The following is a 72,089-nucleotide window of genomic DNA, read 5'->3' as shown; positions in this document are numbered from 1 at the left end:
TACTCAAAATTTAAGTAGTACATCTATATTTACTGGTTGCAATATAATATTATAACTTATTCTTAGAACGCTAAATCTTAATCAAAAAGCCATTTCTCGCTATGCCTTGCTGTTTTCCTTCTATTCCTATAAAGGTTGAAACTGGAAATCGTCAATTTGAACCACCTCGAGAACGAGAACGTATAGGGTGAAAGGAACAGATAAAATCTAGACTTGGGAAGCTGAATCGATTGAGAAAAACTTAATTTCGATATATCTTATTCTTTCTGCTCCACGAAAATCAGTATTAAAATTTGAAATAGTAATATATTTCACCCCCTTCCTGTTTAATAGAGTACACCAAGGTGTGATAATATGTACTCTTGAGATCATGAATTAGCTACAGAAAACCGCTTATCGCTCTCTAGTACCATCTTTGTTTTGTGGCCATAAAGGTTGACTCTAGAAATGGTTAATTTGAACCACTTTCGATTTGAGTAAAAGTTGACCAATAAAGGCAGAACGTATTCTCGCGAAACTGAATAATTCTTAGAAAACATCATTGTGGTACGTCTCACAGTTTCTGCTCTATTAAAATCATTGATTCCAATAGTAGTAGGAAATTTCAAAAGCTGTGGGTTTTGGTGAAGTGTCGGGGGTTGTGACCATATTCTCTCTTCAGATATTATAACGATGGCAAAAAAAAAAAAAAAAAAAAACGTCGAGTCGAGTGCAAAGAAAAGACGTGATATACATGCTACTACATTTTACATGGAACTTTGTGATGAGTGAAGTAGTTTCTGTAAACTCACTCATCATAAGCCGTCCTTAGTATGATGTTTATCAAACTAGCTGTTAGATCGTTTTACAGCTTCACAACGAGATACAGAGAATTCAAGGTTCTTTGCATCTTCACCATAGGCATAGAATAGGATGGGACACGGTGGTTGAATTATGATGTGCTAACTTGTGGTGTCATTGATCTGTGATTCCATTCTAGGTTGTGTGAGTTTGAGATAGAAAACATTGCGCGAATGTGTTTTCCGGTAATTCTCCTGGTTTCGTGTACAATACCATTCCACCACTTATTTTAGGATCATTTACTTTACTTAATTATCCTTTCGATTAGTCTAAACAGAAATAAACAAGTTTCGGAGCACAGTCTGGAATTACGGTAGACTTCCAAATTGCAAGAAGTCAATACGCAAACTTGAAGTTCTATATTTAAAATTATTAGTAACAATTGATTAGTAAGATCAAAGATAGAACGAGTTCGACAGACACTGAATCTATATAGAGAAACCAGCTCTAGGTATATCTTTCTGCCTTTGTTCTATGACTATAAAGAATATTTACCTATTTGGTTAGGAAGGAGGTAGAAGCTACTCTTTGGATGCAGAATCGATTACAAAAAAACGCAATTTGATATCCACCACCGCTTTAGCTTTACTAAAAAAGGTATTGAGACCGAAAGTAAATTTTAACAACTTCCAGTTTTTGTAGTGTGCGATGGTACGTTTTCGTGAGACCCTGGATCCTTTACAGAAACTTCATGTCGCTATCTAGTATTGATTTGTTGTATGGCGATAAATATTGAAGCCGAAGATGGTTCATGTGAACCACTTCCGACTTGATAATAGGATCAAGGGAGAAAGTGGAACCTATTCTTCCCAAGCTGACTCAATTTCAGACAATTGCCTGTCGATACCTATCACCATTTATGCTCTATGAAAATTAGTATTAAAACTGAAAGTAGTAGAAAATTTAAACTACAGCCTGCTTTGGTAAATTAATGCAACCTTTCACAATGTGCTATCTTAAGACACGGAATGGACTTCAATAAACAGCTTCTTGCTATCTCTTATCATTTTCGTTCATATGTTGATAAAAATTGAAACCGGAAATGGCTAATGTGAACCATTTTTGACGTATGGCAAGATAGCCCCCCACTTTAGAAAATTGAAACAATGACTAGGTCATTCGTTTGTACTACGTTTGTACCGTTTGTACCAAAAATATTTTCGTTTGTACCATTTTCCTTATAGGGGTACCTGAGACGCCAACTGGGGGGCTATCTTGGCGCCAAGATAGCCCCCCCGTATCACAGCACAAAAAATTGGAATACAAAATTCGAAAGCAAATCGTTTGTACCGTTTGTACCGAAAAGAGTTTTGTTTGTACCCTGATAGTTTTCGAGAAACAGGGGATGACATTTGGGGGGGCTATCTTGGCGCCAAGATAGCCCCCCCGTATCACAGCATAAAAATTTGAAATACACCATTCGAAAGCAAATCGTTTGTACCGTTTGTACCGAAAAGAGTTTTGTTTGTACCCTGATAGTTTTTGAGAAACAGGGGATGACATTTGGGGGGGCTATCTTGGCGCCAAGATAGCCCCCCCGTATCACAGCACAAAAAATTGGAATACAACATTCGAAAGCAAATCGTTTGTACCGTTTGTACCGAAAAGAGTTTTGTTTGTACCCTGATAGTTTTCGAGAAACAGGGGATGACATTTGGGGGGGCTATCTTGGCGCCAAGATAGCCCCCCCGTATCACAGCACAAAAAATTGGAATACACCATTCGAAAGCAAATCGTTTGTACCGTTTGTACCGAATAGAGTTTTGTTTGTACCCTGATAGTTTTAGAGAAACAGGGGATGACATTTGGGGGGGCTATCTTGGCGCCAAGATAGCCCCCCCGTATCACAGCACAAAAAATTGGAATACACCATTCGAAAGCAAATCGTTTGTACCGTTTGTACCGAAAAAAGTTTTGTTTGTACCCTGATAGTTTTCGAAAAAGAGGGGATGATATTTGGGGCGGGGGGTTATCTTGGCGCCAAGATAGCCCCCCCCGTATCACAGCACAAAAAATTGGAATACAACATTCGAAAGCAAATCGTTTGTACCGTTTGTACCGAAAAAGTTTTGTTTGTACCCTGATAGTTTTCGAGAAAGAGGGTATGATATTTGGGGCGGGGGGCTATCTTGGCGACAAGATAGCCCCCCGTATCACAGCACAAAAATTGGAATACACCATTCGAAAGCAAATCGTTTGTACCGTTTGTACCGAAAAACGTTTTGTTTGTACAATGATAGTTTTCGAGAAACAGGGGATGATATTTTGGGCGGTTGGCTATCTTGGCGCCAAGATAGCCCCCCCGTATCACAGCACAAAAATTTGAAATATACCATTCGAAAGCAAATCGTTTGTACCGAAAAAAGTTTTGTTTATACCCTGATAGTTTTCGAAAAAGAGGGGATGATATTTGGGGGGGCTATCTTGGCGCCAAGATAGCCCCCCCGTATCACAACACAAAAAATTGGAATACACCATTCGAAAGCAAATCGTTTGTACCCTTTGTACCGAAAAAAGTTTTGTTTGTACCCTGATAGTTTTCGAGTAAGAGGGGATGATATTTTGGGCGAGGGGCTTTCTTGGCGCCAAGATAGCCCCTCCGTATCACAGCACAAAAAATTGGAATACACCATTCGAAAGCAAATCGTTTGTACCGTTTGTACCGAAAAAAGTTTTGTTTGTACACTGATAGTTTTCGAAAAAGAGGGGATGATATTTGGGGCGAGGGGGGGGGCTATCTTGGCGCCAAGATAGCCCCCCGTATCACAACACAAAAAATTGGAATACACCATTCGAAAGCAAATCGTTTGTACCGTTTGTACCGAAAAAAGTTTTGTTTGTACCCTGATAGTTTTCGAGTAAGAGGGGATGATATTTTGGGCGAGGGGCTTTCTTGGCACCAAGATAGCCCCCCCGTATCACAGCACAAAAATTTGGAATACACCGTTCGAAAGCAAATCGTTTGTACCGTTTGTACCGAAAAAAGTTTTGTTTGTTCCCTGATAGTTTTCGAGAAAGAGGGGATGATATTTGGGGCGGGGGGCTATCTTGGCGCCAAGATAGCCCCCCGTATCACAGCACAAAAAATTGGAATACACCATTCGAAAGCAAATCGTTTGTACCGTTTGTACGGAAAAAAGTTTTGTTTACTTAAGGAAAAGGGCAGAAATAGAGAAAATTTAATTGAATCGGTGAGTGGAAAACTACTATAGTCCACAAAACGCATTTTGAGATATTTGAAAAAATAACTTTCGTTAGTTAACGCCACAAATGTACAGTCGATATTATACCATTCTGTTATAACGTGCAAGGTCTTGCAAATTGCACTGCTCTTCATTACAACTTGTAGTACTACATCTTTAGTGTTATTTATGCCTTTACTTCAAAATGGTTTATTTTGGACTCACACTGTTTTCCCACTCGCCGATTCAATTCTAACGTTGAGTTATTACTGAAAAATTGATTTTTTTATTTTGATATGCAGAACCAGAATTCTAAATACACATCAATTCACATGGACAAACATATGATACTTATTAATGGACATGGAAAAAGTACACATTAGGGGGCCTATCTTGCGTAAAAAATAGCCCCCAAATTTCATCCCCTGTTTCTCGAGAACTGTCAAGGTACAAACAAAACATTTTTCCGTACAAACGGTACAAACGATTTGCTTTCGAATGGTGTATTCCAATTTTTTGTGCTATCCACTCTTTCTCAAAAACTATCAGGGTACAAACAAAACTTTTTTCGGTACAAACGGAACAAACGATTTGCTTTCGAATGGTGTATTCCAATTTTTTGTGCTGTGATACGGGGGGCTATCTTGGCGCCAAGATAGCCCCCCGCCCAAAATATCATCCCCTGTTTTTCGAAAACTATCGGGGTACAAACAAAACTTTTTTCGGTACAAACGGTACAAACGATTTACTATCGAATGGTGTATTTCAAATTTTTGTGCTGTGATACGGGGGGGCTATCTTGACGCCAAGACAGCCCCCCCAAATGTCATCCCCTGTTTCTCGAAAACTATCAGGGTACAAACAAAACTTTTTTCGGTACAAACGGTACAAACGATTTGCTTTCGAATGGTGTATTCCAATTTTTTGTGCTGTGATACGGGGGGGCTATCTTGGCGCCAAGATAGCCCCCCCAAATGTCATTCCCTGTTTTTCGAAAACTATCGGGGTACAAACAAAACTTTTTTCGGTACAAACGGTACAAACGATTTGCTTTCGAATGGTGTATTCCAATTTTTTGTGCTGTGATACGGGGGGGCTATCTTGGCGCCAAGATAGCCCCCCCAAAAGTCATTCCCTGTTTTTCGAAAACTATCGGGGTACAAACAAAACTTTTTTCGGTACAAACGGTACAAACGATTTGCTTTCGAATGGTGTATTTCAAATTTTTGTGCTGTGATACGGGGGGGGCTATCTTGGCGCCAAGATAGCCCCCCCAAATGTCATCCCCTGTTTCTCGAAAACTATCAGAGTACAAACAAAACTTTTTTCGGTACAAACGGTACAAACGATTTGCTTTCGAATGGTGTATTCCAATTTTTTGTGCTGTGATACGGGGGGCTATCTTGGCGCCAAGATAGCCCCCCCAAATGTCATTCCCTGTTTTTCGAAAACTATCGGGGTACGAACAAAATTTTTTCGGTACAAACGGTACAAACGATTTGATTTCGAATGGTGTATTCCAATTTTTTGTGCTGTGATACGGGGGGGCTATCTTGGTGCCAAGATAGCCCCCCCCAAATGTCATTCCTTGTTTTCCAAAACTATCGGGGTACAAACAAAACTTTTTTCGGTGCAAACGGTACAAACGATTTGCTTTCGAATGGTGTATTCCAATTTTTTGTGCTGTGATACGGGGGGGGCTATCTTGGCGCCAAGATAGCCCCCCGCCCCAAATATCATCCCCTGTTTCTCGAAAACTATCAGGGTACAAACAAAACTTTTTTCGGTACAAACAGTACAAACGATTTGCTTTCGAATGGTGTATTTCAAATTTTTGTGCTGTGATACGGGGGGGCTATCTTGGCGCCAAGATAGCCCCCCCAAATGTCATCCCCTGTTTCTCGAAAACTATCAGGGTACAAACAAAACTTTTTTCGGTACAAACGGTACAAACGATTTGCTTTCGAATGGTGTATTCCAATTTTTTGTACTGTGATACGGGGGGGCTATCTTGGCGCCAAGATAGCCTCCCCAAATGTCATTCCCTGTTTTACGAAAACTATCTGGGTACAAACAAAACTTTTTTCGGTACAAACGGTACAAACGATTTGCTTTCGAATGGTGTATTCCAATTTTTTGTGCTGTGATACGGGGGGCCTATCTTGGCGCCAAGATAGCCCCCCCAAATGTCATTCCCTGTTTTTCGAAAACTATCGGGGTACAAACAAAACTTTTTTCGGTACAAACGGTACAAACGATTTGCTTTCGAATGGTGTATTCCAATTTTTTGTGCTGTGATACGGGGGGAGGGCTATCTTGGCGCCAAGATAGCCCCCCCAAATGTCATTCCCTGTTTTTCGAAAACTATCGGGGTACAAACAAAACTTTTTTCGGTACAAACGTTACAAACGATTTGCTTTAGAATGGTGTATTCCAATTTTTTGTGCTGTGATACGGGGGGGCTATCTTGGCGCCAAGATAGCCCCCCCAAATGTCATTCCCTGTTTTTCGAAAACTATCGGGGTACAAACAAAACTTTTTTCGGTACAAACGGTACAAACGATTTGCTTTCGAATGGTGTATTTCAAATTTTTGTGCTGTGATACGGGGGGGCTATCTTGGCGCCAAGATAGCCCCCCCATATGTCATCCCCTGTTTCTCGAAAACTATCAGGGTACAAACAAAACTTTTTTCGGTACAAACGGTACAAACGATTTGCTTTCGAATGGTGTATTCCAATTTTTTGTGCTGTGATACGGGGGGGCTATCTTGGCGCCAAGATAGCCCCCCCAGTCGACCTCTCAAGTAACCCTATAAGGAAAATAGTACAAACGAAAATATTTTCGGTACAAACGGTACAAACGTAGTACAAACGAATGACCTAGTCATTGTTTCAATTTTCTAAAGTGGGGGGGCTATCTTGGCATACGTCCATTTTTGATTTGAATAGAAACTTAATGGAGGAGATTGACCTTATCATTGGATGCAGAATCTTTTTTAAAACACCCTAGATATATCTTACCGTTTGTACTTTGCTACTTGTCGGATGAGCGGAAAAAGTCATTCTTCAAGACTTTGGACCCGTATGCGTAGAATAGTTTGAAAGTTTAATAATTTCGAGGAATGAAACTTAAATGCACATTTTCTTTAATTTGACAACAAAGGAGATAATATCATCTTCTCAAACAAAGAGACCATTAGACGCATCTTTACATCACTCTTTGCTAGTCTTATTTTAAGAGTACCCTCGATGTTTAGCGGTTTATATATTCACCCTCCTAACAGTATTTCCGGGTTCAATGCTTGCGAGAGTATATGTAATTTTACATTAGCTTTAAACTATTGACAGTTTATTCAAGTTGCCGCATTTGTGATACGTTACGAATAACAATAATTGCTGGAAACTGACAATGATATCCAAAGACTCATGTGCTCAGAAAGAGTTTAGTGTTTAGAACAAAGAGTTGATATCACAAAAGGGATTCCCAGAAGCAGATACGTGTTCGGAAGGAGTTTTTGCTCAGATGATAGAGGCAGTTGTGAGGTCGAATGGACCTTAGTAGTCAGAAGCATTAGGATATACCAGTAACATAATTACGCAGAGACGTAATCAGACCTGTAGTTTACGCGTGTCAGGAGTTCAGACCGTCGGCATATATATTTAGCGACACCTGACACTATACGTTGTTTGTCGTATATAAGGTAAACTGAAGCAAGTCCTTCGAAAAAAAATACTTCGGCCTCTTTGTCTGCTACGGGCATAAACCTCAGGAAGTTATAGCAGTTACTACAAAGTATCGGGTATTAATACTTTTCTTCACTAGTTTGTGTATTGGAAGGTTAAGTCACGAATATTTGTTGACATAAAATATGATATTAGTCGCCTTCAGATGACATGTTACCTATGACAAATTGCGGTGCACCTTTGCTATTGTGGCTTTGACCCCAGAAGTCAGTCTGGAATCTGTGGTTATACACTTGTACAAATTACACAAAAATATTTATTGTGATTGAAGTTCAGGAATACATAAGTAAACCATACATATGAGGTATGCTTTTAGAAATATGTAATGAAGATTGTGCTAACTATGGAATACTACCTAAGAAAACCATGACGAAGTATAGTGTATATAAAGGTAGCTATTTCTTGCAATAAGAGAACATGCATAATGTGATGTATAAAAAGTTTATAATGATATTTTCGCAGTGACTTCCTTCACGCACCTACCCGCCAACGCTAACTCGCCTATTCTCTACAGATGAAACCGTGCGCAGGCTCACCAACTTTGCCCTCTCTTAATGCGGGTTAAATAAGAGGCAGGAGCAGAAACTGAACTTACAAGGTCGATATTTCTGAGTATCGTCTGTTAGAGAGAAATTAGTGGTGTGCGTAATTTTAATACATAGAGTTTGCAACTGTGCTTAGTTTCAGCCACCGGTCACGTACCAGTAAATAACAAAATAATATCAGTTTTGGTAACATGTATCGCGAAAAAAGTTTGCTCAATTATTCAATTTCTGACGGCGAAACAAGTAATCGACACCTGATAGACGTTTACGGACACTGTAACGTTTCCCCAACATGTCGCAGAATGGTATTGAAAGTTTGCAGCTGATAGAGATAAAGGCCACCAACGAGGAGTGCAGTGGCTGACCCAGCACGACGTCAACAGATTTGAACAAAGCTGATAGCAGACGAGCTGAATTCGTACCAACGGCGGATCACAGTATGTCTTCTGATAGCATAATTGGGAATGCAGTTCGAAAGTGTTTGTTAGTTTGTACACGATATTCTTCAGTACTGGAAAGGTTTTTCCTAATGGATTTCAAGCACTCTGCCGAACCACCACAAAGAAATGCGCATGAAACAATTTTGCAACTTTTGGAACGGTCCTGCATGAAACTGAAATTTTCCTTTACCACATTATCACAAGGGGGACGGAACATGAATCCAGTACTACACTAGGGTGCAGCGTTTTACCACTTTTTTCTCGGAATGAAATGTAATACCTGGCAAAATCCTCATGGACATTTCAGGTATAGATTTTTTTTCAAATCAGACAATATCTTCTGTGAGAAGTATTGCCTCAAAGATTCAAAATTTCACTGAAAATTACAAAAAATACCAAAGTTATTCATTAATTTTAGTTATGTTAAAGTAAACATATTTTTGGTTAAATACATGTCAGTTGCTATGAAAACTGACATTCAAGTATAAAAATGCCAGTTATATGTCCTTGGGGAAATAGGGGTGCCTCCTCTGGAGCCAGAAAAGGGGGCAAATTCAGTACAGTTAAGCGGTTGTGCAACTCCTCGCTCACCTGGCAATATAGCCTGGCCAAGTGACCCAGAGCCCAACATGTAGAGATGGCTGCACCTAGGGCTCCTCCGCTAGGCCTATCCAATCTACCAACCATATGTTGGGCCGGATGAACTGATCCGATTAGTCACTGTGAGGAAAAATTGTCACAAATTAGGACTTTGATTGAAATTTACACGTAGCTTGCCTAGAAAGTATGGTTGACCTGATTATTCCGCCTCTAGCATCACTGGCACATACTCGGGAGGCTTCTTCAGTGACAAATTCACTATCCGTTCTACTGCCACCGTGTGACACGGATGGACGGTGAAGGACCATTCTGGCATAGTGTTGTCAGGGAGTGAAAGTTTGACCATGCGCTATTTGTTTGGTACCGTCCATAGAACTTACTGGTAGTACAGTTATTGAAACATCAGTGTTTTCCCAAAAGATCATTGCAGTTTAATCGTTTGCTTCAAAATTCAGTCTGGGAATGATGTTATATCTAATGGAGATGTGGAGATTCGATGCTTCGTATTCTCGAGCACCAAGAATCTTATGTAATGCATCTTGTCGGACAGCAAGTCGATCATCAGTCATCATGGCGAGAAGAAATTTTCTGGGAGTGCAAAGAATGCATTCGTCTGAATGAATGAACAGATTACAGCCTGGTATTCCCTTGGTAAGTATCTAGACCTTGAATGGCCTCAAACACGTGAGAGGTCCATTAGCAATGGAAGACTATGTTCTGATACGGCATTGCATAACCACACAGACTCTAAGTATGAATGTCGCAATTTCTATTAATTTCTTGGTAGGTTTTTTGTTGCAACATACAATGTTAAAATTCTTTTTGCACTAGTCAACCAGCTAGCTTTGTTTAGTTTGCCCGGGAACATAGAAACAAGCTCTTCCGGGCATACTCTGGAGTCAATGGCTTGAGATATCTGGAACAAGCTTCTCAGGTCCTTACTGAATTTTCTGTGCTCTTTTGGACTATGATGAGGTAAGTCACATTTTCTTGGTTTGAATAGCAACACTGAAAGCTTTTTCACTGTTTTATAGATAGATAGTTTTGAAACTATGGGACGTGTGTAAGAATAGGGGCTTGAATAAACGCCGTGAATATGCGTGAAGAGAGCTCGGAACAGCAGTTCGTTAAAATGCAAGAGACAAATAGCCCATTGCATTTGTTTTCCTGTTCGTTCCTCTAATTTTCGAAGAACAACTCCATTCCAAGCATGTTAGTGTATGTTCCATCACACCCAAGAACCTCAACTCTATCAAAGAAAACTCTGAGTTGGTTCATGATGTATTCGAAAATAGCTCTGGTCTCGTCATGTGCAGAGCCAAAGGATGGTGTCACGTGACCAACGTATTGAGAGTTACGTTCAGCCACAAGTGATGAGTGCTCTTCTCTAACGATGCCTGTGTATGTTTTAGTGTCATCCCTTCTATAATCAAAGTATAGAATTTTAATGGGATCATCATTTCTAGAAGTTTCTTTTAAATTCCGAGCAAGTTTAAGTTTCGCACGCCTTATTTTGTTCCTGACTACGGTTAAAGCAGATGTTATGTCGTTAGATTTTTGAGAAATTATAATTCCAGCCTTTGAAGCTGCCTGAAGCACACTTGTTATATGTGCCGCAGCTCTCTCGCTTACATTGTATCTCTGAACAATCATAACAGTTTCAGTCAAATCTACGAAAGTCGTTCCCAAAGTAATGCATCCTTTTTTATGTAAACTAATGGAGATACATAACTAACAACAGCACAGCTACACAGAGCAATATTTCAGCTACAGACTCATTTTTCCAAATAGTTCTCACCATTTGTTATGCACTTTTGCCAACGATGAACCAGAGCCTGCATGTTGCGCTTGTAAAAATCGGCATTCCATGGACTGTCTTCTGGATTCCGGCTCATAGTGATAACACCACGTATCATCTCCAGTGACGATGCTATCCAAAAAATTGTCACGTTCATCTTCATATTGGTCCGGCAGGTCCCGAAGGGAAAGGCAAGGACGAAACAATTTGTAGAAACGCTTAATTGCACTGAATTTACCCTGTTTTCCGGCCCCAGAGGAGGCACCCCTATACCCCCAAAGCGCATATAACTGGCATTTTGAGACTGGAATGTCAGTTTTCATAGCATCTGGCATGAATAAACCCAAAAATGTGTTTACTTTAACATAACAAAAAATGAACAATTTTTGTATTTTTTGCAATTTTCAGTGAAATTTTGAAACTTTGATGCAATAGTTCTCACAGAAGATATTATCTGATTTGAAAAAAAAATCTATACTTGATATGTCCATGTGGATTGGCCACTTTTGCCAGGTATTACATTTCGTTCCGAAGAAAAAGTGGCAAAACGACCCACCCTAGTACTACATCCCCAGAAATACGCGGTTATCAAAGAACTGGAAACCCTCCTCCTCTCCTCCTAAGGTGAGGACCAGAATGTTTTTCAACAGAGCCGCTATCACACTCGAGAAGTTTCTGGAAATCGGGGGCACAGTCACCTCTGGCCGAAACAATCAGGAGGAAACGGCCAGGCCTTTACACCAAAACCACTTCCTTCCAGGTAACACATGCGAGCATACAGCCTAGAAGACCACCACGCTGTTGAAGCAGTTTCACGGGAACATCATCGACCAATCTCTCTCAAGCCAGGACACCACTCCAAGCAACTTTTACATGTTTCTACAGTTGAACATGTACCTAAGAAGCCATCTCGTCGCTTCAGATGGGGGGAAATCACATTTCGTGACAAGAACGCGCAAGGATAATTTTTTATCGGGAAGAAATATTCTTACTTATCCCATGATTAGAAAAGCGCCTGAACAGATATAGAGGCTACGTCGAAAAATAACATAATGTGTGTACTATCTCTAGCCTACGTTGGTTCTTTGGAATATATATAAACGTTTCACTGCAGACTGTAACCTTACTGTTTTGTTCACTTCTCGTTTTTTTTCTGATAGTACTGTAGTATTTATATTCACAACGGTCAAGTTCAGATATAGTGAATTTATACGCAGAGTAGCAAGCTCTTCCATAAAAAGCAAAACGTTAACAACAGTCGGTTTCATGATAACCATGAATTTTAAAAAATGTAACATTTTTGACGTATCCTGTACTACATTTCGTTTCAGTATTTGATTCTCGTATTTTCCATAGAAATTCGTATGAATAAGTAAAATATTATTGTTTCTAGATGGCAAAATATTTTGTCATTGTAATATTTTCCAAAACTAAATAAATATTTGGGTCATCTTAAAAATCAGAATTCAAACTTCATTTGAAGCATTTTATTTCTACCAGAAAATATAGATTAACTTTATTTTAACGTGTTAAGTGTAAAACAAAGTTTATAAGAAATATAAGTTTCCGTCTATACATGCAGTGAACTTATCACCTATACTTAAAATAGCTGAATTTGTGTTAAGAGCAATACTTTATTTCATTTCTAATTTCGCAAAGCTTTCTAGAAAGATGTAAAATTCTTGGAGCCTGTGGCAAAAAAATGAAACTAAAGTTTTTTATGGTATATTCAGCCAAGCATCGTCATTGCAACAGGGGACTCAACATAATTAAACATTCCATGAGAAGTGTATGCCTAAACAATATTTTTGTATGTTCGTTTCCGTATTTCGGAGTTTACTCCGACCTTCAATATAATTCAAAAAGAGGTTTTTCTGATAATTTTACACTTGACGACCAAGACATTACCCTAACAACGAGACGAGGATTAAATTCTTATAAAGGGCAAATGAGTGCAGTTTATGTAGTAGAAGCTACAAAACGATCAGAGCGCTCTGTTGAATTTTGAAGGAATTATATCAGCAGATAACGTTATTATCGCTGCAATGCAAAAGAACGAAGAAAATTTGTATTCGAGCGAATAGTTTTGTTTGAAAAAAATATTCAGTGCAATTAATCTAAAAAATGTATTGTTTCAATCTTCTACATTTTATTTAGATATTATCACAGGATAACAAATAAGTGGCTTCTGGAAGTCACTTAGTGTCTTCTTGAAGAAATTTTAATATTTTTCCACACACACACACACACACACACACACACACACATATATATATATATATATATATATATATATATATATATATATATATATATATATATATATATATATGTGTGTGTGTGTGTGTGTTTAATTGTGTGCGAATTCTCTACTTTATAATACGTGTTTACACTGAAGTACACATTGATATATAATGCATTTCACGGTTCCCTTTCCATTTTTTGGAACTAGAAACCATAATATCAAAATATAAATGAAAATCCCCTTACGTAATGTACTGAGCAGAGTGAACGACTAAAAAACATTTATAGTTATTCTGTTTATATATAATCGATAATTATTTAATTAACAAGCTTATCACAGATCTTTTAATTATTTTTTTCTCGCAGAATTTGAGAAAAGAAAGCCTACTAGTTTGGGTGTGTTTTACTCCGATTAGTTTCTTGATAGTTTATGATTTAGTATTTTATTATTGAGTTTAGACAATGATGTAATCCACCATTCCTTAAGTAGTAAGTCAAAATAATTGATAAGTTATTTTGGTGAAATTTTGCGAATGAAATTTTGGGAAATCACCTACTAATAGCATTTTCAAAATTGGTTTTAAATTCTAAATAATGACTTCCTATTGAATCTAATCCCCATTGTCGTAATTGTAATCAGACATAGTATCCGCCATGTTTTTAAAATATTTTATTTATTTTTAGTCAATGTACTCACTAGTTTTCTCGAACACTATCCTAAATGTGATCATGATCTGTCTAAGCGCATAGAAATACACACTAGGATGGATAATAAATAACCATTTTTCTTTTCAAATCGATCTCCAATAGTGCTGTAAAATTGGACCGTCTATCCAAACATATAACTGTATTTTTGTTAATCGGGCAATACCCTAAGTTCGTGCATTGAAATAAAAGATTGGTCATGCTGTCAAACAAAACTACTTTTTAGAACATTCTGTATAAATTACAGTTTACGTTTTATAGTTCTAATAGAGAAGTGCACCTTTTACAGATATGCACTAATATAAAGAAGGAAATAAATTTGAAATCGGATAGTATCTTTAGTTCACGCATCGAGGTCAAAATTTGTCAAGTTGTCAAAAATCGGACTTTGTCGAACACAATATATAAAATACGGTTTACTTATTACTGAACAGAAATTTCTTCACGAAGAACGCTAAGAATTTATTTTATCAGTAACGTAGGCTGGAAACAACAATTAGGATATAGGAAGAGAGAAAGAAACACTAACATGTATTTTTTACTACTCACTGCCAAAGTGACTCTATATCTTTTGAGATGTGTTTGTACAAGAATACGGAGACTGTTGAACACTGCACTGAAGGAAACATACAAGGAGAATGTTAAGCAGCAGAACAGCAAATGGGATTAAAACTGATTGCTGCAGATTTAGTAAGTGATAGGTTCGGTTTACCGGAGAGAGAGACCGTTGCAGTTGCTTACAGTGTCTTACAAGACTGGTTTATTTAGAGAATAAGACACATCCATAGTTGTACATCACATTTAAGTTAGAAGAGAAAAGCAGCAAATTAGAAGAGCATTTCAAAATAGATTTGAAAGGTTACCAAAGCTATATAAGCTTTGATGGTATGAAAGATGAAACTCTGGTATAAGAAGAGGTAGGCAATAAAATGTATCGCAGAATAAGAAAAGATCACACATACTTTCTTCAGGAGTCTGATAATCAATTTACTGACCATGTAACGCTTAGAAGTTGATCTGAAAGAATATATTTGAAAGTATACTTTCTTATTGAAATGCTTGAAATTGAATGACATTTTGATATTGAATGGCACAGTAACTAATACTGGGTAGAGAAGTGGCAATATTTATAATATTTGATGTCAAATTGGGAGATGCATTCAATAGGTTATTTGTTTATTACATTTTATGAACCTTCTTACAGACATTTACTCGAGCATCTAGATGGCCCAGAATATTTTTTGGAACAATTGGTAAACAGTAGAATTACTGTGAGCATCTTCCTGTTATTGATAATGAAATATTTCCATCCAAAGATATTTCCGTAACAAAAAAGACCGAAACAAAGACCAAATATATGTTTCCAATATTTTGAGAGCTATAACTAGCAAATAATGTCCAAGACACCTTGTTGGAAAGGATCCATGCTCTATAAGTCATTCAAGGTGACTAACTATAGGCAATCTCATTTTGAGATTTATATTTCGACGAAAGATCCTTGATTTGAATGAAAGCATCAGCAATATTCATTATAAACTCTTGGGGTTTGGTTTCCGGTAGAAGAGGATTCTTATGAAGAAGGTGGTGCAAATCATGTGGTTATACTGATTCAGACATCACGATATCTACCGGATCTCTCACCAGAAATACGATCCTGTAATATAGCGGAACTCTATCTTTCTGCACAATAAAAACATTCTGTTGAAAATGGCGATGAATGGCGTTAAACACATCGGAAAATTACCTTTAAGAAAGTTTATAAAATCCATTATTTAACCGTCTTTACATAAAAGAGTGAGAAATTTTCAGAAACATGATCTTAATTTTCAAGCCACTGATTATACAGAATTGATATATATCCGGGAACGTGAAAACTTTGTTTACACACAATGATGGCTTACATAACAACAGAGTGTATTTTATGATTTTTAAAATCGTAGGGACTACCAGAGCTTGTATATATAAAATTTCCATGTCACATGCAGTGCGTAGAAAGATGTATGAAATTTGAAACAGAGGCTGTTTCTGCTGCAAAACTCTGTGACTTCCTTAAACAGGAATGGTTTATTACACTCTTCTCTCGTTCTGTCATGCCAGATTTCAGTAAGAAGTCTGATTTCAAAGTTATGTCAAAAAATAAGAAAATTCTGATTTCAAAGTTATGCCAAAAAATAAGAAATAACTTTGAAAATCTTTGATTGGTTGGAAATCATGTGCAACGACTAGAAGTAAAACACCTCTGCTAGTTCAAGATCATTTATAAGTTCAGAAATGAGCGAAGGGATTCAACCACAGCTCGAAGCATAACAAATCATTCTTTTCGTAAAGTTTTCTGTAATTAAGATACTTTCGAATTTCGATTTTATTTTCTTCTTTGAATTGCTACATACCTGCTAGTTAATTACAGCTCTATTAGAATTAAACAAAAAAAGTAAACTATATTTTAGACATGGTGTACAACAAAGTACAATTTTTAAAAATTGGACGGAATTTTGACTCAATGCACGAACCAAATATACTATCAGATTTCGATTTTCTTTCAACTCCTGTATTTTTACATGTCTTAGTAAAACTACTGCTCTATTAAAATTATAGGAATTGAACTTTGTTTTAAACAGTTTTTTTTTTTTTCAAGTCAGTACGACTGTTGAAAACTTGACAAAACCTCGGTCTAGGGGTGAACTGAAGATATTTTGAGATAAAAAAAAAACAATTACACGTTTGAATAGACAGTCAACCTTTTCCCCGCTATTGGATTATCATGCGACTACGCAACCTTTGAGTCCTATTAGAATTCGGTACTAAACAAATTGATTTTTCCTTCCACCATAATGTACAGGTGTAGAAATTACTAGTTATTTGATGTTTTTGACCACACATCAACCGTGTCTAAACATTTACAAAGAAATGATTTAGATATAATTATACCATTCAACGTGATGAAAAATGACTTCACTCTAAAGAAAACCTTTTTTCTTTTATGTCAGGACTGTTGCGTTTCTTGCTACAAACTTTTGTGTATATATAATCTTTTGATAGGAACTTCTTGTAACATTGAATTTGCCTAAAGTACATGCTCATACTTTTTTTACACAGGTATCATGAGAGAGAAGCAATTCTGTGTTAAAATTCATAAAAAAGAGACTGAGTACGACTCTGTCACAGGATAACTTGAAATACTTTATGCTAATGTCAGTGGAGAAGGAAATGCTTGAATATATTGATATGGAGAACATGATAGATGGTGTAGCACAAAAAACTGGTCCTAACAAAATAATCATAACTTGAAAATGAAATCTGAGAAGTATGTACGTATCAATGTCTCTCTGTAGCTATGTGGTCATACTTCTAATTCACTTCACAACTTCATAAAGCTTACTAAAATATATAACAGTCAGCCAACTACTATTTTTTTGGTATGAACTTGAAAATAAAAAGCTAAACACACAAACATCTTTCTCTTAAAGCATTAGAATACCTATACTATTTAGACGATTGTGTACTAAAGAAACATTGAGAACACTAACAACAAAGTAGACCTATCTCAAATTAAATATAGTTTCCGTTACAAGAGCGTAAATTACTTAATTTATAGAGGATCAATTTAAAAATATAAAATTATAAAATTTATTATTGGATAACAAAAAAGGGCTACTTTTTTAATGGGCCGGTTGGTGGAATTGTTCCACAGTAAAAGTTTCCAAAGGAACATACGATATCATTAGAGTACCCACCCCACTTTGCCCCAATGAACCGTCGTCATGTGTCCATCCTCTCTTGCTATTAATGGGAAACGATTTTTTAAAATTTGTTTTTTGGTAGTTACAACGTATTTCATCACAAGTATTGCATTGTCAAGCCATATAGTGTAGGTTTAAATTGAAGAATAATTAACGAGTTCCCACTATATTTACCGACATTTGTGCATATTTTGGAGATTAATCGTGAATATATGGTAGATCTCTTAAAGCCTCGCTTCTGAAAGAAACGCTAAGCTGACAATCAAGTCAAGTCAAGTGAATATACGCTTAGCAAACACATTTATGAGATACCATGGATCAAGTCCCTGTAGTAGCGCGTGCGATTCAGATTGTACGCTACGTAGTAGGTCTTTGTGCGTTAGAAATGAATTGTTCAATGAACTAATAATTTACTTCATAGAAAGAAAAGAAATCGAACTCATATTTATCTAATTAATATTTGAATTTTAGTAAAACATGAAAATAGTGTTATATTCCAATTTTCGAAGTTGATGAATATAAAAATATAAGAAGAATGAAATGAAATATTTCAGTTTTACGTTCCACGATTACGAAGAATGAAGTTAGTGAACTTTACGCTATTACTTAGTTTCGCATAAATATACTGCACACATTAATGGAAACATAATCGTATAATTTTTACAGAAGTGATTGAGAAATTTAAACTGAAGAAATAGAATCACCAATATTTTCAACATGATTTGCTTTCCACTTCCTGAATAACTTGAATTCTTTACACTGAATAAAGAATACAATATTAAGTTTAATAATTCTGTATGAAACACATATACGTAGAAAATTATGATTATGGAATGGTAAATTCGTCGTTATTTTTCGGTAGTATTCCTAATTCAGATATAAACTTAAGGAATGTCGTAAAAGTAAACAAACTAGAGCTGTCAAGGACAGAGGTTGGCATGTTTGGTGGGTAGCGCAAGAGAGATTTAGCCGCCTTGCCAATGAGCCTTCTTGTTAAGGTCTACAACTTAAGCCCCAACTGGAATAAATTATTTGAATTGTGAAGGAAACGGTGACTGAGTCAATCACAGCTGCTGCATGAAAACCCGTCATTCTTTCTCGCAGACCTAATAATACTGTATATTAACTTAAATTACTTCAACATACTTTTGAAAGCGTGAAATCTTATTCATATCGCTTCTTCGTAGAAAAAAAAAACAATATCCATACTGCTTTCAACGTACGTCAATCTTAGTCTTATTCTTAAACTGAGAATTTTCAGTAAAATACTTTTGGGCATGGTATGTATTGGACAATTTGTTCGTTACAAGGTTCTTATTTTAAAGAAAAACGGTGTTTGGTAATTTATCACTCGTTTATTTTTCATTAAACCAAATGCCCAACTGTGTATAAAACAGATAAAATTTAACTATCTATTGTTTAATTTCATTTCAAGACAAATATTTAATGATTCTCTTTTGTACCTGGTCTATCATTGAAAATTTACTATAAAACTCATTACTACATATGCATGCCGTAATGTTTGTCTATTAGGTAATACATAAGATAAGCAAGAGAACATTCTTAAAATTCTTGTATTGCCTTAAGAGACCCGCTAAAGATTCATGGAATCTCTAGTAATTGATTTTAAATAATACTTAAATAAAGGTATTTTTTAAAATTCAAATATTATTTCTTATATCTAGTCGCCATATAAATTTATTTTTCTAGTATATAAACTTTTTGTTTAGTTATAATAAGAACATTTTATTTACATTGACCTTGTTGACTATTACGTCTAAGAAAACTGTGAAGATTATTTGCAGTGTTGATACAATTTTAAAACATCAACATATAAGAGGATATCGATATTATTCCTCAATTTTTTCAAGTCGTTCACAAATACTGGGAAGAATAGAAAACTTAAGAAAGATTCATGTCACATTCCTCTTTGAATTGTATTCATATCTTTTTTTATTTAAATGTTCTTCCCGCTACTACTACCACCACCACTACTAGCACTACTAGTATTACTACTACTACTGCTGCTGCTGCTACTGCTACTACTACTAATAATAAGAAGTTGTAGAAGAAGAAAAAGACGAAGAAGATGAAGTCATGGAACACTAAAATATTTACAGAGTACATCAACTAATTGTAATAGTCAGAACTATTGAAACAGTTGAAAGTGAAATGAATAATTAAGTTATATGTGTATAGTTAATTGGCGGTTTAGTGATAAAATTGATTTAACTTGAAACGAAGAATGTATCGTTTCATTGCTAGTTCAAATATCAGCCACTTGGTCAATCTAATTAAAAGAAACTTATATTAGATTGCAGCAGTAAAAGATGTAATATTATTGTTGAGTACGTGTCGTTACCAATTGTTTAGTTTTCGCCCGTATTTTCTTTTCTTTATCAAACCTCACGTACTCCTCACAATTAAACCCTTAATAGTAGTATATTTAGTATCAGGTTTACTCTAACAGTCGGTGTGGTTTTCGTATAACATTAGTTTCCACGAAACAAAAAGAACTATCGACTTTATCGAAAGCTATGCTGGAGAGTTACCTTCAGCAACACGATTTGATCCAGAATGATGAGAGTTATCTATAGAAATATGTTTCATCCTTTGAACATTTCCCACATTATACATTAACAGTAACGTAGATATTTTTCTTTAGAGCTCCAAGAATAGAATAACAGATATACAAAACTAACCTTTTTCAAGCTGAAACCAAAATAACTATTGGAAATATCTAGGAACATGATTGCGTTGGAAAAATCAAGACTCGACACCGTTACTTGTCCAACATATTTTCTGATCACGACACACTAATCGTAGCACAATTTTCAATCGGCATTGCAAATCGAAACAGAAAACATACATTGTTTTCTACATTTTTCTGACAACGTAAAATACGCCAAATAAGTAAGAACATACGTGCCAAAGATAAAAATGGCGTTGTGAATTTTAGAAAAAAATGAAAACTTACTTCTGCCTGAAATACTTCTAAAATCCAATGTGACGACAACTTCTTCTGTAGCTTTAGGTGTTACATATGCTAAAATATAAGAGTATATTGACATGTGTGTTTAAATTTTACCAGCTGACAGTTCTGCCCATCGCTGCAACATAATGGAAACCCACAAAAAAGTTGTTTCGAGAAAACGGCGATTTAATATATTAGAAATTTATTAATTTGACAAACATACATGAAACTGTATGAAACCACAGTAACTAATAGTAGATTCCGTTACAAATCGTATATCATATAGTATGTGGTTGAAGCAAATGAAGGAGGAGTAGAATCGTAAGAATTGGAGAACAAGTTTTGGGTTAACAAAGATGTGGCATACCATTATATTCCACCAAACTTATCTTTACCATTGTTTTGCTACAAATTTGTGAAAGTAATATTTTTGCTATGATTAAAACTGAAAACGTAAAAACAAAAAAGACAATCCAATGTTACAGCTACCACAAAACACTCTCCGGTATTGTCGGCACTGACTGCAACACTAGAATTTTTGGCACAACTTAAAACATGCAGTACATACATTTTTCCACATTCAGTTCAGGTCCTAAGTATTTTCTTTGCGTTTAACTACTACGCCTTGCGTAATGAAACTGGCAAGTAGGGAAGGATTCTGTATGCTGCTTTACAAAAGCAATATCTTCATCGGGTACTTTGTTTACTCTACTCGCATGTTTTCCTCTTTTATCTCGTGATGGTTTTGTTTGTGTTTTACCTTCTGAAGTTTTTCACGCTTCCACGATGCTTATGTAATCGTAAGATACTTAAAAATTCTTGCTTGCACACGATCACAAGATTTTCAATTGGACCTTTCAGAGTATAAACGATGGATGTTTCTTTTTTGGATTTATTCTGCTTTATGTAATGCCCTTTAATAAGAGTAAGCTGCACAAAGAAACATAGATATCCATTTTACAGGTCAAAATTCCTCAAAGTCCAAAAATTCGTGAACAACTTTTCACTGTGATCATCATTCAACATGTTGAAACACTTTATGATGTATTTACAATCTTCCCCAGGAACAGCTCCTTCTACCTTTTTCCTACTTCTTGAAATGTATTCCAACCCTGAGTTACGTAGGTGCTTCCGCTTGTTCCTGTCCCAGTCGCTACTTTTGCAATTCCTCTGACGGTTTTTGGTGATTTCTTGTTTGTGTTGTCTTGAGCACCGGATGGACCACCCGTTGCGCGATCTAACTGTACGGGAACCATCTCCAAGGGAAAAATGAAAGAAAAGAGTCAAAATTTAGAAGCAAGATAATGGCATTCAGCAAATAATGGAAATCTTTGGTGCAATACAATGGTAACACACAAGACCAATGTATTCACGTATGAAAGAAAAACCTTCATAATACAGACCCTTTCTTCATTGTCTGATGGAAAACCGTCACTTAGTTTGTAAGACGAACCACTATCTTCTAAATTACTGATCTCTTCCGACATGTCACTTTCTAATGGCGCGGAACAACGTACACATTTCCATCTTGCAATGTGCATTGCCACTGTTTTGCACCCAAAATATGTATGGTATTCTGTGATGATTGTAGTGCTTGTGAGAAGTCATCAGTGGAATTGTTTGGCTTGACGTGTCTGCCACCTAGGTTTGTAAAACAATTTAACTCAATTTTCGTAAAAACAAGGATTGCCATTATCTTGTATCGAGGGCCAGAGTTAAAAAGCATTTTATGGTATCAGCATAGAAACCAAGTTTTTTGAGAGTTTCTTGACTGCTACGAACATCTGAACACCAAACCTCAGCGAATAATGCATGACGGATTTCTGCTTGTAAGAAACTGAACGGAACATGTAGAACTTCTTTTTGTCCTTAGCAGCAATGGATATGAACAAGATTAAAATATTGTTAAAAAATATGAGTGTGTTTTCACAGTGTGAACCTAACACTTCCAGACCATATGAATCCTATACTTGAAATAGTGCATCTGTAACAACTGGTTGCAATCGAGTAATGAGATCAAGGGGAAAAAACTGTCCCTCAGACAATGAATTCATATCAGAAAACCATTACACGGTATCCTTTACTTCTTTTGTTCTATGTTGATAAAGGTAGAAACAAAAAATAGCTTATTTCTATCTCTTTCAGTTTGAATAGAGGGTTAATGAAGACGAAAGCTTTTCTTGCCACACTGAGTCGAGTCCAAAGCACGCTTCTTGATATCTTGACTGTTTTTGCTCTATGAAAATCAATATTGAAACTGAAAATAATAATAAATTTCATCCACTCCAGGTTACAGTAGACAGGTGTGGATAGTTATGATATGTTGTTTGAAGACGGTGAATGGTCTCTAAGAAACTGCTTGAAGCTATCATTTCTGTTTGTTATGTGGTGATAACCTTTGAATCGTTTGTTGAATCTATTGCAAAAACTGCATCTTGATAGCTATCATCGCTTTCGCTCTATGAAAATCAGTACTGGAATTGGAAGTAGTAGTAAAGGTGGAACTCTCCCTTTTTCTATAACAATTTTTCGCTATCTGTTATCGTTTTCATTCAATGGAGATAAAGGTTGAAGTCAGTATTGAAACTCTAAGTTATAGCAAATTTGAACTATTTCCACTTTTGATAAAGTGCCATGGCTAGTCATGTTATGTTGTCTTGAAACGTTGTATCATTTTCTAAGTAAAGAGGGAGATATTCAAGCTTTCTGTTACCGTTTTGTTTTATAGTAATCGACGATGAAACCAGTAATGGCTCATTTTAATCTATTTCGGTGAGAATAGATTTTCAAGGACGAAGATAAAACTTATTCTCGTTATGCTAAATCGATTGCTAACAAGGCACCTTGATAGTATCCATATTCAAAACACAAGTAATACTGGAGTTGAACCTCTTAGAGTGTTGTGAATATTCAGTATATGTACCACTGAAATGTTGAACCGTTTGCAAAAGGGCTCTTCCCGCTATGTGTTACTATTTTCTCTTTATGGTTGTAAACATTCAAATTGGTAATGTAACAAAAAAGTAATAGTAAATTGGAACCATTTCCAGTTGTGATAGAGTATTATGAAAAAAAATGACATATTATCTTAAGGCGCTGAATCGATTGCCAAGAACTGATGCTCGCTAAGAGTTATCGTTTTTGTTTCATGACTAAAAGGGTGGAACCGTTAGTGTATAATTTGAACCACTTTCGGTTTTGATAGATAATTAATGGGGGAGATGGTACCTATCTTCTGAACATTGAATCGGTTGCAGTAAACCGTTTCTCAATATATCTTTCTATTTTTGGTCTGATACTTTTCCACAGACCAAAAAAGTAACGAAGAGGTGGATAAAAGCTTACTGTAAGAGTCCCGTCACTTAAGCATACCATAATTTGGATGCCTAATAAACCAATCTATGTGGGAATGTAGATTCTAGATTTGTTAAAATATTTAATATATGACTTCCACTATAATGTCATAAAATCAAAACAGCAAGCCAAGAAAGAACTATTATCATTTTGAAACAAAAGATGTGTTCGAAGATAGGAAAAATTTTATTAACTAATTCGATACGAATGATTATCCTCAAATTATTAGATACGAACTACCTCAAATACTTAACAAAATTTCTTGGTAAAATGAAAGATGAAGGTACAGGAGTAATTATAGGAAAACGTTTCAAATCAAGATAAAAAATGCAATAAATTAAGTCACTGCAGAATGATTTAATAGTTAAAGATTTTGAAAGTAAAGTCGATAAAGAAAAATGTAATAAAAAGTGAAATGTGTCAAATAAAGAGGTAGTGCATATGGTGTTCACATTTAATGAATAGAAAGTTTGCTTGCTCAATCATTAGGAATATTATTTCAAAAATAAACTTAATTAGAAGTTATAAGCATGAGCTACATAGAGCAGAAGAGAGTAAACTCACTGCAAGTTGGTAGATGATACAAGATTTATAGGTAGATGATACAGGTAGGGATAAACACTTTATCGTGTTGTCTTTATAAGATAAAAGTAAATTCAATTTTTATTTAGTTATAGTCTTAGATATAGGGCTAATTTCTTTGTAATTAAATGCCATGAAGTTCTATGTATAGTACAATATTCTAAATAATAGACAATTTTAGATTTTTGGTAATATGTGTTTCTGAAATTTTGTATATAAATTCACTTAAACGATTACCCTGTACTCTGTAAGATCCAGAATTTCTGAACCTTGTTTTAATACTCATAGTCTTTATTACATTCCATGCGATTTTTAAGTAATTTTTACACGTTCATTTAACCCTTTCGTAGGCAATGGGAAGAGGATTTCCTTCCAAGGAAATCTAAGTATGTTCTTATTTGCTCCACTAGAAGGCGATATTCCCATCGGTTATGGGTCTTTTTCACCACGAAAATGGGACTTGCACTAGAGAAGTCATTTCTTTCGATTGTCTTGAATGTTTGTTGGGTAACATGAAGGATGCATCTTTCTATTACCTGTAGAAAAAATTGTCCCACGATAGGGTTAAAATTTGTGATTTCGGAAGTTTGACCCTGTAAAACTAAATGCCATTCAGTTGCAAATACAAAAAGACTATGCAATATACTTAACGTTTAATTGTCAATCGTGCAGAAAGGGTCTACCAAATACTTAAGAACCCTGATAAAAACATTATTCTTAATAAAATTAATTAATATTGATTATATATACTTTATATTGTCTGATATCTAAACTGCACATGAAATATGAGTATTAAGAAAAAATAAACAAAAGTATGTCAATTAATGTCAATTATAACAGTTTAAATCCTAGGTAATGTTTGTAATTTCTCGTTTGTTGTGTAAATAACGCAGTTATTCCAAAAGTTGGACTATTTTATTCTGATAAATTTATTACCATCTACCGAACAGTAAGATAAACCTTACGAAAATGTGTTATTTTATGATAATCTAAGTTTGTACTTTCTCGTAAATTCTTCACTTCAAGCAGTGGAATACATTGTCTGAATTACGAAACAAAGCAATGTATCAGTCAACCACAGTTGTTCCATGAAACCCTACCACTCTTTCTGGAAGACCTTATATATATACATTATATATTAACCAACAGTAGACCTTATTAGCAAATTACTAGAGAAAACGTGAAATTTTGTTTATATCGTTTCAGAATCGTGCTCTTGTCCAGAAAAATTGAAATAACGCGACTCTATTTAACAAATGCCATTCTTTGTGTAATTCTTAAACTGGGAATCTTCAGTTCAATATTTTGGACCAGATATTTGCCCTAGAATATGCTGGTTTTACTTATTTTACCAGTGCTTATCGGTCTATTTCTTCCAGTATGTTAAATTTTTAACATTGTAGCATATTGTTTAGGAAAGGTAAAATCGTGTCAAGTTTTAAGACAGTTATTTGATGACTCTTTTTTTATCTGATATGTCATTAAAATAGACTGTACTGATGCTCCCAAAGGCTACAATACTGATGCATGCCCTAATGTTTCTCTAAGTAATAATTATATTACGAAATATGTGATGCAACATTCTTAGAATTCTTGTATTGGTTTAAAAATAAAATCTAATGTTTCGTGGCAATTCTAGACGTTAATGTCAAGTGCTAGTTAAAAAGAAATGCATGTTTTCAACAAATATTTTCCTAAGTCTCTTATATATCTAATCTTTTCTGTATTTACACCATTTCTATATCTAATCAGCAAATAACTTATTTTTCAGTGTATGACATTATTTTTCGTTTTGTTTATATAGGAAAAATATATTCGTGTTATTCCGCTTGACTACTATATATAAATAACTTAAGATACTACATATAAGATTATTTGCGTCATTGAAATTTCTGATAACTTGATACATTTTTAAATCATGTACATACAAGAAGACTTCAACATCATTTCTCCATACTGGAAAGTCCTTCATAAGTGTTGGGAACAATAGAAGTCCCAAGAAAGTTCTTTGTCATGTCCCTCTTTGAATTTTTTTCATAATTGATTTCAATTTAAATACCGTTTCTACTATTACTACTACTACTACTACTACTACTACTACTACTACTACTACTAAATAATAATAATAATAATAATAATAATAATAATAATAATAATAATAATAATAATAATAATAATAAGTGGAACACCAGAAATGTTTACAAAGTACATCTAATTGTAAGAAATTGAAACTGAATATTTCGGATAATTGAAACTGAAACGATGGTAAGTGTGGCTTAAAGAAATACTGATACAGTTTGGAACTTTTGTTTTCTTATGCCATACCGTCTCCCCACTTTTCAAGTATATTCAGTTCAAATTTGAAGTCATTCTTCCCGTTTTTCTCCTCTTACAGCATTTTCAAAGTGATACTTAATTATAATCATCGTGTATATATACGGAATTAAAGGATGGCTGATAACACAGATCTAATCCCCAATGTCATACACATTGATTGTATATCTTAAATATATATACAGGGTGATTATAATTACAGTCCCACTTACAAACTGCTGTAAAAAATGTCACTGGTCAGAATGACTTCAAATTTGAACTGAATGTTTTGATGAATGGGAAAATGGTATGGCATAAGAAAACAAAAATTCCAAACTGTTTTAATCGATGACAATGTAAGCGGCATTACGAAAGTGGATTTGGCTAAAAGTAAATTTTTGAATCAAAACACGATGGCTTTTTCATGAGCTGCACATTAAACCAAATGTATTGTTCAATGTGCATAATAATTTTGGTTTACCATTCATTGTCCACTTCCCTGCGTGCAAGAAATTCTAGAATATAAGTGTGTTTTACTGTGTGACTTAAAGGGTCATATATTGATACGGTTTGGAACTTTTGTTTTCTTATGTCACATCGTTTCACCTTCTTCAAGTACCGGGTGGCGCACGAAAAACTATCCCGCCGCAGACAGTCAGACTGCGCACTATCATATATTGTTGCGATAATTTTCCTCATCATCTATTGTCGCGACAACTTTCCTTATCATCTATTGTTGCGACAAATTTCCTTATCATCTATTGATGCGACAACTTTCCTTATCATCTATTGTTGTGACAACTTTCCTTATCATCTATTGTTGCGACAACTTTCCTTATCATCTATTGTTGCGACGACTTTACTTATCATCTATTGTTGCGACAACTTTCCTTATCATCTATTGTTGCGACAACTTTCCTTATCATCTATTGTTGCAACAACTTTCCTTATTATCTATTGTTGCGATAATTTTCCTTATCATCTATTCTTGCGACAACTGTCCTTATCATCTATTGTTGCGACAACTTTCCTTATCATCTATTGTTGCAACAACTTTCCTTATCATCTATTGTTGCGACAAGGTTTGTGTAGTGTGTGTCAGTTTTCAGTACTATAGAAGTGATAACTTGGTTAAAACGTATGAAGTAAATTTTAGCGAGATGTATTCTCTACAAGAAAGAATAGCAATAGTGGAGGCGTAACGTGTCTACCTGTTCATTTAAGGAAAAGCAAAACATTGTTGCAACAAAGTTTCCTGGAGTTTCCTTACCGGAAAAGAGAAGTAGTTTTGGTGATGAAGTGGCGTATTACAGGTGCAGTATGGAACAAAAAAATCAAGCTCCGTCTGTTCGTACACTTGCTATGATCACGGATATTCAAGCATGAATGATCCAGAGTTCAAAGAAGTTGACAAGGATATTGTCGCAACAAGTGAACATTTTGCGTAGGACTTGTCAACGTGTCTTAAAAGATCTACGGATGAAGCCGTACAAAGTGACATGTGTCCAAGGACTAAAGGAGGGAGATAAGCAAAAACGTGTGAATTACAGCACGGTTATTTGAAATGGTTTCTTTGAGTGAAGCCTGGTCCCATCTGACAAGAATAGAAGAATTCAAAACAGAATATACTGATCAACATCCAATCCCCAGAACATGCATGAGGAACCTCTTAACGATCACAAAGTTCGAGTCTGGTGTGCAGTGTCAACCTATATGAGAATATATGAGAAATGTCTATATGAGAATATTTAAGGAATTTTGCGAGTAGTTGACACCCCAGAAACTTTCCTATGCCTTCTTTCAACAGGACGGGGCGACCGTCTCACTTCATGCGAGTCACTACCACGAATTCATAAAAGATTTACAGAAGAAAGGACTGTCAGCAAACGATTGTGGCCGCCACGTTCGTCGGACCAGAACATTTGTGACTCTTTTTTATGCTGTAATCTAAAGGGAGAGGTGTAGGCAATTAATCCAAAAACATTAGAAGACTTTAAAGCCAGTATTCATAATGAGATTTTGTCAATAGATGGTGCAGAGTTGCGCAAAGTGTACAAGGAAAAGTAGCTGCGCGCACAAAAATGCATTGAAACACAAGGCGGTAATGTGAAAAATACAACACATGAACACAAGATCACTAAAGTAAGGAAGCAAAGTAAGTGCATTTCACTAACCAATCCTTTGCCCTAAGTGCATTTCACTGATCAATCCTACCCTAAGTGCATTTAATTAACCAATCCTTTGCGCTTTGTATATGCTTGTGGCGTGCCGGGCCGGCTTTTTGTTTGCCACCCCGTGCATTCAGTTCAAATTTTAAGTCATTCTTACGAGTGGTTCTTCTTTTCCAACGTTTTAAAGTGTCACTTTAATTATAATCACCATGTATATATACGGAATTGGTGGAGTAGTGATGCCAAAGATCGAATCCTATATATCATTGTAGTAATACTTTTCCAAAATTATAACGCTTCGTTGTAGGGTTGTAGGGTCGTTCATTACATTGAATAACGTTGGGGTCACTGTTGACCCCATTTCATCTACTGAAGAAATTCTATCATGTTTACTTAAAAATCATTTCATTGCTCACTTTTACATTGTATCGCGTTTGTTTATACATTATGTTATAACTTGTTTTTCTGGTCACATAATATACTTATTGTGTTAATAAATAGATGCAAAATTCTAATTTATTAGGGAACAGAACGATACAGAGTAATTCTTTAAAACTTCTTAACACGTGATACTGCCTTCTTTCGGTTTTATTATTTATACACTTGAGTTTAAAGATCTGTTCCAAAGTTCAATTACACACAGTAGGACACTTTACGCATTATTGAGACACTCTGAACACCTCCAGAATACTAATATTTACCTCTTTTAGATGCTCTGCTGTACAAGCATGGCCCAGATATTTGTACAAAATGTGCAAAGCAGCAAATCCTGTACAGTTAGTAATAAAGGAAAAACTCCCTCTAATAATTCTAATAATAAATTGATACTATATATGCAATTATATAAATTAAGGAAGTTATGCACATAAGGAAAAATAATTGGAATAATACGTAATACTATAGTCCAATATACCTTATTTTAGACATACAATTGGATTGAAGAACAGTTCACTAAACATTTTAAATATTTGTTTATCTGCGAAGCAAGGTTTCTTTGTTGAGTAAATTTTGGTCTCCAAGAAACAGAAACAAATACTCACAAAAGAAGTTGCAAAAAATAATACTGTCATTTTAGTCGTTGTCACCTTTGACGAAAACAATAACTGAGTGTTGCTTATACAAGTATGTGCTGCATTTCTTGCATACGTCTTGCATGACAGGTCGCTTAGAGAAATGACAATGATCAATTTTACATCGTTTATTGGCTTGTTAAAATATACACAGGTTCTCTACACTTGGAAGTCATTTTTATGTAGTTAGATATTTATGTATTTCAAGGGGAAATGCTCTCCTTCTGCAATTACTTCTGGTGTTCCATTCAGAATTGAGTGAAAGAATAATGATGAAAGCTTTGAGAGCACTGAAGGTAATGAGGAAAAGGACAGCGTTCTCGAAGTGACACTAATTGTTCATCAATAGTAATGTTACTACCCTCTACATATGCACCCTCTAACATACTCACCTATGCATTGAAATAGTCTCTAATTGGAGATAATTTGTCAGGACTAAGATTTTTGTGTCGTTGTTCAGCTTCATGGAACGGGAGGCATCGAGCTATCTGTGTAAATCTATTCCTCGGCATCGATTTCTTGGAAAAAAGGTCAGCCCTCTTTTTTATTCCACAAATGTGTGATACCTTTATTGTGTGCATTGTATACTCGTGCTAGTATAAGGAGTCCTATGAAGCACTGAAGTTCGCCGTTATCAACACCCGCCCATTTGGGTTCATATGTAAAGAACCTTCTTTATTTGTCAATTTCAAAATAGTTTCTTCAACAATAATGGGTCCCACAAAAAAGGTCGAAAACAGATTGAACCGTATCCACATTCCTGATGCTACGCCGGGTTGTAACTATTTCCAGCCTTGATAATATTGCGAGACGGAGTCTTGTCCTAGAAGTCCTTAGTATACTACTGTTATAGGTTTCTTATCCAGTTTTCAACCTGAAAATGCAGATTCAGAAGATAAAAGAAAGAGAAAACGAATATTACAGTAACTTAAGATGACTAATAGAAATCATGATCAAAATCAGACCAAGGACTGAAATATGTTTATCATTGTAGTTGGTTGTGCTCGTTAGCAACTATTTTACTGGATTATTGAGAAACACAACATTAAATAATGTGCCGCGGTGGCTCATTGGCAGATCGTTCTCTTCTACTGCGTGAAATGCCTGGTTCGATCGCAGCTCACGCCAAGTAGACTTTGTGGTGAACTAAAAAGCCTTGTGCTTGGGTTTTCGTGGGGTTCTCCAGCTTATTCCCACTTTCTTCTATCACGCATTTCAATTATTCTCATCATCGCCGTCATTTGTAGCCATTATAGAGGTCCCATCCGATTAGTTATCAGTGGAAATGAAAAATTCTTCTTTTTGCCCCATAGTTTCCAGGATACTCCAACTAAACAAACTAAAAATTAACAACAGAATATCCATACGTATGTGTTATGAGTCAATTTACGTGTTTTGCAAAAAAAAAAAAAAAAAAAAAAAATACAGCGTCGGTTACTTCTGCAACACTATATGGTTCCTACTGTACTTCAATCGTTGCTTCCTACTTTAGAAATACATACAAGAACCAGGCTTCATTTTGGTATAACCATAATTTGTGTATCGTCTCAGGTTCAAAAGTGGTACTATCTTAAACTCCGAGTTGAAATGTATACTGGACACCCTGTACATTGTTAAACCTAGTTTCTGGTCATATAGGACCCCACGGTAGTAGGAAGGTTAATACTACATATTCCAGATTTCACATTAGGACACTAGCTCCTAAACAAGACTAGTCCTAGTATTATAGTATATGGTCTTTCTTTCTAATCTAGATTATTATCTCAATAATCTTGTGATATTTATCTAAATAAAATATCATTTCTATAAACCTAAACTAACTCCACAATCGAACTTTCAAAGAGCAGAAATCATTTTTTTCCTAACTCAATTGCAAAAATTATTTATAATTAATAAAATATTTTCCAGTCAATTGTGGGCCTGTTCTTTATTCGGCATTTACATACTATAACAAAACAAAACAGAGCTGAATTGATATTTAGTACATGGAGTGAATCCTCTCTGAGAACGAAACTGAACTTGATACATGATATACTAGGATATGTAAACAACAGTAAGTCAATTATAACAGTTTAGATACTAAAAAATGCTTGTAAATTTGTCGTCTGCCACTTGTTAAATAAATAGGACAACCCTGAATTGGAGAATTTTGTAATAATAAATCCTTTGCCATCTGCTGAACACTAACATACTTTTTACGATAAAGAATTATTTTATAACAATATAAGTTTTTATTTTCCCCTAAGTCTTTCTTCTAAAGCAGTGAGAACGCAAACGTTAATTTCTTGGGAGGCAAGGGGAACAGCTTCATTCATTTTAATAGGGCAGGCTATTTTTTGGATGCCGAAAATAGTAGTTTTATATTATTTGACATACATTACAATAAAACATGTCTGGGGAGCAGCCGATTTGGTCCGTACGTATTCTATCCTGTCTTAACGTTTTGTGGTCTCCCGTATAATTTGGCTATTGATAGTTAAATTGTTTTTCATGTCAAATATTGAACTATCAACTCATATAGGGAGAACATTCACATGGTGTTCAACAAATTCGGCCGGCAAATAAATCTTTACATTGTGAAAGAAATCAGAAATCAAAACAAATTCATAATATTGAAGTATTTTATTGTTGCTAACACTTTAAAATTAGTATTTTGTTATTTCACCTTTACGTTTTGTCATCATCTGCAATCGTTTAGGCATTGATTCTGCCAGGCTAGCGAAGAATATAAAGTCTATGGTTATCCAGAGTGCATTGAGCGTGTCTTTTAGATCCCTGACATTGTTTGGTCGTGTCTCTTCAACCTTACTTTCCATGACGTTCCAGGTGTTGTCGATTGGATTAAAGTCAGCAGAATTATCTGGCCACTCTAGCAGAGTAATATATGATCACTGAGATACATTTGAGAGGTATTGGACATATGGGCCGGGGACTGATCATGAATAAACGAAATGAAAATGAAATATGTAAGTTTAACGTCCGAAGATATGCCACTTAGGATAAGGGAGATGGACCAATCATGCAAAAAATAATCACACTTATGAATGTCCCATAAACGGAAAGAAAATGGTCTTCCAAAACATTAACATAATTGCTTGCATTCATGATTTAGTTCATGGGAAGAAAGTACAAACCTCCCCTGCCGTTGTTATCACTGAATGCGCCCCACACAATCACACTATCATGGTATTTAACGGTCTTAACTGTGCATTTGGCGCGGTAGCTCAGTGGTTGAGTGTACACTTCCAGTGCTTGGGGTCCCTGGTTCGATACCAGCTCGTGCCATATGGACGTTGTGGTGGACAAACAGCGTGCTCGCAGGTTTCCTCAGGGATCTTCTGTTTCCTCCCACTTTCTTCATTCCACCATTTCATTCATTTTTCATCATCACCGTTTCCTTTCGCTTAGCTAGCATAATCGTGGGACATAAAACTGAAAATTTCATTTCATTTTTTGTACTTACACGAATTAATTCACATTTTTTAGTTTATCGTAAATGTATGGTTATCAAAATGTCTTCCGCACGTAATACCAAAGATAGACTCGATGTATGTTGATGGGCATGTAATCGAATATTTTTTACTGAATAGTTTGAGAAATTAAAATTGAAGAAATAGATTGATCAATGTACGGTACATAAATTGTTTTCTATTTTTCTAATAGCTAGAATTCTTTGTACTGAGTACCTTATGTAAAATTAGGTTTAGTAATTATGTATGTAAGACATATAGTATACTGTACATAATTATGATTATGGAATGGCAAATATATATATATATATATAATCCCAATCCATAATACTAGATCGAAATCGCAAGTGGCTGAATTGACTAGCACTTATGGTTTCAAATTTTTATAGAGCAAAAACTATACCAATATCGAGAGATCGTTTTTTGCAAATAAATTCAATGTTTCAGAAATAGGTTATTCTCTCCCCTTAACATTGTATTCAAACCGGACGTGGTTGAAATAAACCGTTTCTGGTTTGAACATTTATACTATAAAAATACAATAAAATAAAAATAATAATGAATAGCGCGTAATTCCTTTTTGATATGAAATAAGCATCCGAGGAACAGGTTTCATCTTTGATGTTATTAATCTATTGTATCCAGTAGTTACAAATGTACTTCTTCAAGTTTGAGTATTGAATTCGTATTTTTTGAAAGCCTTAGTTTTACACTTTGAAACGAAATTTTCTTGTCGGATATTTTCATTAATCATTTATTTTCTCTAGACTAAAGGACATAACAGTAATTCTTCAGCTACTTTCTCTTCGCCGCCCTGTACTTTCAGTAAAAGTGTTCCTCAGTATCAAAAAATATTTCCTCTAATTAACTATCATATTTGTCGTTGTCTCAGCGAACGAACTGGTTAAGGAAGGAGTCTATCTCAAATACTTCTATCTCAATAGTGTTTCATTCTTGATAGAAAAATAATATAACAAAGTTTAATATTACTCTATAATAACTTGAAGAAGAAATCTAAAAATCCAGCTTAAGGCAGATGGATGATTTTAACTCTTTAAAGATATGGTTCTTTTTTTCGCTCCAGATCTAGTACGTGGCACATTATAGGCTAGGCAAGTGCTGTAAGAGTGGGCCGAGGGAGCAACACGGTTAGGGGCAGTGAACTATATACTTTAGCAATGAAATAAAAATTTATTTCTTAGTTAAAAATTATAGAATTTGATAACCATTGTGAAGCTTTAAATATCCTGAATGCCAGTAACTATCAGGTTCAGAATAGTTCTTCTTTCGCGGACAATTCCGTTTACCATTGGATCTAGGAACAGAAAAGTCACTTCAGTAGGTAGTTTATACTATTGCCATCTCGTGTCAAGAAATTAAGAGCCGTGCAACTGCCACATGTACGAAGGTGTCACAGATACGGTGTTGTATTGAAAAAGATGCGTAAAAACGAAGTATTATAGTTTAAAGTCTTTTTAGGTTGAGAGAGAGGATAATTAAACAAAATGAAAGGTGATGGAATGAGAATGTGGATGGAAAGGAAATACCTCGACAAAACCCTCACACATGATGTTGTCCACCAGAAACTAGCTTAGCAAGCATGATGGTGTCACATAAGGATTCCACCAGGGAAGCATCGAAATTGTTTACTAGGAGTAGTTCAAAGTATTTTGGAGGGGGTGCAATACATCTATGTAATATTCATTTGCTAATTACTACCACGGAACTATATTTTTAGAATAAATGATAGAACTCGATTAAAAAGAAAGAGTACAGATGAGGCTTAATACCACATCTTTAACCTACATTTATCAATTCTCTGTTGAACAAATATAGTTCTGTTAAGAAATTTTAAAATGTTAGTCAAGTTACTAAATTTTCAGTAATTCCGGACCCAGTGGGCCCTACGTGAGTGCGCTCCTTGACATCATATATCAAAGGTAGCTGCTCTACTATTGAGCCACTGGGCTCAAAGGATAATGCGTAGATTTTATATTTCGAAGTATCAGTTCATCTTCCATTGATGGAACAATGGCTAGAAATAGATGTATTGGATTAAATGGAAAGGATTAACAAAATTCAAATTCCTTGTGAGATATTCTTTTACTGTATTATTGCTATGGTCTTACAATGGTCATAATATTTGAATAGTCATTATAACCAGAAATATTCATACCTATAAAATAAATATAACACAGAATTCAATGGAGCAATTAGGAAACATAAAACACATGGATTAGCACATCATACAGAAATAATCAGAACGAAAGCTTTGGAACAAAGGCATTAATTAACATGTAAATTGTACACTCTGCTCCTCATCATCGAGATTATAATCTATCGACACTGTCATCATATCACCGTCATCAGTAAATCAATTATTATAAGTTATTATCATTGTCATTACTGAAATACCAATTATTTTTCGAAAAATAAATATATTGCCCTTTTGAAATTGTGCTCTCATATAATTCAGCAATTACTTCGGTTCACCGTTTTGTAGTTATTCGCACATATTAAAATAGAGCATAATTGCAACTCAGGAATTAGTTCTACGACAGAGAATCATAAAATGAGCCAAAGATATACTATTAGATTGTCTAAAAAATATTGACCCTTTGTAGGTCAAATCCAAAAATACATTTATTGTGGCTTGAAAATAATATTACGAAATAACGTAAGCACCATTATGTTTGATGTCGTAACGATTTATCAACACCATAACCCCCCTCCGTGAATCGAACCCGGGTCTCGGGGACGCTAAAAGGCTATATACTTTTTAAACAACCTGATATTAGGGTGTTAAGCAACTTTTTTTTTAACGAATCATTCAACAGCATACTACACATAGATATCCAAGAGTTTCCTAACAGCTAAGCGGTTAGCCTAAGACACCATTGCGTGGGAGTCCTAGGTTTAATTCCGCGCAGGAGTGTGATTCAGATCACACGTTAAGCAGCCCACATCTCACATAGCCTCCGTGCTGAAAGCAACGCTAAAATCAAAATCATCTCAATACACAAATCCTAATGCATACACGAAATCAGACACCAAGGTTTCTCTAACCAAAGGAGAACGAATTTGACGATATAATAAGCTCAAAGCTTTTGTGTAACAAAATAATAACTCAATCCCTTTGTAAGCAATTAATAGTGCAATTTAACTTTCTTTCTTTTATATATGTCGAATATGTTCATTATTTTTCCAAGTCAGTCATAGAGGACTTTGAAGTTATTATAGGCAAGAAGAAGTTGTTGAAATATTTGAAAATCATTCACTTTTGTGTATTAACTTCAACAACATTTCTGTACATAGGAACATCGCGGTATCTAATTTTGATACTAAATAATAATAAAATGAACAGAAATATAAACATAAACATAAGTTTGTACAGATAAATAATGACATTAAAGTGAAAATCGCGATATATATTAAATACTGAAATATTGTAAAAGCTATGAGGGAAAAGCTTGTATACCAAAAGTCTTGTTCGTACCCTGATAGTTTTCGAGAAGGAGAGGATATTTGGAGGACAATCTTGCTTAAGATAGGCCCCGTAATGTGTACTTTTTCCATGCCCATTAATAAGTATTATGTGTTTATTCATGTGAATTGATGTGTATTTAGAATTCTGGTTGTGCATATCCAAATAAAAAAAAGGAACTTGTTGGGAATAACTTTAAAATTTATTCGGCGAGAGGCAAAAGAGTGTGAGTCCAAAATAACCCATTTTGAGGTAAAGGCAAAAATAACATTAAAGGTATAGAACTACAAGTTGTAATGAAGAGCACTTTACGGAGTCAATTTGCAAGACCTCGCCCGTTATAGCTGAATGCTTTAATATCAACTGTACGTTTGTTAAAGCGAAAGTTCTTTTTCAAATATCTCAAAATGCGTTTTGTGGAGTAGTAGTGTGTTTAAACTCACCAATTGAATTAAATTTTCGGTAGCAGACGAGTTTTGTCGGAAATTGTATGAGAGGGGTAGACTAATTAAGGTGTCAATCGATTCAGTAGGGTATAAGAGATGTTTTACAGTTTGTCTCATCACTTGCTGGTGGGTAGTTGCGGATAAATTTAAGATTAAAATATAAGAGCGGATTTTGTCGGAAAGTGTCTGAGAGGGACATATCGATTCAGTATATCTTACGAAGTGTTTTAAAGTTGGACTCGACACTTGCTGATGAGTGGTTGCAGAGATATTCGAGATCAAAGTATAAGGGGGAGAGGGCACCATAGAAAAATTATCTCTCTGAACTATTTTATTGTAATTCTTTCTCTTGTTATAGAAAAAAATACTTCTGAGATTTTTCTTTTATCCATAAAGACTAAATTGTTCTTTATTGATACTAATTTTCGACCTTATTTAATTTTCATAGTTGAATAAAACCCTTTTGTTCTATTAACTACCTTTCCTTTCGATACAAGTTATGTTTGGAATTTGAAATCTTTTCTATATATTCTTTTCAATATAATATTCAATATAGTTTTAGCCAGTTACACTGTATAAGCTCGAAAATTAGTATCAATAATCAACAAAATAAAATATCTTACAAGTACTTTTATATAAGAAGAGAAAGAATTACAGTAAAATTTGTTCAAATAGAAAATATATGGAATGTTTTTGCACACTATAAACTGCGTAAAGTAAAAACTTAAAATTAGACAGGACATAGGATTTAGACACAAGATAACGCTTAGGTAATTTTACTTTAAAGGGGAAGAATAGGAATGGTAATTATTATAGAAAGATGTTTATATGCTGATGTGTGGTTGCGTAGATGTTCAAGATCAAAGTATAAGCGGTGGGAGCCATTAACAAATTGGGAAAATCGGTTCTAAAGCGTACCGCATGCAGCAGAAACCAGCACATTGTTGTGGAAGAGTGAGAAATGGTCAGTCATTGTTTAAATGAAAAATCTAAATACCATTTTTTCTGTTTTCGTAAACTGTAAACTGCAAGATTCAGTGATACGAACATCTTGTTATAATAATTCCCATCCCCATACTTCCCCTTTCAAGTAAAATTACCTAAGTTTTATCTTATGTCACAAATTCTATGTTCTGTCTAATTTCAAGTTTTTATTTTAATCAGTTTGTAGTGTACAAAACTGATTCTATATATTTTCTATTTGAACAAATTTTATTGTTACTCTTTCTCTCCTTATAAACAAATGTTTATAAGATCTTTTCTTTTATACAGAAAGGCTAGATTCTTCTTCATTTATACTAATTTTCGACCTTATACAGTGAAACTGGCTAAAATGCTTTCTTTAAAAACTTACTAGCACCTTAGCTATTTACCTTAACAATATTTTTAACATACGGACCAAGAGATGTCCCCTTTATATAATTTCTTGAGTTTTTTGTTATGGTGAAAATACAGTTTCAATACTTCGTATTTTTTCATACGACATTATTTCAGAAATCAATCCTAAAGTTAATGTAACATGTACAAAATACATATGTAGCAGCAATCTCCTTTCGCATAGTATTCAAGCAACAGAGTTAAACTAAGAGATTCATAAATACGACAGATTCATCTCATAAAACTGACAGCAATGCAAATACCTGATCTCGCAATTTGGCAGTGGCTGCTACGGATTTCTTTTTGGTTAATACATATTTTTGCAAGGAACACGGATTCTTTCTTTCCCACTTCTCAATCACTCTTACCTCAGAGTATTCATGCATTTTACGGTAATTTAATATTCAGTTTGTAAGACTTATTTAATAACAGATAATGTTTCTTAATATTTTTTTTTGTTTCTTTGTGGTAGATGATCCATAGGATATGTCCCATATTTCAATGTGACACATAAAATTTTCGTATTCCTCCAATAGTCAACGATGCAGCCATCGAATGTATCTTATTGACACCTCCCTTCTTGCAAAAGTACTACTGGTTTGAAGGATAATCAACAGTTCTGACTTCAAATACGTGTTCATAATCCTGATAGGAATTGTCCTATTATTGACAGGTCACTTGTTGGAAACTGCGGAGCTAATATGCACCACGATCTTCAGCTAGCTCCTTCGTCTTGTAAGTATATCTACACCGTATTTTAATACCGCCCATCAACTGTAGCTTCCTTTGGTTTTCCGTTTTTCTCCCTGCCACTGTACCTTGTATTACGAACTCATCATAAAAGTTCTTTTCAATCAATGGAACAAACAGTTCCTTTTCCTATTTTTAAGAAATTTGGTTTAAGAACCTAAACTCTTACAGCCCAGGGGTCAAAACCATGTTTGTCCGTCTGTCTGTTCGTCCGGGAGACAAAACATTCTCAAGAAATACTTGATGTATTACATCAATTTAGTGAAGATGTCGACGGTTAAAACTTGGATTCGAGTTTGTCGTGAAGGTGGTATTCACACTGCAATGAATATTTCCACTGATTTTATTATTGCGCTAGAATAAACACTCCATTGTTAGCTCATTATGTAGAACACTTCTCTTCCTTTATGCGATGATTTCAACTAGTCAAAATTTCCGGTTGAATTTCGGTCTGCTAATCGTGAGCTTAAAGCAATGACCGCTATGTTTGTACGTCATATGTCGGATCAGGATTAACTTAGCTTCTTTCTTTTCTTTAAAATAGTGGTATTTTGTTGCTTAGTATTTCAAAGTTCTGCAATATATATTAAAGGGAATGTTTACTTATACTGCACTTGATTTTCACGCTCTGTATAAACAGAAAGTGAATACAGGGAAAGTGTGTTTCAGTTTACTACATTTTTGAAGTGGTTGGTTATTTTCATTAATACGATCGCCAGGGTCCGAGCGAGTTAAATTCGAGATCTTAACATCATTTTTATCTGGCATCCTTCACATTTATTTTTTCATCGATCATTTTTCATTTTTAAGTCTTCTCTTTGAAAACTGAATTCAAATTATTACTGATATTACGCGTACTAACACATACCTGATGCTTGCGTTGTAATAGACTTGAGCTAACCCCAGGTCAAATTGATATTTTCATCACAACGACGCCTACTAACACGTATCTGGTATTCGACTTGTACTAGACCTAAACTAATCCAAGATCGAATTATTGTCTGGATTTTCTCTACTCAACACATTAATTCAATTATAGACAAGGGTAAGTGGATCTAAAACGGTTGGGGGACGATAGGTAATGGCATGACTTCACGCCATTCCTCTGCCTATCTTTGCCCGTTGTATATTTTTAAGAACTGTAGGGACATATATTTTAAAGGGAGAGGGCGTCCCCACACGTTACATTCAATTTTACCCCTTCATATTGAGTCAATTCTGAGTATGACGTGTCTCTCCCTTCTTGAAAACGAATACACTATACCCCTTCTCAGCTCCTACGATGGCTACGTTCAACCCAGTCATCTCGAAAAAGAAGTCAGAGGTACCATCAGAAAAAATAAACAGATCTCATTACCGGTCTGACGACTTTTTTTGTCTCGGTAGGGCGGCCCACCACCTCCGACGCTACTACAGGCCACTACCATCCGCTACTTAGCCGCCAGCAACTGATGTCCCATCCCTTGCTCCACCGCAAGACGACAATGCCATGGACTTCACCCTGGTTACTACACCCTGGTTGCTCGTCCTTGGGTTCCACATTGGGTAAACAACTTTCATCTGTCTTCCCTGATTTACCAATCAGCAACACATTTCAAACTTGTTCAGCCCTCACAGTTGACGGCTCTCCTGCAGTAGAGGCACCACCCAAATCAACCAAAGAGATTAAACCACCACCTTTTTATATTTACGGCACCCAAAACACTTACAACTTTACCAAAAGTCTTCCCAAAACCCTCAGAGAACCGACTCAGGTTGGGCATAATAACGAGCGTATCACGATTCAGGCATCCTCAAGGGATGAATTTGCAACCATAAAATTCTACTGCGAACAGACTGAAACTGAATATACTACTGGCATCGCCAAAAGTGACCATCCCCTGAATGTTGTCGTTCACAAAGTATCCATTGATACAGACGTCGCTGATCTCCAGTCTGAATAAATCACCCTAAGCCTTAAGCCACTCATGATTCATCAAATGTCTTGTCGGGGCCCCACTAGTAGAGATAAAGTTATCATTCCCCCTTTTCTCATCTCTCTCGAGAAAACTTCAGGATATCTACAACATAACAGCATTACTTCATTATAAACTCACATTTGATCCTTATCGGTCGCCGAGTGTTCTGCAGTGTTACCGCTGCCGCGTCTTGATCATTCACAAGACACATGCAAAGCTCAACCTAAGTGTGTCAAGTGTGGGCAAAGTCAACTAGTATCTTCTACGGTAGCAACCCGTGCAACCTGCGGTAGGAACCACGCAACAAATTATCGCTTTGTCATGTCTTCCGCTCCTACTCAGGTGCCCTCAAGAAATCTCCTCCCTCTGCCTGTAGCTCCGTTCCTAATGTAGCAACTTGTCCACTGACTCATATGGCCCCACCACCAAATCAGGATGCTCCTTCTAGGCCCAGCACAACAGGTAGCGCGTCTAATGCCCCGTACAATGACTTCCATCTCCATTCACTTCTCACCTACATGAATACCTTCAAATTTGGCTGCATTATCTCTCGTCTCAAGAAAGGATTTACTAGACTTCGGGGAGCCACGGATCTTGGAACCAAGGCTGCTGTCACCATACAAACATTTGCTGACATAATTTTTTTATGGCTGCTTCTAAACAACCACTCATTCATCACATAATAACTATTGCAACCTGGAATGGAGATGGTCCTTTCCTACCAGAAACATCTACTAATTCGTTTCCTAGCTGAATATATGTATAATGGTTATACAGGAAACTCATTTTACTGCCCAAGTTACACAATAGAGTTCGCCCAACTACCAACTATTTCGCCTCGATCGAGTTCAACGACGGAAAGGAAGATTACTGATTTCCCTAAAACGAAGTTTCACGTCTAGACAGTTCATTTTACCCCCGTTACACACACTGAGATTCCTTGCCATTTAAGTCTTCACCCCCAGAATTCCTATCATAGTGGTTACCGGCTACCGTCTCCCAGCAGCTGACTTAGATCTAATGATATCGATCCAAAGATCCTAATAAGCAAATTATGATAGTCACTAGGAGACGAGTTTGTCACCTCACATGAACAAAGTGTAGCTTGAAATACTTTTGTAGTCTCCTATCTAGTATATAACCAACACTGATTCAAATATCCACAGTATGAAATTATTTTGCATTATCTATAGAACATCAGTACTATCAAATGTATTTTAAATTTTCTCTTAACATATTGATTTCAAGATTATAATAACCCGCCCCTCTGTCTCTTGTGAGACTTTAAACTGGGTTGACAACACTGATCCTGTTATATTTTTTAACGTCCCAAGATTATGCTCTCAGGCTAAAGAAGACGGTGATGCTGATAATGAGCGTAATGGTGAAACGAAGAAAATTGGTGAATATGTATATATTTTAAGGTTTTAAATTCACGACTGACGTAAGAAGTCATTGGTTTAAGGTCAAAATCCAAATAACTTTCATCATATTTACGATATTCTCATTCTACACCATAGCAATAATACTTCTCGATAATTTCACGGCTTCTCTATAGACTCATTTCATTTGATAGTCCTTATATTACAAATGTTAAATAAGGACATCAAAATCTAAACAGATCTACTCGAGGTATTATGGTATGGTCTTTCTTCTAATCTGGACTTTTATAATGTTAATATCAATGCTATTTTGAGGTAATTTCTGTTCTCACAATGACCTCCAGGTATTTATCGAATTTAAACATTGCTCTATTGCACTAAACTGACTGCAGAATAGAACTTCAAAAACGAAAATCCCTGTTTCTCTAAGTTAATTAAAAAATACTCGAAAATTAACACAATGCTACTTGTATAATACCATTTATGTACACTTAAGTCTTAATAAAGTTTAAAATAAAGTGCATTACGTCTATTAGGTCCGAGTGTACACAGTCTTGTGCCGTACAGTCTGCATTCTCAATAACTCCGGAATGAAACATTTTTTGTGGCATAAATGCCAATTGTAGACGAAGAAGGTATGATCCTTTGATATATATTTCTGAGGAAGTGAAATACGCTACATAACTTAAGACACACGTTAGAAGGCTAAAAATGACGTTACGTGTAAAACTAAGACGAGAACTTTTTCATTGACCGTAGACCTTTTTCTGCAGTTGAAGATCACACGCTAAAATATTGAAACGAAAGATGTGTTTACATTGTATTGCTTGGTAGATAAATAATAGCTTAGGAAGTGAACCCTTTAAAACATGGATTTCAGAGAATTTATTAATTTCTAGTAACACTGCGAGCACCAATCTACACCAGGTGATACGTGACCTATATCCGTATATTATAGGGAAAGAAATGAAAAGCTAGGAAATATATATTTTAGCATCTACAACAAGAATACTTAATAAAGATATTTGTATTGTATGCTGGCTGAAAACATTGACCAAATTCAAAGCTGTAATATACGTTATTCAAGTCAAGACAATACAAATCAGTGTTTGAGGAAGCTGATACAGGCACAGTTGCTACCAGTGTTTCTAGCAGCTATACTTACTTAAGTGCTTTACTCTTCCCCTGATCAAGCCTAAAGTACATTAAATCATGATTTCCTTTTCACTTTTGTGAAAAGTGCGTCTTTTAGCAATTAATATCACAGTACAGAGCCCCATAGTTTGATTTCTCTTATGCCTTCCACAATATTTTCTGAAGGACGCCTGATTGTGAGTACTGTCTTTTCTGTGTTAGTTGTTTAAGTGAAGTGTTGTAGTTTATTTTTAATATTAAAATGTGCTACACATTGCAAGAACACGTTTATCATTAGTGCCTTCTTAAGGAGGAATAGCTTTTACTAGACGAGGCAACAATTTGTGCTAGCAGACCTATACTACATAGAAAAACAGCATTGCGACTTCATCAAGACGTTTAGGATACTGAAAATGTGATTGACAGACCCTCAAGCTTAAAGTGTTGTAACAACCAAAATTTTGAAAGATTTACAATACTTCTACACACGCTCAACCGTTGGAGTATGTAGAGAAGATTAGGAGAAGCCAGCAGCCTCTAAACCACTGTTAGACTCCTAGAAAATAATTGCCACAGGAAAGAGAAGAACACCATACATCAAAATTTACATTACATAAGTCATTTCGAATGCTTTCATTTTATGCTTACCGTGCTGATCTCGTACAAGAACTGAAGGAACTCTATATGGAAGGAAAAAAGTACGATTTTGCTGCTGGTTCCGTGAGACATTTGCAGCACAAAACAGACTTGACAAGATGTATTTTTGTGGTAAACGGTGATTGAATTGATATTGTTGTGTAAGCTTCCAAAATTCTAGAGTATGGGCAACTAAAAACCCTCATTCACTGTATAAGAGTCAGTAAAAGTAAGTGTATGTCACCAATGTTAAAGGTCATGCATTATTGATTCATGTGTCTTAAATGAGATTGTGACCAGCGCTGCGCTGTTGTAATGGGCATTTTTCATATACGTGCACTTACAAATATCTGTTTGGTAGGATCATACCCGGATCGTGTGAATTCTCACGACTGCACTTCTGGGCATTACTGCTCTATCGTCGGACCAATTTGAAAATCGAAAAATGCACCAACATGTAATGCATTCCGTTATATGTGATTGGATTACATTAAGTTTCCTTAGATTACGTAACTTTAGGCGTGCTGTTTAACTATACGGATCCATAGTATAAGTAGTATTAGGAGTAGTAGTAAGTTGGGTTGGAGGAGGGGGAACGGGTTAAAAGACTGGTAACTGTTGATTGGGTTCTGCTCTCAAAATGAAATGAGCAAATTAAATACTTTCATAAAATTTTCTGTACATTTTATAGGGTCCTTATAGTAAATCAAGTGTACCTCTCCGCGAAATAGTCCATCCGCATCCACATACAGTGTCGCTTACAACATCAAAAACAACTAACAAATACAACCACTTTCTTAACACTTCCTTTCCATTTATCTGATTTTCACTCATTCTTCCTTTCAAGCTTAAATTCTCCAATTGACATGGTAAATTTCCTAAGGCTGGTCCGGCGATACTGCAGTTAAACCTGCTTCTGGTGTAAACAAAACAAATATATTGCTTGAATAAGAATTACAGAGTTTTCGGAATATGGATTCAGTTGATCCCTTCTGCAGATGCGACGCTAATTGTGCAGGAAATCGTGTTCTTGTTGGAGAATGATAATTAGGTAATAGAAAACTACTGTTTTTGGTGTATAAAAAATAGTTTCATCTAAAAAAAAAATATGACTTCCTCTGTTTGTGCTCCCAGAAAGAAAGGTAGCTTAGTCACTAATTGAGGATTCAGAATTTACGAGAAAATATAAACTTATACATTGTTTTTATTAGCTTAGTGCTCAGTAGAGGACAACAAATGTATTAATACAAAATGGTCCAATTTTTGGGATAAATATCCCATATAGATAGCAACGAGAGTTAAAATAATTTGCAAATTTTCTTAGGTATTTAAACTGTTTTAATTAAGTACTATTATTTATGTTTTCTAATACACAAGTTGCATATTAATTTTAGCTTTTAAAGTAGGTTAATTGAATGTAATAAATATATACTCACTTATAATTTGTTCCATTATAGTACTTAAGAGATTCAATTGAGGTCACCATTGGTTGTTATATAGTATGTTGATGATACAGTATTTTAGAGCTGAGAGTTGATGTACTCTTGTACTACGGCACATTCCCTAAACTGGGGCGCAAATTTTCAAAGTCGCGAATTCAAAACTGGTGGTTGCCAGTATCTCTCACGTACAAATCATGAGAGGTCCCCCAGGCCCCACGGACTTTGGTTTGACAACGAAAGAGATATTGGTGAGATCAGGGCATAACATTTAAAAATCACACAATTAAAATAAGGATAATCAATTTTGAATTGGACAACTCATATATACCTATGTTAAAAATATCTTAAGATTTCACGAATTCGTAATGCTCTCTCGCTGCACTGAAATACCCGTTGTCAGTTACAGTTTTCTGATGAAAGTACTTAAGTGAAGGGGTATTGATAAAATTGTCAGCACATCAACCAGTGTGTCAGTCTTCAGTGAATTCGTGCAGGCACTTTTAATTCTGTTGAGACTGATGAAGCTTCTCTTACATGAAGCAGTACTTAGGTAGACCCCTAAAACTGCACAAAATGTGAAAATTGGAGGTAAATTTGGGAATCTCGTAATGAAGGTTTCTCTGGAAATCTTTTTCAGTGTCTGATTCAATTAGTTTCAATTACTTCAGTGTAACCATTATTTCCTTGCGAAACAAATAGTGCACAGCTTATTGAGTTTATGACGAAACCATTCCCGCGGAACACCGGCCGACAGCTCTAAATTTCTAGCCGCCAATGGTGACCTGGCGACCAGAAATTTTGCGCCCTGCCCTAAACCATATATTTTAAGCCAATTTATATTTAAAAATTCCATAACACTTTTTACGAAACAATGATGCGCTAAATTATCTAAGATTGAACTAGATTGAGCATATTAAAAATCACATACAATTTTAATACAAGCCGTGAGTATTAAAACAAGGTCTAAACTTCTGGATCTTAACAAGTCCAGGACCATCATTTAAGTGAATTTCTATACACAAGTTCATAAACACATTTTATCAAAAAATACCGAGCCAAATTGTCTATTCATAAATTACTCATGACAATGTTGGTCAATACATTAATTATAAAGAACTTGTATCTAAAACTATAAATACATACAAATTACATTTACTTTTTCATTTTATAAAAACACGATTAGAAAGTATTTACCCATCTTTCAATACATTTTGTATCACCTACACAACTTGGAGTATCTATATTCACTTCTACGCTATTTAACTCGTGTATATAACTTCTAATTAGGTTTGTCTTCTTATAATATTTCTTTTCATACATCAGTCTTTCTATGCATTAAGGAAGATTATATTATGAGAGCTTATTGCGCGATACACTTTTCTTTTACTGTTTTCACTTTTTTACATTTTCCTTTATCGAATTTACTTTTAAGGTCTTTATTTATTAGATTGATTAGAATCGATTTAATTGAATATATTTTAACTTGATTTCGTAAATTCTTCTATTATTGCTCCTTTAAATTTGTCTTTCTTTTTACTAACAAATTTTCTTAGCTATTTGAAGTAGTTTGCACGTATTAAATTGAGGAGAATCATAATGCCGAGATGCAATTATTTCCCATCTATGAAGTGTCTTAGATAGAATTAAAAGTCTCACCAGCTCCATTAACTCTGTATTCAAGTCACATATGACAAGACGCAGGGGTTTGCGAACAATTAAGGGCCTCAAGACAACAAATCATGACTATCAACAACATTACACAAGCGGAAAGTGCTTCAAAGTTATAGTACTACGGTTTCAATATTGATTCAATATTGATTTCTGTAGAGCAAACACGGTAAACGCCATCAACATACGGCAATCAATTTAGCCGTTTCTGGTCTCACCGTTTACTACTATGTAATAGAAAGGATGACAGATAGCAGGAAGTTGTTTCTGCAAGAGATTGAGCATCTGAAGACAACATAACATGACCATCCACGACACACTATGAAAACACAGTGATTGAAATTAGCTATTACTTCCAGTTTCAATATCGATTTTAACTTTTAACTGTATGCAAGTAAAACTGTAACAGAGAGCTAGGAGCTGTTTTAAGCGATTTTGCGTCTGAAGACAAATATCATGACTATGCAACAACATTCTACAAAACAGAATTGGCTAAAATTTACTACTAGTTCCAGTTCCAGTACTGATTTTCCCATAGAAAGAACTGTGAATGCTATCAAGGTGTAGTTTTTTTTTTTTTAAATCGATACAGCAAACGATTCTATATTTGTCGCCACGTAACAAACACAGAAACAATAGCATCAAGTCGATTTTTGTAAATGCTTCAGTGTCTCCAACCAACAAATGATGAATATCCATCCGCAACACTCTACCAAAACCAGAAGTAGTACAAATTTACTAATATTTTCGGTTTCAATATTAATTCCCATGGTGCAAAAGCGATCAAAGGTATCGAGAAGCGGGTTTTGGACTCGAAGGGATACCGAGTAATGGCTTTCTGATATAAATTCATTGTATGAGGAACAGGTTATTTGCATCTTATTACTCTATTGCAACCATTACTTATAGATTCAGTATTTAGAGATTCTTTAATTCTTATAGTTTGGAAATCTTAGATTCACACTCTGAAACGATACTTATATGTTAAATAATATTTTAATCTTCTTCATACGGAGAGCTGCTACCTTTTCTATATACACTACGGTGCTTTTATAGTTTCGTTTCGTTAGAAAGTTCTCATATTTTTTGCATCACTTACTAGTTCAATGTTAACTCTTTCTCTAATATTTTAGTCTGTTTTTCCAAAAATTGAGCTTTCACCAGCTTATAAAAATCTTTCTCAAAACTATTTCTTTTATTTTTCTTATCTGTGTGCTTAGATCAATATAGTTCTTTAGTCAATTTGACACTTTAAACTCTATTACTTGAGGTATTTTTAATTTTAATCCAAGTAACAGGCATAGGTTTAAATTTCGATAGGAAATCACTGTTTCTTTATTGTATGGAGCTGATAATAGCTTAGACTGTTTGGAGCCAAGTGGCATATATTTTGAGGAGCTAAGGGATGTTTTACGTGATAGTTCTTTGTTTGATATTTAATATCTACATATAATATAGGCCTATAACGTGTAGCGTAAATGTTGGTTATATTTGTGAAATTTATTGCTATTTGTACGTTATCTAAAAACTTCGATCCCTTACACTCAGTGGCGTATTTACGATTTTGTTTCAGCGGGGGATTTGCAAACTTTCTGGGGGGCTTTGCCTGAAAATGTGGAAATTCTGCAAGATATTTCATATATTACTATAGTAAGTAACATTTCGGAGGCTTAAGCCCAAAAGCCTCCCTAAATACGCCACTGCTTACACTTTAGATATTGATTATTGTCCAGCCATACAATTTATTATCGTCTATGTACATGTACATTAGGAAAGAATCATTGTCATTTTCTTTTATAATCATAAATATATATTTTATTCACCTTTACATGTATTTTTGAACATTGATTAATTTCTCATCTTATGACATTCTCTATCATTGAAAACGCATTATATGCACTTAATAGTTCTAATTCTACCTTCATCCTTTTAATATCGCATTCTAAGCTAAGCCTGATGCTCTCATTTACCAACCGGATCTAATCCATAAGCTTTTGTAAATATTTCTCTATAATTGTGAAACACATCTCTAAGTAATAACACATCACTTTTTAAATACAATTCATTTTGTTCAAGTTTTTTGCCCTAAATTTATTCCAATAGTTGTTGCATGTACATAGTCTTTATCACTGATTTCTGTTTTATTAAGCTTGTTAAAGAATGCTTCCTTTGGTGATTAATATTTTTTCTAAACTTCTCCCAATCATTAACATACTCGCATAGATAAACACCTTTTCTTATTTCAAACTCAAGTTGTTCTTCATTAGGATAGAGGTGTTACGAATGAGCCATTTGACCTGTTGTTACATTTGATTATGATTTGTCTAGGTTAGAAGCCGTAAGTCTAGGAGCATCCATGAATTTAAATTTGCTATTTCCTATATTCATTATGAGTAATATATATCGTTCTTCTTTATTAGGTATTAGATCTATTTCTTCTTTGTTACATCCGAACTTTTTTATGAATAACAGTGAATCATATACGGTTAAGTAATGTATTATGACTAAAACAAATTTTGAAAGTTTGATTTTTAAACTACACAATTTCAAGTATTAAAAAGGGAACATTTAAATTATCCTGTTATATAACCGTAAAAATTAGCTTAGTGTTCATTAGACGGCAAAGGATTTATTAATACAAAATTCTCCAATTCGGGGGGTTGTCCTGTTCAATTAAGAAATGAGAGTCGTCAAAATTTATGAGCATTATTTAGTTCTAAAGTGTTATAATTGACGGACCATTGTTATATATATATATATATATATATATATATATATATATATATATATATATATATATATATATATTATAACGACTCACCAAGGGTAGTCGTCAACCTGGTCCGTCTAAGTAAGATATACAAATATTGAGTGGTAGTATTAGTTTGCATGTAAAAATTTTCTTTAATAATTATATAGCATTATTCTCACCTTTTCTATTGAATGATAACGTCGATGAACGTTGCTAAAATGGTTTATTAGCTGATATACTTTATAATATATTTTCCTTCAAACTGTCAAGCACACAAACTTGCTGACTAGGTATCCATAAACATTTACATAGCAACAACTATCCCATAATAATAATTTTACATATATTAAAAACATTCTTCTTTTGTTATTATTAAATTAACATTCTATTAAGTATAGTGCACATGTATGAGCACTTTCTGCCCAAGGTACAGGTAATTATTAATCTATCCAAAGTATTTTGTTATATAAAAATGTCGCCCGACAAATGGACTGAATATAAAAGTCATGAGTGAGCTTGGCTTTTATCTTCAAGAACCACTGGTCCGTTTACGATAGTATTCTTACATTACATATGTTCTTTATATTTTGATCACACCTCGTATATATCTTCATTACATATTATAGATATAGATACATTTATAACAAATCTTATGCTTCATTAATACTTATCTTTTATTACATTAATTATATTTATTTCATTATTATCAAAAACATCGTCGCTTGTTAATATAATTAACGAGGGTGAAACACAAATTACTATGATTAATAGTTTTGATCATTATTAAAACAGTGATGTTATAAATAATGTTTAATCTTTCAGGGCGCATTAAATAAAAATAAGTTAGATGTTGCATTCTAATGTATACATCGTGGCACTAAGAGGTCATAATAAAGAAGAATCTTGTTCGGATAATATATAGGATAGCTCATAAAAACAGTCGTCGAATAATTAGTTTTATAGAATAGATCTTCTTCTTAACATAATCTTTGACAGTTAAGTTTTCAACACAAATCAATCTAATATAAATAACCTTTGCTTTTAATCATTTATGAATCGAATTATAATTCTTCACATTAACAAGAGAGAATTAAAATCATTTGAAAATTAACTTTCCAATCTATCTAAAACTATATCTAAGCACTTCAAGTATTCATAAGAGTCGTTTTCATTATCAACATTAACTCATAAAATTGAAAATAAAAGTTCACAAGAATCTATAACTGATATGGGTTTAACCTAATTTCATTAACGGTAATCAGGTTACGTTCGTACTTGCATACGATTCTAATAAAGTACATTGTACTGCACAATCATGATTATGTCCCGTATTACTGTTCTGTACAGAAATTACTTCAATACCTGGATCTTGATGCGAAGTGCCATCTCTTGTCCTCCCATTACGTTTATCTACGTAGTTCGCTGTATTCCTAGAATTTCGCCATACATTTCGTCTATTTTTAAACCTATTTTGATTATATGGTCTAACATATGGATTGCTACGATTAATTAGGTTAGGCGGATTCCCTACATAACTTTGCCTATTTTGCTCATTTTGATTGCTAGAGTATACTCGGCTTAGGTTATGTTCCGTATTATTCACACTTCGGATATTTAAATTCCGAAGAGGCACAAAATGATCTGAATTATTCTTATTTTTACCCATTCCTGCTTGTTGATTCATAGCATGGTATTGAGTTTCATAGCATTGGACAAGCATTAATAAATGGTTGAAACTCATACACTGTGTGGAAAATAAGATCTGTTGCAATTTAAATGGAAGCAAATTTCGAATCGATGCTATTATTCTCGATTCCGATTGCAATGGATTAACGACCTTTAATTCGTTGTATGTATTTACAACAAACTCTACAATAGATTTATGCAATCGAGGATTGAAGTGTTGATTTCTAATGGTGGCATCTCTATTCGCAAGCAAAAAGTCATTTTCATAATTTGCGATCAGTGCCGCTTTGAATTCATCATATGTATTGATGTGATCACGTACTGCTTTAAACCATAATGAACAAGGTGGGAGTAATACATGAGGAATTAATTTCATATATTGTGATCTATCTATACACATAATATTGCATTCGTCCTGGAATTTCTCTAAGAAAGAAGTAGCATTCTCATTACACTTACCACTGAATTTGCTCATAGCTCGAATTTCACTCATCTTAACACTTAATTTTACCTTCCTTATATCATTCCGTGTACTTATTGGGTGATAGTTCCTATCCATGACGTGATGTGTCGTTACACCATCTATGTTTCGCCCATCTGTACTCTTCGGATGTATTTCTTCCAATATAATATCATCATCAGACACCTGGCGAAGGCGAATTCATCTCTGGTGAGTGGGGAAACTCCAAGCGATCACTACACATGTTATTACAGTATGTGTTGTCCTTAACCTGTAGCATTCTAATTTCTTCCTGTAACGTAGGTATCGACTGCGCATTTGCTCGTATGTTGTTAGCATTATTGATGACCTGGATCTTTTGTTGTTGAACAGAAGTTTCGGTTACTTCTAAATCCTTTTTTATATCACTGATTTCTTGGCTCAGGTGGTTGTGATTACCCTGGCATTCCTCCGATATTCCTTTTAACTTTTCCTCGAATTGCGAGGTAATATCGCTCATCGTCTGAATAATTAATTGTTTCGTTTCATCCGACTTCTGTTCCATCTTCTGTTCTATCGTCTGCTTCAATTCTTCGTATTGCTTGTTAGATTCATCAGACTTCTGTTCTATTCGTCTACTTAATTCTTCAGAATTATGCTTCATCGTCTGCTTTAATTCTTCGTATTGCTTGTTAGATTCATCAGACTTCTGTTCTATTCGTCTACTTAATTCTTCAGAATTATGCTTCATCGTCTGCTTTAATTCTTCGTATTGCTTGTTGGATTCTTCAGAGTTATGTTCTATCGTCTGCTTTAATTCGGTAGACATCTGACTCAATTGCCGCTGTAAGACTAGCAAGATTCGGTCTTCCGATGTCATTCTTGATGTTACACTAGGTTCACCGTTGTCACTATTGGTGGATTCATTCTCCATTATTTCAGTGTCCATTTTCCTTATGATTATTCTACCACTTCTCAATATGGTCAAATTTGTATTCATTAACTTAATTGTAAAAGTAAATTCACCCTTACTTTGCTTCGGGGTATAGAATTTATGAAAATTCCCGGGTGAGGTAAACCAAAATTTTTATAACGACTCACCAAGGGTAGTCGTCAACCTGGTCCGTCTAAGTAAGATATACAAATATTGAGTGGTAGTATTAGTTTGCATGTAAAAATTTTCTTTAATAATTATATAGCATTATTCTCACCTTTTCTATTGAAAGATAACGTCGATGAACGTTGCTAAAATGGTTTATTAGCTGATATACTTTATAATATATTTTCCTTCAAACTGTCAAGCACACAAACTTGCTGACTAGGTATCCATAAACATTTACATAGCAACAACTATCCCATAATAATAATTTTACATATATTAAAAACATTCTTCTTTTGTTATTATTAAATTAACATTCTATTAAGTATAGTGCACATGTATGAGCACTTTCTGCCCAAGGTACAGGTAATTATTAATCTATCCAAAGTATTTTGTTATAATATATATATATATATATATATATAGGGTGAGTCAAAAGTCCTTGGACACCTGCATAAGTTGGAAAATCGACGGAAAAAGTAAAAAGTGATTCTGGGAACAGAGGTTTGATGAGAGGCCGCAACTTTTGGAGTGTAGGTCATTCATGGCCACCATCTTGAAATCTGCCATTTTGGATTCAAGTCAATTTTTGTAAATGGTAAGGGGGTGTATGGCACATCAAATAACACTAGCTTGAACTCAGGAATTTAGTGGTGTAATTTGTTTTTTTTTTTATATCTTGTTTAGTTTCGAAGTTATTAATGTTCACAGGTGGGAAATTACCTTGATGCCGAATGCTACAACACATGTTCTACGTGTTGTCCATCCCGTGCAATGCACAAATGTAGTCGCCGCAACAGCTCTGACTGCACACGTAGGAGAATGTCTCCAGAAATTTGGTCACAGGCTTGTTGGGTGCGTTCCTCCAGGTGTCTCAAATCACGGATTGTCTCAACATACACTATCTGCTTAAGATGTCCCCATAGATAAAAATCAAGGGGCGTTAGTTCAGGGGATCTGGGCGGCCACTCCACGGGACCACGGTGACCAATCCAATCCCCTTGCAGTTGTTCATCCAACCAGTTACGGACACCAAGTCCATAGTGTGAAGGGGCTCTATCGTGCTGCAAATAAGATGGAAAAATGCCATCAACGTTCAGTGTGGCAGGGAACACAAGGCCCTGAAGCAGCATCATATACTGTGGTACACTTAAGGTGTTGTAAATGAAAAATGGCCTAATGATGCGGGTGTCTGATATGCCACACCACACCATCACCTTCGCTGGACTATGTTCTCGACTCCGGTCAACCCAGTTCGGATTTGCAAACCATAATATATATAACAATAATCGCCTTTGCCAACTCTGGCACCGTGCCTACACAGGTAACATCGTGGTTTACGATCCAAATGTTCTATGTTCGAACACTTGGATGAGAGGTTGCTTGCAAAAGTCAATTGGCATGACCTTCGGGCGGCCATATTGGATTTATCCTTTGCTGTCTGCCCGACATATTTCACCAGTATTTCTTCGCGGCCCTACTCTATCTAAATATATGCGCAGTTTCCGAATCCCCGATTCTTGGGAGAGAAACTTTACTTGTGATCTAATTTAAGTCGGGACAGTACAAATCCGTGTTGGAGAAAAGTAATACAGGCACGGTTATTGACAGTGTTAATACCAGACATTCTTCTGCAAGTGTTTTGCCCTACTCTCTCCATGGAGTTAACTCTTACCGCTTATCAATGGCATGCATCTGTTGTAGTGAGCTCTTTTGTAGCCGCAGTAAACTTTCAATGATAGTCCAGACACAAAATAGATTTATTAAATACTTGCTTTAAGATCAAACAATAGGCAGTTAAATTTTAATTTTTAACAGGTCACAATTTTAAAATTTGGCATATTGAAAAATATACGATTGTTAAATTACCAAAACTGGTTAAGAATTAAAGGAAGTTTGAAACCAGCAAACTCTCCAATACATATCTAGCCCAAGATATTTTATAGATAATTCTCTAAGAGTAAGACAAACAATGGCGTGTGCTTAAAACAATAGCGATATTGAGATTTTTCTGGAAGGAATAAGATTCTGCATCGATATGAAATAAGTTTCACTTTTTTAATAGTATTCTTGTTTACTATAAGTTAATACACAGTGTATTAATATAAGGTCTTACACATGTTAGAGAAAAAATGGTGCAATTTTATGTGACAGCTGTGGTTGTCTGATACATCGTTTTCGTTGGTAATTCAAGTAGTTTATTCCTGTTGTGGCTTAAGCTATAGAGATTTACAAAAGGGGAGTCACATCAGCAAGGCGAAGAAACTTGCCTTGCCCTACATTCGAAAGCAAAATCCACCTTCGTCCTTACGGGCAGAACTGTTTGAGGGCAATATGTATACTTTTTCGGCATTCTTTAAATTCATATGTGAATTATAAATATCACAAAGAAAATTAATGACGAATTTGCCATTTCATAATCAGAATTATATACGTATATGTCTTACACACAGAATTATTAAACTTAATTTTACATACTTTATTCGCACTGGCGCAAATCCTGGGGGTATGACGGGGACATGTCCACTACAATCTTGAAACTGGAGGGGACTGTTCCCCCAATAATCCCATTTCAAATATGTTCTTTTGGGGAAAAAAATGTGATGATTTGTGTCGGATTCCCACAAGGGAAAGTGAGATGAAATTGATATCCTCTCCCCCCAGAATAAGCCTCAAATTTGCCTGCCTCCCAATGTTAAACAAAACTCTGCCCCTGATCCTCCACATGATGGTTTTTCAACTTCAAAAATATTTTGGGCATGGCTTAACAAAAAAAGGAAGGATCTCACTGCCCCCCCTCCCCCCCAATGTTGAAGACAGATTTTCGCCGCTTTTTATTCGGTATAAAAAATTCAAGCTATTGAACAAGTGGAAAGAAATGCATGTTGCGTACATTAGTCAACTTATTTGTTCATTTTAAATTTCTCAATCTGTTCCCTAAAACTTATACTGTTACATACCCATTGACTACATACGTATAAAAAACGAAGTAATGCTGTAAGTAATAGTGTAGAGTTAACAAACTTCTTTTTCTAGTATATTCGTTTATTTGTCAATTTCTAAGATAGTAACAAATAATATTTTCGTGTTGCATTGAAATCCAATTATGAATTCGATTTCAATCGTATCTAAAGCAAATTATACATTTATTAGATCATTCATTTCTTGCATAAAGTGATAGACTTACTGCTTAACATAGAATGATATGTGAACCTACTTGGAGTCTATCCCCGGCATTTCATGTAGAAGACGTGTTTGTTAACCATATTCGTAAATAAGCTATAAAAATATATTAATTTGAGTAAGTGCAGAGGGATCGAGTTTACTGAACACCTGTGAATGTTCTCTAACTTAAACCTATCCTATATGACTTGACAATTGAATATTTGACAGGAATAGTTTGAGCTACCAATTACCAAATTCTACAAGAGACCACAAAAACATATCTGTCAATTGTACAAGAGAGAATGAAATAGTGACGATACTACTGGGAGACAAGTGGAACAATTGTCACGGTGGCATCGTACGGCCAAACTCGCATGTGCTCGATACATTTTTAAATGTTGGTCAAATATAGTTTAAAAAGTGCTAGTTTCGGAACAAAAAAATGGCCTTTTTCCTAGATATGACTCTGTTTCTCCGCTTGTCCTCCAAGAAGTTAAAACTAGTGTCTGTGTATAACCAAAAAGAATTCACTAAAGTTGTGTTACAAAATAATTGATTATCGTGAAAGTTAGTTTAGTGTTCAGTAGAAGGTAATAAATTTGTTAATACAAAATTGTCAACTTTTCAGGCGAATGCGGCAATCGTGTAACAAATTGAAGCAATAAAATTTACAAACATTATTTGCTATTTAAACTGTTACAATTGGTGTACTATTGCTTTCATTTCTTAAAATATTTGTTTCAAGTTCATTTTAGATATCAATGAAATTTAAGTGATTATAATAAAGGTTATTTTACATATGTTTAATCGATTACAGCAACTACAGTGTGAAATCTATCCATAATTGATGTGGCCAAGAATGGTAAAGAATGTCAAATTAATAGGATAGAAAGATGCGGTCTCTATTCTTGGAAGTTCTCTTTCTCAGTCAGTTTAGTGGAATAGCAGGGATGTTTAAGTTAGGTAAAAAGCGCGAAATCATTGTGATACCAGAAATTACTCTGAAATGGTTGGTATTGAAATTATAAAAATCTAGAATAGCAAGAAAGTCCATATCATAATACATGGAGATATGTTTAGATATTAATGCCCTAATTTAAAATTTGGTATATCTAAGACATTCAATTGGGGCGAGCCTACTGCGAAGCCGTGAAAGTTTTTAAAAGTATTACTCCAATGATAGTTAGGAATAGAAGGTCGTAAAAATATTGGAAGTTATTTGGTTTTGACCTTACAGTACATTTCATCGTTCGTGAAATGTACTGTATATAAGGAAAGTTTAAAATAACGTAACTTGCGTCCGTTTGGTCAGAGAGAATACAAAATCATGTTTCGTAAGCTTTGAACTGTTATAACTCGGGAATAAAACGTGTTTTTGGTACGAATTTCCATTGCACACGAAGAAAGTGTATTTCTTTGACATATTTTTTCTGAGGAAGTGAAATACGCTACATAAGTAAGGACAAACGTGAGAAGGGAAAGAATGCCGATACGTGAAGAAATAAAAAATTATGAAAACTCTTTGATTGAAAATGTTTTCAAATTCCAATGCCATGAATCCTTTTCCCGTAGTATTAGATGTGATACGTGCTAAACTATCGAAATAAATCGATGTCTTTACACTGAATACACAGTTAAGTAGCATTTTACAATGTCAACGTTAAAACCTGGTTTTCTGAAAATTTCTTGACTACTAGTAACACTGTAAGCACCAACCTGCGCCAGATGATATGTGACAGATGTCTGATTATTATACCAAGAAAACTAAAATGTAGCATGTTTAAATTTTAACATCTTAAACAAGAATACTTTATAAAATTATTTTCATTGTGTGTTGGTCGCATCATTGCTCGAAATCAAAGCTGAATCTGAGCTGATTCAAAATAGGACAGTATAAATCAGTCTTGGAGAAAAGTGATAGAGACATGGTTATTGCCAGTATTTCTCTCAGGAATACTTCCGAAAATGCTTCGCCCTTCCCCTCTTTACACTTGCCCTTCTCCCTGATCGAAGCTAAGGTTAATTAAATTGGAATTATTTGTTACTTTTGTAAAAAATACATCTTTTAGCAAATAATGTCGACCCTCACAGTTTGACTCCTCTCTCCTCCTTCGATAAAAATTTTTGAAAGGGATTGTTGGGGCTGTGTTAACTGTGATAATTGTTTACGTGTAGTGTTTTTATTGTTTATTTTTGTTATTAAAATGTGCTACACGTTGCAACGACGTTTTTATCATATAAGAATTTTTGAAAACGAATAGTTTTGATAAGGTAAGGCAACAATTTGTACTAGCACACCGTTACGACATAGAAAAACACTAGTGTGATATCTTCAACACATTTAGGATACTTTAACTCTGAGTGCCAGGCTCTGAAGTGAAAGCTGTTCTTACAAACGATATTTTCAGATTTACAATACCACTAGTTACGTTCAGCCATTGAAGTGACTAGAGGAGACCAGGAAAATCCAGGTAACACCTAGAACACTATTAATATTCTAGAATATAATAGAGCATAGGTAAGGTTCTTTAAATTCTGGAAAGTAATGAACTATGCTTCCCGCTAGAAAATATACTTTAAAAGTAACAAAGTTCTGTTGCTCTTTTGCAGGTCTACATTCAATTGGCCCTCACATAGTGAGTTGAACACGGAGGGAGATAAGGGGAAGGTCAGTTGTTGGTGTGGGTATATCCAACATACTACCTGGTTGTGGCAGTTCAGTTACACCGTGAACTTTCGTAAGGACAGACTGAACATGGGACCTCCACAGAGCGTCATAAGGGCGTGTAAGGTGTACAAGTTCAAAAATGGGTCAAACACCGCTGCAGCGGAGCAGAAGATATGGCACGCCTTTGGTGACGATGTCGTGACTACGTGGAGAGTACGGCGGTGATTAAACAAGTTTAAGGACGGTGACGAAACACTCGAAGACGCACCACATCCCGGTAGACCAACATACGTACAAATTGAAAATCTTCAGGCAAGAATTGAAGCGAACAGTATCCAGACATGTGACGAACTGGGACTACAGTTCAGTGTGAATGAAGAGACCAGTCGGCAGCACCTCTTTCAAATTAATAAGCTCTACAAGTTTGGTCGATGGGTCCCACATGATTTGACTTCGGGCCAGAATATACTGCGAGGAGACACCTGTGTTTCTTTGTTGACTCGTTTGAGGAAGGAGCCATTCCTGGACAGGGCGATGGCATGTGATGAGAAGTAGGCCCTGTGCCAAGCTCCAAGCAGCCATCATCATTGGTTAGCATCACATGAACAGGTCCCAAAAGAGCTAAAACCAGCACTGCAACAAAAGAAGATCCTCCTGTGTGTTTGGTGGACTGCTCGCGGTATTATCATCGGGAACTGTTAACAGCTGGTCAGAGCCTAAATACAACTGTGTATTGTCAGCAGTTGACCCGTGTTCAAAAAAATTAAAACTCTTGAGCCAGCACTTCTGAACAGCAAAGAAGTCTACTGCTACACGACAACACTAAGCTCGACGTGGCTAGGATGACCCGGGAAACCATTGTCCTCCTTGGTTTGGAAACACTTTTGCCTCCGACAAATTCCCCTGACATTGCACCGCCCCATTATTACCTGTTCCATTTCTTGGACAATCACCTTAGAGGAGACCAGTTCAAATCCCTAGTAAACGCGATACCTTCTTCGCTCCAAGGCCCACCAAGTTGTACAGCAATGGAGTCCATGGCCTTCCAGAATGTCAGTAGAATGTCCTCGATGCTGATGGGGACTATTTTTGATCTTCTAGGTACGTCGTAGGTGACATATTGATGTTTGAAGGTGGTGGGCAGAAAAACCTCCAGAACTTTATTGTTTTTTCTTTATAGTTACGTCAATGGTTTCACCTAGAAAACCATTCCGTCTTCTACAGACAGAACACCATAAATCTTTATAATTTACATTACTGAAGCCAATTCGTACGCTAAAATTCACACTTACTGTGTCTATGTCGTACAAGAACGGACATATCTCTATATGAAAAGCATGAATTTCCTAAGGGTATCATGAGACTTTTGATACACAAAATAGACTTCACAATGTGTATTTTTTCATGAACTGTGGTTGAATTTCTACCATTATGTGAACATCCAGAATTTCAGAGTATGGGCAACTGAAAAGGCTCATATTGCACGAATCAGTGAAAGTAGATGTATGTCACCAATGTTAAAGGTAGCGCATTAATCAATTTGACTTCCATGAAATTGTGTCTAGAGCTGTGCTGTTTTCATGGCCATGCTCATAGACGCACACACACACATATATATATTCGTTTGGGAGATTGATACCGAAGAATTGAAGGTCCAGACAGTGGGAATTCCCGTGATTGCGTTTCTAGTGCAAACGAAACACAATTATTATGTTTAAAAAAGAGTTACGGAGTTTTGGGGGATTATAGATATAGTGGTGCCCATCTATTTGTGCAGGAATTCGTGTCCATGTTGGTGGATGATGAATTGGTAATACTAAACTCCTTTTTTCGGTATATAAATAATAGCTTCAGCTTAAAAGTGGCTCTGCTCGTCCGCTTGTGTAGCCACAAATAAAGCTGGCTTCGTCACTGTTTGAGAAGAAAGAATTTACGAGAAAATGTAAATTTATTATCATACAATATCTATTGCTCGTAATATTTATCTTAGTGCTCAGAAGATTGCAATAAATTTATTTATTAGAATTAACCCAATATTGTGGGACGATTTTATTTATTTATATAACTAATGATAGCCAAGGAAATATACGAGAGGTATTTCCATTAGTATAAATGACATACTATTCCCTTTTTACTCTAAGTTTCCAAGAGTTTTACTTTAATGTAATAAATATTAATTCAACTATGTTTTTTTAAAAATGTGAAGTAAAAACACCATCGCCATAATTGAGTGTTGAACAGTATCTTGCTTGTACTGTATTGTTGCATTTGAGAGTAGCTAATATACACTATGTGATCAAAAGTATCCGGACACCCCAAAACATACGTTTTTCATATTAGGTGTATTGTGCTGCCACCTACTGCCAGGTACTCATTGTCAGCAACCTCAGTAGTCATCAGCTCCGCGGAAAAAGCAGAATGGGGCGCACCGCGGAACTCATGGACTTCGAACGTGGTCAGGTGATTGGGTATCACTTGAGTCAGAAGTCTGTATGCGAGATTTCCGCACTCGTAAACATCCCTAGGTCCACTTTCTGATGTGATAGTGAAGTGAAAACGTGAAGGGACACGTAAAGCACAAAAGCGTACAGGCCGACCTAGTCTGTTGACTGACAAAGACCGTCCACAGTTGAAGAGGGTCGTAAAGTGTAATAGGCATACATCTATCCAGACCATCACATAGGAATTAAAAACTGCGTCAGTATCCACTCCAAGTACTATGACAGTTAGGCGTGAGGTGAGAAAACTTGGATTTCATGGTCGAGCGGCAGCTCATAAGCCACACATTACGCAGGCAAATGCCAAACGACGCCTCGCTTGATGTAAGAAACGTAAACATTGGACAATTGAACAGTGGGAAAACGTTGTGTGGAGTGACGAATCACGGTACACAATGTAGAGATCCGATGGCAGGGTGTGGGTATGGCAAATGACCTTTGAACGTCATCTGTCAGCGTGTATAGTGAAAACAGTAAAATTCGTCGGTGGTGGTGTTATGGTGTGGTCGTGTTTTTCTTGGAGGGGGCTTGCACCCTAGTTGTTTTGCGTGGTACTCTCGCAGCGCAGACCTACGTTGATGTTTTAAGCACTTCTTGCTTCCCAGTGTTGGGATGGCGATTGCGTCTTTGCAAACGATCGAGCACCTGTTCATACTGCATGGCCTGTGGTGGAGTTGTTACACGACCATAACATCCCACGTAATGGACTGGCCTGCACAGAGTTCTCACTTGAATCCTATAGAACATATTTGGGATATTTTGGAACGCCGACTTCATGCCAGGCCTCACTGACATACATCGATACCTCTCCTCAGTTCAGCACTCTGTGAAGACTGGGCTGCTATTCCCCAAAAAATCTTCCAGCACCTGATTGAAAGTATACCTGCGAGAGTGGAAGCTGTCGTCATGGCTGATGGTGGGCCAACACCATATTGAATTCCAGCAGTACCGGTGGAGGGTCATTTTCAGCCAGGTGTCCAGATACTTTTGATCGCATAGTGTATATTGGTACACGGACAAACTCCGTAAAACACGTATTTAAGTGATTTTATATATAAGTACTACATCAGCAAATTTTAAGAAAATAAAAATAGTGCACTAAATTATCTGTGATGACAATAGATTGAACATATAAAATTTTAATAAAAGCAATGAGTATTAAAACAAGAGTCAGGAATACTGGATCTTACAGAGTTCAAGACCATCATTTAAGTGAATTTACAATCATATTTTACCAAGAAATATTGCATCAAATTATCTATTAATTTACTAATGAGCGTATTGAATTATAAATACAACTTCGTAACATTTATTCATTAAAAAAGTTATATTTTTCTATATAAAACTATTAAAACTATAACTTCAGACATATTACATTTACTTTTCTTAAATCTTATAAACAGACCAAGGCAAGGTGTTTATCCCATCTTCAAATATGTATGTTTTATCATCTACACAACTTAGGTCGACTTTATTGACTTCTGTACCATATAACCTGTGATTATAACTTCTACTAAACTTATCTTTTTGTAATATTTATTTTGACTAAACAAACTGTCTTTATATTAATTATATGTGATTTCCTTATATACAGGGCATTACTTTTTTCTTTAATGCTTTTCGCGTTCAACCTTTTTCTTTCTCGAATTTTCTTTTAAAATCTCTGCAGTAATTTAGTTGAGTACATTTTTATCTTAATTTAACAAATTCTCCAATAATACCACCTTTTACTTCATCTTTCATTGCATCAAGAAATTTTCTTAGTTATTCGTACATTATAATGGAAGTAGTTCGTATCTATTATTTTAAGAATAATCATTCATATCGAAGTAATTGATAATAATAAGTAATCTTTCATAATAATAGTAATAATAGTAAGTAATCTTTCATATTTTTGTACACATCTTTTGTGTAAATATGATAAATATAAGTGTCCGTTCCTGTATTGCTTATTTCCACTTTGTCTTTCTGTTTTGATTTCATCACATTATAATGGGAGTCATACGTTAAATACTTTAACAAATCTAAAATCAATATACCCACATGGTTTGGTTTATTAAGCTTCCAAACTATGCTATGCGTATGTGTCGGAAGTCTTATAAAACAACTTTATCCGTCGATCTGTCCGTTCGCTCGCCCGGCTGTCAATAAGTATGTGATCAAAAGCGGTAAGAGATATCCAGATGCAGTTTGCTGCAACCAATTTTAGTTGCAAACAATAGTTTTCATCTCCCCTATTAACTTTCAATCAAACTCGGATGTGGTTTAAATGAAACACTTCCCTTTTGAACTTTTTGGACAGAGAACCAAAATGTTAACTGATAAAGAGAAGCAGTCTTAAGCACCCAGCTTCTCAAGATAACATACCATTGCTATCCATAATACTTTACCAACACCGGAAGTGGTGCAAATTTGTTTTAATGTTTACCATCATAGAACGAAGATAGTAACAAATAACGAGAAGTTTGTTTGTGCAAACGATTCTACATACACTGAATATTCGCAATGCTATACTGAAAAGGGAAGTGGTTCAAATTCACTATTACTTCCTTTTCCAATACTGATTTCCTTCGAGTAGAAATGATAAATATTACACAGATGCGTTTTCTTGCAATCAATCCACTGTCCCAAAAGTAAGTCCTATCAGCTCCGTTAAAGCTGTAGTTAAGTAACATAAAGCAAAAGTGGGTTTTTGCAAACGATGCAGCGTTTCAAGGCAACATATTATGACTATCAACTACACTACCGTAGCCGGAAATGCTGCAAATTTACTAGTATTCCCCATTGAATGCTGATTTCCGTAGAGCAAAATGGTAAATCCTATCAAGTTGCGTTTTTTTTTTTTTTTTTTTGTAATCAATTTATCATCAAAGGAATATGTTTTATCTTCTTCATTAACATTCTATTCATAGCGGAAGTTGTTAAAATTAGCGATTTCCGGTTTCATGGTCTACTATTAATCTAGAACAAAAACGGTAACAGATAGCTGTAAACTTCTCGTTTTTCTTTTCTTATTCTTTCCTTTGTTTCTTTTTTAGAAGATACTCGGCGTTTCAACGCAACATATCATGACTATCCAACAACATTCTAGAAAACGGAAGTGGTTCATATTTACTACTGCTTCCGGTTCCAATACTGATTTTCGTAGAGCATAAACGGTGAATGTTATCAAAGGGCAGTGTTTTGCAACCGTTTTAAAAAACCATTCACCTTTAATCGCGACAAAACAGAGATAGAAAAGATAGCTTCAGGTGGTTTCTTACAAAGCATTCAGCGTTTCAACACATCATACCATGGCTATACACAACACTCTACCTAAACTCCAGGTAGTTCGGATTTACTCTTATTTCCGGTTTCAATATTAGTTTAAACAGAGCAAAAACGATTAGGGATATCAAAAACCATGTTTTGAACTCCATTCAGAGTGCTAAGAATAGTTTTCGCCTTCATTAACCCTTTATTCAAGCTAGAAGCCACAGAAATAAACGATTTTTTTTTATTTAGCCTTTATTGCTCTAGATGAGCAATAAGTAATACCGAGTAGTGGCTTTCTGATATTAATTCATTGTCTGAAACACAGGTTGTTTCTTTGATTTTATTACCTTAATACAATCAGCATTTACAGAATGGCTATTGAATGATTTTAATTGCTTTATGGACAAAAGAGAATTCGAGGAGTTTCGTTCTGATTCTAGCTAACAGGCATTCGTCATACCTTATCTGGTGTTGGTTGCTGTACTCCATGTTGATAGGAGTCAAAAAAATTCAGAATACTCGGTTTCTAAGCTAATTTCATAAAGTGCTTTTTAACTGTTAACCGGCAAAATTTAAACACAAATGTTAATTTGTTCCCATATTTCAGCAAGTACCACAACTAAAACTAGAGAAGAGGTTTTGATACTGGATTTTCGCAACATTTCCAGGCAAAGGAAGTTTTCGTCATTCTTTGTTGCTTTGTTTTGTTTTTACACATAACGCCACTCATACTTTTCTCAGATATGTTCTTACTTATGTTGCGCATTCACTTTCTCAGAAAAATGTTCCAAAGAAACTACTCTCTCTGCTTCGACTTGGAGCGCCAATGAAAAATCGCGCTACACTTAAGGTATCGTGATCAGAAAAATGGTAGGACAATCAATGATGCCAATCATTCTCGAGCCTTGGAATTTCCAATGCAAATATCTTCGTTGGTATTTCGGTTTCTTATTGTGGGTTCGGCTCGAAAGTGCTCTGTTTCGTTTCATTAATACTATTTGCAGCTCTGAATAAAAGAATCAACGTTACTATTAACATATAACAGGGGAGCATGTTTAGAGAATAAGCAGGATTTGTATGGATACCTGTCATTCTGAACGAAATGGCGTTGTTGAAGAAGGTAATCTTCAAGCATAGTTTACAACGGTTCTTTTAAATTATTGAGCCAATAAAAAGCCAACTCCGTCCAATAAAAATCAATTTATTTATTTATTTTGTTGTCCTGACAACGACATTCCAAAATCTTATTATTTAAAACATATAAAACATATGAATATCTTTTTATATCGATATTATAATTAACATATTTCTTTTTCTTTTTCTTCTTCGAATTACATAATCAGCCTAGTACATATTTTAAAATATCTTACGCCCTAATAGAATAAGAATTTACAAGTAAAAATATACAAATATACAACGTACTGTTGTATATTATGACGCTCGACGGACTTTTCTTTTTATTTATTTATTCAACAAGAGAAAAAGAATTCTGAACCGTTTAGGTTGATTTTCACAATCACCATTACTGTTACTACTAAGGTTCGGTTCGGTTATCTTACTGGTAAAATTAGGTTCAGTTCTCATTCGTTTTTACTGGTGGCGATATGTCGTGTCTGTACCTATTTTTTCTACAATATTCACGGTAATCTGTCCTACCACAGTTTCTATTCGTATTGTAATTAGGTTCGGTTACATTACCGTTGCTCGTTAATTTAACATCATCTTGTACATTGGGATCACACTTTAATCTCACATGAATGTATCGAATTTGGTTTCGATTAAGGTTTGTTTGGCTCAGGTTATTACTGCATTGCACAATCGATGGACTTTCAAAATGTTGCAATATCACACTTGGATGAAGGAAACCAACGCACTGCATCACGTTCTGTGAAAGCATCATCGGATTGTCTACTAACATCATTTTGGTCTTTTCGTTGAATGTACAGTTTGACAGATTCAACTCAATCGGCCAATCACTACAAACATTGGTGGGAACACACGTTTTCTTTCTGAATTTCATGAATACTGGAATGAACTTTCTTATTGCTACATGAACCAAAGTCGTGTACATTCCATTAAATGATTCTATTACCATTACTTCATCTTCAGGATTAGTATCATCACATGATATGTACTCAACATGATACTGTGAGTTCAAGTAATCAAATGCATTCACTAGACGAAAACGGTCGTAACTTTTCGCACATTGATACATACAAAAATCATCATTACACGCAGCATCCATAAGACAATCAAAAATATTCGACTGAAAAGAAAAGTTAGGATAATCTGTTCCAACCAATACGGCAGTATGCTTTTGTGAAAACTCCGTAAATTCCACTAATGTAAATTCAAAATTTGCTTTCTCCGTTGTTTCTACAATGTCTACAGAGTCTTGAACTTCGTTGAATCTCTGCACTATCTTGGCCATTTCTTCAGCCTAACGCTCGGATCTAACTGTAATTTGCTGATTCATTTGACTTAACTGTCGTTGTATTTGGTCCCATTTGCCATCGTTATATTGTTGCAATTGCTCTAACTTCTCGTCAAAATGTTGAGCTTGATCCTTAATCTGTTGATTCATCTTTTGGTCTAATTTCTCAAACTGTTCTTCACTTCGTCGAGCTTGTTCCTTAAACCGTTCGTCACTTCGTCGAGCTTGTTCCTTAATTTGTTCCGATATTCCCTTTAAAATATCCATCATGTTTTCTGGAACATTCATATCAGTATTTTGGCTATCCGTAGGTAGCACTCGTGATATTTCGAGATATTATCTTGCCACTTCTTAAGATGGTACAATTAATATCCTGCTCAATATTGCTCGTTTTTACTTTACTTCTAAAACGATACAACCTATTGCCTGTGTTTTGACACCAATTTAGAACGGTTCTTCTTCAATTATTGAGCCATTAAAAAACCAACTCCGTCGAGTAAAAAAACATTTATTGATTTATTTTGTTGTCCTGACAACGACATTACAAAATGCTATTATTTAAAACATATAAAACATATGAATATCTTTTTATACCAAAATTATAATTAACATACTTCTTTTTCTTTTTCTTCTTCGAATTACATAATCAGCCTAGTACATATTTTAAAATATCTTACGCCCTAATGAAATAAGGATTTACAAGTAAAACATATACAAATATACAACGTACTGTTAGGGTCTATAAGTTTTCGAAAAAATAGAGAAGCAAGCCTTTCCACTCCTCAGCTGCTCCCTAAGCATGTTTTATTGTAGGTCAAATAATATAAAAGTACTATTTTTGTGAAATATTAAATTGCATGCCCCTCAAAAATGACTTTCATTCCTTGGGTTCCTCTAGAAAAAAAAATATACTTTGTATCGTCTGTGCTTGACCAGAAAGAGTTTACAGTAACATATAAACTTATATTGTCATGAAAATAACTATTTATCGTAAAACTTACTTTAATGTTCAATAGATGGTACAAAAATAACTATTTATCGTAAAAGTTAGCTTAATGTTCAGTAGATGGTAACGAAATTATTAATACCAAACTGTCTAGTTTTGTGGTGTCTGCACTATTTATATGATAAATGATAGTCACTATAATTTACAAATTTCATTTTTTTTAACTGTTATAAATGGTGTACTATTGATTACATTTTTTTTTAAATATATGTTTCAAGTTCATTTTAGTTATCAAAGAAAGTTAATTTATTCTAATGAATATTAATTTAACTATGTTTTGTTCAGTTATAGTTCTGAGATGTGTCCTCTTCTCAGAAAATATATAGGTATACATTGTGTTGATTATGAGTTTCTCCGTTTTAAGTGAATTAAGTATAATAGAGATGTTTAAATTAGATAATAAAAATCATGATAACTGTGATAATAGAATTGGCCTGAAAAGAAGCATTTTCATTTACCTTTCAAAGAAGCGAAAATATTTTCCATTTAAAGGATTTCGCAACAACGGATTCGTTAAAAATTAATTTTTCTTGATATAAAAAAAATACAGGGTGCGGCACGTAAAACCGGCCCGTAAAGTGAACACATAAAATGAAATGTAATGTATTGAATATGACTACTCACCTTCACAGCAGGTGCTGAAAGTGTCCTCCGCCCACTTCAACACACATGTGAGCACGATTGAGGAGATTCATATATACCCTTGTCAGTTCTTGTGTTGTAATGCTATTGGTGACATCCTGGATCCTGGTCTTGAGTTCTTCAATTGTGTGTGGATTTGTTTCGTATACTCTTCCCTTTAACAGTCCCCATAAGTAAAAGTCACACGTGGACAAGTCTGGTGACCGAGGAGGCCACAAGCCTTTGCTGATTGTCCTCTCTGGTGTAAACATCTCATGCACAAGGGACAATGATGCAGCTGATGTGTGGCATGTTGCGCCGTCCTGCTGAAAGTAACAGAACTGACGCTCGTCTTGGTCAAGTGTGTAAAAACTCCTCCAGGATTCCCTCGAGGACACGCCATCTCTTGGTAGGAAGGTAGATTATTTAAGTGTTGCCAAAAACACAATATACCAGAATATTACGACGGGCCGGTTTTACGTGCCGCACCCTGTACTAACAATTAATAATAATTATTAATAACCGTGGTATTTCATTTGCCTACGTCACTCTAGCATATTTTTGACATCATGAAGACCGTAGATTTGAGGACACTGTTTCGTAATCTATGGTATCGTATCTGCTCTGTCGCGACAAAACGCTGTAACTTTGGCGGAGCAGTTTTGAAAAAAGAACCGTAAAGTCGCTACAGACCGGCTTATTTCCTACTTACATCGAAATTCTCTTTGGTATATTTTCAAAAGTATTTGACTCAAGCTCAATGCTGGGCCTGGTGAACATAAGTATTGGTGGGGGAAAATGAAAAACGCTTATATCGACAAAACAATGTAACTCAAGCTACAGCGTTTTGTCGCGACAAGGCAGGTATGATATACTGTATGGAAACAACAGAGGGCAATTCCAGCATCTACTGAAAAAAGTAAAACAATATTCCCAGACACGTAAGTGTCTGTTTTACTAATTTTCCGAACAAAAGTGTATTCCATGAGTTTCGTCCTGTTTCTTGCTATAAAGTACAGACATCCGTCAAGCATTGTCTGATGCAATTCACAAGGTTGGCGTTCACAATGTTGGGAGCAGTCAAGAAATTATCCGAAATCTTGGATGTAAGCTGACGTTATAAAACGTTAAATTGTCAATCTGTAAAATGTAAATACACATGTCAATTTGTTCCGATATTTGAGCACGTGTCATATCTAAAACTATAGAAGAAGTTCTCATGACATTGGATTCTAGAAATTCTTCCGGGCAAACAAAGAGAAACATTTTCTGTTTTTGCACATAACACCATTCTTACTTTTCTCAAGTGTGTCCTTACTTATGTGGCATACTTCATCTTCTCAGAAAAATAGTTAAAAACAATTTATTTTCTTCGCTTCTTTTTGAGGCGCCACCGAAATATTGTGCTACGCTTAGGGTAGGTAATTAGAAAACGTGTAGGACTAGCACTGGTGTAAACAATTCTCGAGCCTTGGATTTTACACTGCAACCAAATTCGTTAATATTTCTCTTGCATATTGTTGTTTCGGATCGTAGTTTCTTAGTTTCGTTTAATTGATATTCTGCTCTTGCAGATCTGAAGAAAACAAAATTACGTTACTAAAAATTAGAACATATTGGGAGAAATGTTTAGCGAATTGATATATTTCAATTGATAGCTGTTATCATTTTGAACAAATGGGCGTTTTTGAAAGTAGCCTTCAGCCGTCAAGGGTAGTTTTCGTAAAATCAACGTTTTTTAATGGAAACTAAAGTATACTAGATTAGAGTAAAACGGCCGCTTATTAGAGTAAAACTAATACTAAATGTACTCCTATTGAGCATTTCATTATGAAGGCTACGTGAGTTTTAATAAACAATTAAAAAAATGAAATAGTAAGCAATTTGTAGTAACATGCAGTCAACCACACAGCTTTTAATTACAATCTAATATCACACTTTCGAAAGAAAAAAATACTGAGAGTACAAGTAGGCAAGAATCGACACTTTCATTACTAATTTCAAGCAAGATCTCTGGTGTCACTGATCCGCCAATGCCAAAATATATAAATTATTCGTTTCGAGTTTAAACTATCTCAACGTTTCTGACTGTTAATATTTTTCGTTACAAATTATTATTATTATTATTATTATTATTATTATTATTATTATTATTATTATTATTATTATTATTATTATTGTCAATAGTGGTAGTAGTAGTAGCAGGAAGAACATTTAAATTGATAACTGAAATTAAAACAATTCAAAGAGGAATATTTTTCTTGAGTCCTCTATTGTTCGAGACACTTGTGGAAAGCTTGCCAGAATTTAAGAGTGATGTCTGTATTCTAATTGATGCTGATGATTTAAAATTGGATGAAATTATCACAAATTTCAATGACGCGGATTCGGTTCAAATTTCCGAACCAATTGTATT

Source organism: Thermobia domestica, chromosome 2 (assembly GCF_964235325.1).
Source record: "Thermobia domestica chromosome 2, izTheDome1.hap1.1, whole genome shotgun sequence".
NCBI lineage: Eukaryota > Metazoa > Arthropoda > Insecta > Zygentoma > Lepismatidae > Thermobia > Thermobia domestica.
The sequence above is the reverse complement of the archived record's forward strand: the minus strand, read 5'-3'. Positions refer to the sequence as shown.